The sequence below is a fragment of the Arvicanthis niloticus genome, chromosome 2, assembly GCF_011762505.2.
Source record: "Arvicanthis niloticus isolate mArvNil1 chromosome 2, mArvNil1.pat.X, whole genome shotgun sequence".
Lineage (NCBI taxonomy): Eukaryota > Metazoa > Chordata > Mammalia > Rodentia > Muridae > Arvicanthis > Arvicanthis niloticus.
In genome coordinates, this window is record NC_047659.1 from 90,128,135 (window position 1) to 90,179,151 (window position 51,017).

The window sequence follows — 51,017 nt, forward strand, 5'->3', positions numbered from 1 at the left end:
GGCCAGCCTGGTCTACAGAGTGAGTTCCAGGACAGCCAGGACTACACAAAGAAACCCTGTCTCAAAAAAACCAAAAAAAAAATAATAATAATAATAATTGCTTAATATTTATTTAAAATTTTTTAGCTTATAAAATTTTTACAAGGCAGTGGTAGTACACACCTTTAATCCCAGCGCTTGTGAGGCAGAGGCAGGTAGATTGAAGTTCAGCCTGGTCTACAGAGTGAATTCCAGGCCAGCCAGGGATACACAGAGAAACCCTGTCTCAAAACAAAACAACAAAACAAAACAAGTATTTATAAAATAAATTTGTGCCTATCAAACAAACTTGCCTGGCATTTGCCTTAGTTGAATTTTCTGGGGTGGTGGTGTGAAGCCTCCTTGCTGCAGGAGATGAAGGTGGGAAAGGAGTACATCTTCCCTTTGAGCAGGGGCGTTTGTGGCCTCTCCTCCTAGCTGGGCCTTACCTGTCCTTTCTTTGTTTCAGGATAACAGTGGTGTTTAGATTTATGCCCTTTATCAAGCTGTATGGCATCAGATTTGTTCTAACTAGAGTCATCCCTTGGGAAATGCATACTTGGAATTACCAGCTAACAAATGCCCTTAGGAAAAGTGTACTTGGAATTGCCCAGCTAACAAGAGCGACTACCCAAAGGTAACCCAAGTTAGACTTAAATTTGTGATCTTCTGGTGTCAGCCTCCCATGCCAACACACCACCGGCCTAAGAATTTCCATGAAGAGCATGGTGTTACACACCCTTAGTCTCAGCACCTGGGAGGCAGATCTCTGTGGGTTCCAGGCAGCCTGATCTATACAGTGAGTTCCAGACCAGCCAGAAATATATAGTAAGATGTATATCGTGAGTTGAAGCCCAACCTGACCTACATGAGACTTTTAACCTACATACTATATACTGATATGAAACAGTCCCTGTCAGATCACTTCACTAAGAAAACTAACATGTGGGGCTAGAGAGATGGCTAAGTGGCTAAGAACACTTGTTCTCATGGGCCAGGATTCAACCGACGGCACTCACATGGCAACTCATAGTTGTCTATAATTCCAGCTCCAGAGGATTCGAAGCCCTCCAAGGGCACCAGACCTGAGATGCACATTTATATGTGAAGGCAAAACACCCATACACATAAAATAAGTAACTCTAAACATAATAATAATCTTAAAAAAAAAAAAAAAAAAACCTAGGTATCTCCTGGTTTTCATATAAACCAAATAAGAAATCGCTGTAGTCTTGGCTCTCTCTCCAGAAGTGTCCTCTCAGGCCCTTGGTGGTGGCACACAACTTTAATCCCAGCACCAGGGAGGCAGAGGCAGGTAGATCTCTGGGTTCAGGGTCAGCCTAGTCTACATAGCAAATTCCATATACACAGAGAAGCTCTGTCTCAAAAAAAAAAAAAAAAAAAAAAAAATTAAAAAAAAATAAAACCTCTCTACCCTTGTCTAGTGTCAGAGTCCCTTCTCTAACCATGACAATGTCGCCATCGCTTTCAGAGAGAACCCAAACCCTATCAGCCCTAACATGCTAGACACCTGTTCTCAACAGATCAAAGAAACAAGTGACAGAAAAAGGCAGAAAAGGAGATTTACTCAGTATGCTCACATTGAGAAAGTAACAAAGAAGTCAAGTGACCCCCAACCCACTGCCATGACAGTTAATTGTCAGCTTGATGAAGCTTGATCACCCTGGAAGACAGTCTCCATGAGAGGTTGGCTTGTGAGTTTATCTGTGGGAGACAGATTGATGAGGTAGGACTCAGCTGACCGTGGCAGCCCCATCCCTTGGTTTAGGGCCCTGGACTGTATATGTGTGAAAGATTTTGGGCTTCGGACTGTGGACTGAATAGGAGTAGAGAAATGTATGTGTTTCTCACTGCTCTTGATGTAGCAGGACTTGCTGAGTTCCTGTCCTGATTTCCTTGCTGTGACTGTAACCATTGTGAGCTAAAACAAACCCTTTCTCCCTGAGATGACTCTCTCTCTCTCTCTCTCTCTCTCTCTCTCTCTCTCTCTCTCTCTCTGTGTGTGTGTGTGTGTGTGTGTGTGTGTGTGTACACCAACAGAAGCCAGAAGATGACATTGGATGCACTGGAGCTGGAGTTACAAGCTGGCTCGGGTGCACCATGTGGGTGCTGGAGACCAGCCTCACTCCTCTACAGGAGCAGCAAGCACTGCCAACCATCGAGGCATCTCCCCCATCCACAAAGAGTTTTTTGTTAAGGATTTTTATCACAGCAACAGCAACAGTAGGAGTCCTGGCACAAGACTTAGGTTTAAGTAGAGGCAAGAGTTCTCCCTCACACTAGCACTGGCCAAGGTGTGACATGGATTTATGCCCATCAGCACTGTCAGGTCCAGTTTCTCCTGCAAGGTAGTTGTGCCCTTCCCCCAGCCATGAGCAGGCCTGAGAGACCTTGCTTAGCACACACAACAGACCAAGTGATAGGATCTAGGTGGAGTTACCCACCTTAGCTGCACAGAACACAGAAGCAGAACTGCCCCTGGGCTTGCCTTGAGATATCTCTGGCTGTGACCCAGACTATGGATTATCCCACCCATCTCCGGCTGAAACCAGGAGGGGTTTTGGGTTGGGCCTTCCCCTTTATATTGAGAGCTGAACATTAAAGCTTTGAGCCTTGATCAGAGAACTTTGTCTTGGCTTCGTCTCTTCTCCCCTCCGTCCCCTTTCATCCCCAGCCCCCTTTTCAGGTGAACCCAGTTGACTTGTGGCCGCAGGCAGCTACAGGTAGTCAGGCAGTTTTTTAGAACCATAAGAAATTTCCCTCTGGCAAACAAGCTTCCTTGCTTCCTGACACCAGGGTTCAGTTTTTGCCTTCTCCAAGCATGAGATACCTGAGGGAAATTCCAGTTTCTTCAGGTCCTTTCAAGAATCTGTCAGCCAAAGGGAAGAGTACAAGTGTCTCTTTTAAAAAAATCTTCATTCCTCCTAGGAGTTAAAAACAAGAGCCTGGAAACTCTCGGATGAGGTCTCCGTGTGATCTCTGTCTCTGAGGGCTCTCCAGCCTGCACTAGCAGCAACAAAGCTGGGCAACCCTTGAAAATGTCTACAGCACCAAAGCTAAGAGCATCCTTTTCTAAACCTTGTATAAAGAAAGCAAAATAACCCACTTCAACTATAGGATAGAGGGCGGAGAAGGAAGACCCAGACAGGAGTACAATCCACAAGCAGAGTTCTTTTTTTTTTTTTTTTCACTTTTATTATTCCTCATTTGTGTGTGTATGTGTGTGTGCCTATGCCAGGTATGTGTACATGAGTACAGAGCTGTAAAATGCCAGAGGCCTAGGATCCCCTGGAACAGGAGTCACAGGCAGCTATGAGCTGCCATTTCCTTCTTAGAGTGAACTCAGGTCCTGTAGGAAGGTCAGCCAACACTTCTGGCTTCTGTTGGTGTACACACACACACACACACACACACACACGCACGCACACACACGCGCACACACACACATACACACACACACACACACAAAGAGAGGGGGGACAGGGACAATGGGAGGAAGAGGGAGAGGGGGAGGGGGAAGGGAGAGAGAGGGGGAGGGGAGGGAGAGGGAGAGGGGGAGGGGGAGAAGGAGAGAGGGAGAGGGAGAGAGGGGGAGAAGGAGAGAGAGGGAGAGAAGGAGAGAGGGAGAGGGAGAGAGGGGAAGAGGGAGAGAGAGGGAGAGAGAGGGAGGGAGGGAGAGGGAGAGGGAGAGGTGGAAACTACTGCTGGGCCATCCCATCTCCTCAGGCTGAGCTCTTGCGCCCACATTCACCAGATTTATAGGTTAACAGGTCGCAGAGGCTCCACCAATCAGCTGTGGTAGCTTTCAATGTTTCAACGTGAGTAGGTTAGTTTTACCCGTGGCTGATAATTAACTTGCTTTCTCTCCCTTTTACCCTCTGACCCTTGAAATGAAAATGTGAACACCTCAGAATTTTACCCTCAGTAGGGTTCATTCTATTATTGCTTTTGTATAACATTGGATGCAATGTTTTAATATGTGGTTAGCATGTTTGTCTGTCTCTGAGAAATACAGACCTGTATTATTTTCTTCCTATAAACAGATTTTGGTATCATTGCTATATTGGCTTCATAAAATAAAGTCCTTCCCCTCCTTCTCTTCTTCCTCCTTCTCTTCCTCTTATCCCTCTCCCTCATCCCTTCCCTCCTCTTCCTCCTTCTGCAGAGCTAGCCATGACAATACTATGATTTGGGGAAGGCAGTGGAAGGGGGCATGTTCCAGATCATCAGAGGTTTGTTTGTCCAAGGTGGACAAAGGTGGCCTGAGAACCTGTGTGTGACAAGGCAGGTCTCATTTGAGCAGCTGGAGGAACACCAACTGCTACAGGCAGATAAGCAATGCTTCAAGAATAACTGATCTGGCACACTGTGTCCTCTATGATTTTTAGCTTGCAGTTAAACCAGGCCATGACCCGCAGATCAGTCAGTTGGTCATCAACTTGGCAGTCTTAGAGTCCTCCTCAGCAGAGGTTTCCTGTAGCCTAGACTGACTCCACTCACTCTGTAGCAATCACCTTGAACTTCTTGTCCTCCTGCCTCTACCTCCCATTAAAAAAAGGGGGGGGGGGTGAAAAGGGTCAATAAGCCCTCAACTGAGATTTCAGCTACTCCTTTCTGTGCCTCTCTGACAAACTGTATATAATTCTCCTCTGGGTGCACAGAGTCTCATGGTCTAGAGGGGTTACAATGTACAGCATATGGGAGGCTAAGGTAGGGTTCTTCTCTATATGTGGCTATGGGGTCACTTTCATCCATGCTGGGTGAGACTTATATGATGTATTGCCTTGGGGTCACCCACTCTCCTGTTAGTAACCCCCACCCATGCTCTGCATGCAAGCTTTGTGAACTCACTGTTTTACCAGGCTGGGCTTTGCTGCAATTGTTCTTTGGTCTGTTGTTGGTACCGTACCAGTGCTGAGGAGGCTTCTGTTCACATCTTCCCAGGAAAAGGCTCAGACAACACTTGGTGCCTAACTAGGGACAAAACCAAGGAGGAGTCTGGGAGTTTCTGATGTGTTGTTTTTTATGCAGATGGTGAAGCATGTTTCTGAGCTGGAGGAATCCCAAAGTGGCTGTCATTTTGTGTGGCACAGAATGGCATTATGCTTCCATGGTACAGTAGTCTTGGCACCCACTGGCCCTGCTGTGGGTGGTGGGACATACAACTGAGGCTGAGTTTTCTGTCTATAGAAAGAATCCGAGCCAGGAAGCTGTAGAGGGAAGTCCCAGTGAAGCTCTCTTCTGTATGTAATGAGGAGTGTCTCCTTGTTGAATGTGGTCCATCAGAGAACAGATATTGGACCAGTGGGCAGGTTTGAGTCTCTGATGTAATACATGGGGAATGAGATTGTAAGGGAGATGTGACAGAAGTTACTTGCCTATTCTGGGAAATAAGTCATGCTACTGAGACTGAGCTGTCCACCTGTCACTGCCCTGTGCAGCTTGGTCCTGGAAACCTAACAAGGAGCCATGGGAGATTAAGGAAGGTAGACACAAGTAATGTAGAGCTGGGACTGGTTTGGCAATGGGCTTGAGTGGAGATGCACTAGCAGCCATGATCCTCAGCCTGCTTATTATACACAGCAGGAACTAGGAGGCAATGGTCTCTCTGGGAGGTCTCTGTAGGGTTCAGGGGCTCTGATCATGTAGTCATTCAGGAGGAGGAAGCCGTAGTGAGTGGGTACTTTTTGCTCATACTGTTTTTAGTTAAAGGTAAACCATTCTTCAACATATGTACTCAAACCAGGGGAAGGCCTTGCCAGTCCCATGAGTCTGAAGCAACTGACATTCTCAATATGGCTGTGCTCATGTCAACAGTGCTCATTAATACAGGGAGACACTCACTCCCCACCAACAAGAACTCACAACAGGGAGAGGGAATCACAATGACCAAAGTCATGGGGGTCCCCCTGCAGCAGCCTCTGAATTAGGCAGAATAAAAAAGCAGGAGAGAGAATACAAAATAGATCTGCATTAAGTAGCTGTGCTGGGATCTAAAACCTGTGAGAAGCCTATGAGAAGAATCTTAAAAATGAGGAGAAAATGCAGCAGAAATCAAGGTTAAGGGACTGAGCATGGAAGGCTCCGTGTGATGCCTGGGTCACTGGGCAGGATGGGACAGTTCTCAGAGAGACAGGAATTAGCTGAGGAGGCTGGAGAAGTGGCTTAGTGGTTAAGAGCACTGGCTGATATCCCGGAGGACCCAGACTTAATACACAGCATCCATATGGTGGCTCACAACAACCTGTAACTTGAGTTCTAAAGGACCAATCACCCCTCTTCCTGCCTCCTCAGGCACCAGACACCCACAAGGTGTAAAAACGCACATACAAGGAAACAAAACCACCTCAAAAACTATACACACAAAATTATTTTTAATTAAAAAGAAGAAAAAGCTGAGAGGTGAGTATGATAGCACACACCTACAATCGTAGTACTAGGGAGGCAGAGGCCAGCCAGGGATACACAGTGATATCCTATTTCAGAAAGAAAGAAAAGGAAGAAAAAAGTTGTATAAGGGCTCAATGGTTAAGAACACTGATTGCTCTCCAGAGGATCCGGGTTCGATTCTCAGCACTCACATGACAGCTCACAACCACCTGTAACTCCATTTCCACGGCTCTGAAGACCTCTTCTGGCTTCTGAGAATACCAGTATTGAACATGGTGCCCAGACATACATTCAGACAAAACACACATACACATAAAAAATTTTAAAGTAAGGTTTAAAACTAAATCTTATTTTTACAATATGAAATGGGCTGGAAACATGGCTTCCTGGTTTAGAGCACTTGTTGCTTTTGCAGAATATCTGAGTTCAATTCCCACCACGCATGCAGTGGCTTACGAGCATCTGTGACTCCAGTTCCCAGGGAACTGATGTCCTCTTCTGTCTTCTCCTAGCACCAAGCATGCAAGTGGTGCACACATACATGCAGACAAAATACCCATACATCTGACCTGTCTTATATCTCTGGGTCCATACAAAGAAGTCCTGCTGTAGGAAGGATCTGCCAGGCTTCCTGTGGTTGACATATGTCCAGCCACAGAGGCAGCTTCTCCCCTGCTTCCCACGCATGATCTACCAGTCTGCAAACATGTGGGACAGATGGTGACCACTGCTCAGCCACAGCTACACTTGGAGGCTTCATCAGAGAACATCTTATCATACGTACACGCAATAGCCAGTGAGATGCTACACTAGACAGAGGAGCTCTCAGGCAGTGTCACTATCCAAGACAGGCTGAAATCCACAACAATCTGGGAATGGAACCTCTCCAAACCAGCCAGCTAGAAGCAAGGTAGAGCAGAGCTGATAAAAATATCTGTTTGCTCCTGATTTGCATGGAGTATCTTTTCTACCCCTGCTTTTAACATTAGTGTGCCTTCAGCTCTGAAAACAATGTTATACATTGAGCATCTACTTGAATTGTTTCAGATGTAACCCATTTGCCACTTTCTGTGTTTGCACTAGGGTTGTCAATTCACCTGTAGTCAAAGAAATTATTGAAAGCTGAGTGTGGTGGCACACTCAGGAGTCAGGAGGCAGAGGCAGACAGATCACTGCGAGTTTGAGGCCAGCCTGGTCTACATAGCAAGTTCTAGAACAGCCAGGGCTACATGGTTAGACTTTATCTAAAAAAAAAAAAAAAAAAAAAAAAAAAAAAAAAAAAAAAAAAAAAAAAAAAAACCTACTGAAAGGGGTGTTTGTGAGGGGATAAGTCATAATGTGCACATGTGTAATGTGGAGGTCAGAGGACAACTTGGGGGGTGGGGTGCATTTCTCTCCTGTGTAAGTTTCAGTGATCTAGCTCAGATTGTCAGATTCATCAGTAAGTGCTTTGATTTCATTAGCTAATCTCCCATCTCACCCTCCTAGTTCAAATTCTATTGTTTGTTGTTGCTGTTTTAGAGACAGGGTCTTTCTCCGTAGTCCTGGCTGACCTGTAGCTCACTATGTAGACCAGGCTGGTCTTAAATTCAAAGAAGCCTGACCCTGTCTCCCAAGTGTTGGGATTAACAACGTGCACCACCATGCCTAACATAAGTTTAAATTATTTTCTGAATTTACTTTTTAAAAAAATTGTTATTTTTATGTGTATGGGTGTTTTGTATGCATGTGTGTCTTCGTGCAATGCCCATTGAGGCCAGAAGAAGGTGGCAGATCCCCTGGGACTGGAAATACAGTTGTCAGCTGCCCTGTGGGTATTGAAAAAAAAAAATCTGGGTCCTCTGGAAGAGTAGTCAGTACCCTTCACTGCTAAGTCATCTCTGCAGCCCCACCTGTATTATTCTTTGGAGCATCTTTTTATGGGGTTTAAAGAGTCTAGTTATTAAAGGACACAGCAAAAGTGGTTCTGTTTGATTGACAGACTATATCCTGTAATCATTTCACTGCACATGTGCCTTCCCATGATGCACCTGATTTTAATCATGTGGACATCAAATTATGTCATAAGCATAAGGTAGTAAATAGAGGATTCTCCCTAACACACAGTTTTTTGTCTTACCGTGCAAGTACCAAAAACAGCCTAGTCCAAATATGACTTTTTATTCTTTAATACTAGATACATTGAGAATGTATTTAATAGACTCTGCCTTAAGTTTGATGACTGCCAAGGGAAGGAAAAAACATCCTCTTGTTCACAGATGGGTGTACCGTAGCCTGATGCGGGTTGGGGGTCCAGGGTTGCATTGTTTAAAGAGAGATTTGATTGCAGTAGTGAGAGGCAAAGGAGAGGAGCTGCCAAGAACATTCTTAGCAGAAGAGGGGAGGGTGTATCCAAGCCAAGCACAAGCCCGGCTTACTTAACTATTTCCTGCACTTGTCTGCATCAGGAGTAGTCACGAAACTAATAAAGGCCCAGTGAGATGGTCCAACAGATAAAGGCACATACTACACCAGCTTGATAACCTGAGTGGATCCCCAGAGCCCACAGAAAGGTGGAAGCAATATCATATAAGGATGCAGGAACAGGTGAATTTTCTCTTACCAGTTAAAGAATTAAGAGGCAGGAAACGTTTGAAAGCCATACAATACCAAAGTTTATTCGAAGAGGATGATTTTTATTAGAGTTTAGAGAAGAAAAACCCCAAGACAGGTAATCTGTGAGTCTCTGCAGCTGCCTGGAGGACGAGGAGAGGAAAGAAGAAAAGCCCTGTCACTTAAGATGGCATGGCGATTAGCCATATGGTGAGGAGGTGGGCTCTGGAGAGGATATAAGGAAATCCAGCGCACCAGGAAATGTATCCATAGATTCTGGCAGCATCTGAAAGAGAAAATATATATAAAAAGTAGATCCAATAGCCTCACAACAGATTGTAGAAATAGTTCTAGGGCAAGGAATTCTGGGAGGGAGAAGTGCAGTAAATCATTAAAAGAATAATTACTCGGCCAATCTCTGATGAGGGCGAGGTTCCTTGGCCCGGTGATTAGCTTGCCTGACTGGATTAATTTTTCTGTTTTAGGAAGCTTGGAATGTTAGGTCTCCACCAAAGCCAGAGGTTCGATCATCTTGACCAGAAAGAACTGAATTACTGATGCTCTGGGTTACCTCCCTCTAATGATGCAACCCTCAAAGCATTCAGGAGATGAGCCGAAATTGGCAAATAGAAATAACCCATTTATGCCACGAAAGTAAGAAGGTTCAGTCCCAATGTGGTTCATCAGAAGGGGCTTTAGTCCCAACCCTCGCTTGCAGCTTCCAGGCAGGGCACTCAGTCAGGAGGAGACAAGAACCCAGTGCTCGCTTCTCACATTCCTGCCAGGAGAACCAAGGATGTCTCAGAAGAGCTGTTTTGGGGCCTTAAGCTGCCTGCCCAGTTACTACCTGATGTTCTCATCAGCAGAAAGGAGTCCATCCACAATGCTTCCCTGACTTTTATGTGCACAGTATCACACACTCTACAAGAGCTGCACTCACACATGCCATACAGTAATAATTCAAAGAAAGCAATAAGAGTATTGCTTCCAGAGAGAAAAGGAACAGGACAGAGATGGGATGCTAAAGGGTTTTTTTTTTTTTTTTTTTGAGCATTCAATTATGTATTGTCAATATTTGTAAATAAAATTCTCAACAGACAGGTGTAGAAGCTGTTAAAATGGGGGGGGGGGGTGTAGAGCCTCATCTATTACAGGTATTTTTATTGATCTTTGCGTTTCTGATCCTTATTTCCTACAAAGCAATGCTTCACATTCTACAGAGGTCAGTAGCGAAGACTCAAGGTTTCCTCATTCTGTAGAGGGGAGGCTGAGGAAAGCCATAGCACTCTTAGCTGTGAAATCATTTATTACACCCATGTCCTTGCCTCTCAAGAGATCAAGGACAACTTCTAAGGAAGTCATTTCAACCAGAATAGAAATAAGAGGAATGTGATTTTGTGTGTTTTCATTTTTATGCTTTCACGAGTCTCATGTAGCCCAGGCTGGCCTTGAACTCTACACGCAGCTGAAAATAACTTTGGACTCTTGATTCTCCTGCCTCGGTTTTCCAAAGGCTGAGATTAAAGGTGTAGAGGCTGCTAGGTGGTCGGTTCTTGACCTCTCATTGGGTGCCTCGGAACGCAGCTCTTTCCGGTTGTGGGAGGGGCTAAGTTAGACAGTGAGAACAGGTAAGGGGGAAGTCAGATGTGATAGGAACTAAAAGTGAGGATGTGGCACTGAGCGTTGTGCTATATAATTAAGTATGCAATAGTTTTTCTTTTGATTGCTGGGGTTGAACTTTGGCCTCGTGGGTACTAAGTGGATGCTTCACACTGTGCTGTACTCTCCACCCAGTGAATAGGCCTCATGATGGCATTGGAGTATGGTGGGGAATACTGTTTTCATTTTCAGGTGATAAAAGACACAGCAAGGATCCAAGCAATGTGTTCAAAGCCCGCTTCCTGGACATTGGGTGCTACATATTATAACAGAAGTGGAAAAGGGATTAAGGGATAAGCACGTGGCTCCTTTGGTCTTTGTTCTTCTGAACACAAAAGACAGCTCTCACCTCAAAGGCACTAAGAGTTTATTCTAAGCCAGTGCAAATAACCATTTCCTGGGACATGGGCAAAATTTAATGACATACTCCATTGTGAAACAGCTACAGGATATGTTCTTAGTTACAAGCCAGAGTCATAAGTCACTGTATTTACCAAGGACTTTGGTGCCAACACTTTGTAGGTGAGTTACTGCAAACCAGGGAGATCTCTGCCATGGTTTCAGGTGCTATTTGATGACATTCTTAGATTCTTGGTTTGGTACAAGTTAGTGGTTTGCTAAATGAATAAATTCCAGATGGGTGTGGTATACACTTGTAGTGGAAGCACTCAGCAGGGAGAGGCAGGCAGATCTATTTGAGTTCAAAGCCAAAAAGTTCCAGGACAGCCAGGGCTACATAGAGATCCTGTCTCTGATTAATGAACTAATTAAAAATAAAATTTCTTACCTGATGGTCAAGAATCCTGGGTCAGTTACATGGGCTGTATATAAATAGCTACTTAAAGGCACTAAAGATACTCAAATATAATTGTGGCTGTGAGTCTGCAACAGCCCAATACCCACAATCAGAAAGTTCCAATTAGTCTGCAGAATCTTCACACACGAGGCTTTTTCAGGGAACCCCAAACACCATTCTTCCTTTCCTGCCCCGTCACCCTAACGAGAAAAAGTTATTACAGAATCTAATGGCAGAGAATCCCGGGCAACCTCTTTCGCTTAAGGAGGAACCAAAACCTATTATATAATAACAAAGCGAATCTTACTGTTTCAACTCAGTAGGGACTCTAGAACAAGAGATTCTTTACAGACCTTCGCACGTCCAGATCTGTTTGGACAGTTTATTCCGCCACATTAGGCATCTCTGTTGGAGTACTTGCTTTCGCACGAAGATAGTCTTGTGCGGTTAAAGATTACAATCTTAACACAACTCTTCTACTCAAGAAATACACTTAGGAAACAAGTACGGGAGTTAGCAAGTACCGGAGCCAGGGCTGGCTACCGCCCCTCGGCTGATTGGCTTGCCTAGCTGCAAAGGCAGCAGGGCCTTCGGCTGGCTTCCGAACACGATTGGCTACTGAAGCCCCACCCCCTCCCTGATTGGACAAAGTGGTGAAGCTAGGATTGGTGGAGCGTAAGCTGTAGCAGCCCAAGCTCCTGGTGTACAGCAGAGATGGCGACTGCAATCCGGCTGCTGGGGCGGCGAGTTTCCAGTTGGAGACTGCGGCCATCACCGTCGCCCCTCGCTGTCCTGCAGCGGGCCCACTCCATGTTACCTGTGGACGATGACATCAACGGGCTAAATGAGGAGCAGAAGCAGGTAAGAAGACCGGCTCCAGGACCTTATGTCCCAGGTCTTACCCAAGTGACTTGTGCCTGCCGGGCCTTGCAAGCATCTGTCAAGCTAGGGAGAGGAACTGTGTACCATCTCCCTACTAATATTCAAAGCCCCTGCCTCTGACTTCATTGTTATCTCTAACGAAGGAAGTTTTGAGGCAGACAGCAAGGCAGAGGAATCCCTGGCTTTGAACTCCAGCTAAAAGGAGATAAAAGAATAAGGACCAAACCTGGAAGACTGGTGGTGTTTGGGTGTGTAGATTGGGTGGCCCTACTTCTAGTGACTATCATGAGTCTGAGTCCACTGTGCTCTATCCTCTTCCCTGGAGTCTCAGCATGTATAGCTTTGGGTGGCCTGGACCTTCCTTGCCTTGTATACCAAGCTAGCTTTGACTAGCCTGGTCTACTAGAGTTCCTCGAACTCTAGTAAACTCTTGCTTCTGCCTCAAGAGTGATGGAATTAAAGGCATGGGCCACCACACCTGGCTTTAAGCTGTGGTTCTCAATTGATGGTTGAAGTTATGGATGATCCATAACTTTCGATTGGAAATTTTAAAGAATTCTGAAATGTAATCTCAAATTTGTTTTCTTCCCCTCTTCAAGGCCTAATGCACAAAGCTGAAAAAGAGCTTGGTTAACACAGGTTGTCTACTCTTATTGCTGGGTTTAACTATTTTCTCTAATTGAAGCCAATGAACAATTTCCAGGGATGTCTCGGGTCCTGCCAATATATAGTAAACAACTGCTGTAGCCTGCCTCGGGAATTGCTAAGGAGTGATGGCTTCACACACAGCGTATCTGAGTCAGATGCTACCGAGGGCAGGGATTGCTATGAATGTTAACCTTAGTAGAGGAAGAGAGTGGAAACCCCAGGCATCTTCTGTCTTAGAATCTTCTGGAATTCTAAGGTTCCAGCTACACCACTAGCCTGTTGTCTGTGTCCTGGGAAATAATGATTACATTCAGATCTTTGGGGCGAACATCCTTTTAGATTGTAACTTTCCCCAGTAGTGTTTTTAAGCATCTGAAACATTCATGTTCATATGGAGTATGCTTTTTGGCCCTGTACCATCCTGTATTAATAAAGGAATTGGATGTTTGCTGGTTAACTCACTTACCTTTTTAACTTATTTTTTTAGACTTACTTATTTTATGTACACGAATGTTTTGCCAGAATGTATGTGTATTTATGTGTACACTATGCCAGCTGGTGCCTGCAGAGGTTAGAAGAGGGTGTCCTACCTCCCAGAATTGTATTAGGGATGGCTGTGAGACTTAGTGGGGGTTGGGAATTGAACCAAGATCTTCTCCTCAGCAAAAGCAGCACATCTTAGGTGGGCTTATCATTGCTGTGATGAAACACCATGACCAAAAGCAACTTGGAGAGGAAAGGATTCATACCCACATCTTAGTCCATCGCTAAAGAAGTCAGGTCATGAACACAAACAAGGCAGGAACCTAGAGGCAGGGGATGAAGCAGAGGCTGTGGAGGGTGCTGTTTTGCTAGCTTGCTTCTCGTGGCTTACTCTGCCTGCTTTCTTATAGAACCCAGCGCCACCAGCCCAGGGATGGCACCAACCACAGTTGGCTGTGTCCTTTTCCATAAATTACTGATTAAGAAAATGCCCTCCAGACTTGTCTACAACCAATTTTATGGAGGCCTTTTCTCAATTGAGGCTCCCTCCTCTCTGATGACTCTAGCTCCTGTCGAGTTGACATGAATCTAGCCAGCACAACTGACCCCTTGTCAATTTGACACACAAACACATCACTGTTAAGTCACACCCTTCCCTTTATCCTCAAGGTCATCCATTAATAAAAACATCACAATATAAAACATTTTACAAACTTAAAAAGTCTCACAGCTTTACAAATTCAAACACATTTAAAATTGCCTCTTTAAAAATATTCAGTTTTGAGCCTGGAGAGATGGCTCAGCGGCTAAAAGCACATGCCACTCTTCCAGAGGGCCTGAGTTCAATTTCCAGCAACCACATAGTGGCTCACAACCATCTGTAATGGGATCAGATGCCCTCTTCTGGTGTGTCTGAAGACAGCAACAGTGTACTCACATATATAAAATAAATAAATCTTTATAAATAAATAAATAGCTTCTTTTAAAGAGTCTATAAAGTTTCCCTGGACAATGGTGGCACGCACCTCTGCTCAGGAAGCAGAGGCAGGCAGATCTCTGAGTTCGAGGCCAGTCTGGTCTACAGAGTGAGTTCCAGGACAGCCAGGGCTACACAGAGAAATCCTGTATTGAAAGACAAAAACAAAATAAAATAAAAAAAAAAATTAAAGTCTCTTAACTGTGTACTCTTGTAAAATCAAAATAAGTTAAACACTTTCTTGTTTCCAGAGCAAAGAAACAGGGCAACAAGGCACAATCACAATCAAGTCAAAACCACACTCCAATAGAGTAAATAACTCAATGTCCAATATCTGGGATTTACTCATGATCATCTGGGCTCTTCAAAGGGGCTTATGTCACTTCTCCAGCTCTTCCCTCTGCAGCACACACAACTTGTCTTCTCTCTCTCTCTCTCTCTCTCCCTCCCTCCCTCCCTCCCTCCCTTCCTCCCTCCCTCCCTTCCTCCCTCCCTCCCTTCCTCCTTTTTTTTTTTTTTTTTTTTTTTTTTTTTTTTTTGGTTTTTCGAGACAGGGTTTCTCTGTATAGCTCTGGCTGTCCTGGAACTCACTCTGTAGACCAGGCTGGCCTCGAACTCAGAAATCTGCCTGCCTCTGCCTCCCAAGTGCTGGGATTAAAGGCATGCACCACCACTGCCCGGCCCACAGCTTGTCTTCTAAGCTCTGGCAAGCTCCACTTCTTGCTGCTGCTGTTCTTAATGGTCATCCCGTGGTACTGGTATCTCTAAAATGCTGGGTTTCTGCTGCAACTCAGCTGGACTTCCACCAATAGCCTCTTCTGGACTCTCTTCATGGTGCCAAACCTCAGCTGTTCTGCATGACCTCTTTAATCCTGGGGTATTAAATGTAATCCATGACCCTTAACCAATAGCCTCTCACAATGCCAAGTTTCAGCTGCTCTCGAATGACCCATTCATACCTTTAAAACCAGCAGCACCTGGGAGACTTACACAAGTTCAGCTGTCAGCACAGTGCAACCCTGGCCACGCTAACTGAGGAAACCCTTCCCAGAAGATTTCACCTCAGTGATGTTGATCTCTTCCCTTACAATAATTTCTCAGCTCCAACATCAATTATCCTAGCAAAGTAAAGGTTTCACTTTAGGGGTTCCGGTCTTTTGTTCATCACAGCCAATTTTTCAGCCCCAGCTAATCAGAACCACAGATTCTTAACTCAAAATATGAAATGGCCCCAGTAGAGTCTTTGAGTGACTCTCAAACTTCCCTCTAGAACTTCATAAACCAGGCCTCCATCCTCTGCATTTCTCTCAAGAGTTTTATCTTCTAGGCTCCCACAGAACAGCTCACCAAGCTTTGAAAACTCAATGACTTCTAGGTCAGAGTTCCAGAGTCCTTCCACAATCCTCTTAAAAAACCAACGTGGTCAGGTCTATCACACACACTATCCTGGTACCAATTTCTGTCCTAGTTAGAATTATAATTGCTTTGATAAAACATCATGACCAAAAGTAACATGAGGAGGCAAGGGTTTATTTGGCTTACAGTTCCACATCTTAATCCATCATTGAAGGAAATCAGGACAGGAATTAAAACAGGGCAGGAACCTGGAGGCAGAAGCTGATGCAGAGGCCATGGGGGGGGGGGGGGCGGGGGTGGTGCTACTGCTTGTTCCTTGTGGCTTGCTCAGCCGACATTCTTACAAAAGCCAGGACCACTAGGCCATGAACGGCCCCACCCACAATGGGCTGTGCCCTCCCCATCCATCACTAATTAAGAAAGAGTCCTAGAGGCTGGAGAGACAACTCAGCTGCTAAGAGCACTGGCTGCTCTTTCAGTGGTCATGAGTTCAATTCCCAGCAACCACATAGTGACTCACAACCATCTGTAATAGGAACCAATGCCTTCTTCTAGTGTGTCTGAAGACAGCTACAGTGTACTCATTCATATACATAAAATAAATAAATAAATCTTAAAAAAGAAAAAGACAGTGCCCTAATTAAATCACTTATTAAGAACAATACAAGTTGCAGCTGGATCTTATGAAAGCATTTTCTCAACTGAGGCTCCCACTCTGATGGCCCTAGCTTGTATCAAATCGATGTAAAACTAGCTAGCACATGCTCTTATCTGCTGAACCATTTGTCCACCGTCTCACTCTCCCTTCTAAATCAATGTTGCTTCGATGCTTTAACCTGAATACTTTAAGGAAGATTGCCTTCATTTATAGTAGGTATTTATACAGTTCTTTGTTTTGAGACAGGACATTGCTGAGTGGCCACGCTGACCTGGAAGTTTTAGCAATCTTCTTGCCCAGCTTCTTGAGTACTGGGGTTATATACATGAACCCCTAAATCCAGTTTTATAATGTACCCTCCCCTGAAGCATATACTATTTGTGTATACTCATTGTACATCTGTGTCTGTCTGCAGCCTCCTCCTCCTCCTCTTCCTCCTCCTTCCTCCTCTTCCTTCTTCCTCCTTCTTCTTCCTTCCTCCTCCTTCCTCCTTCCTCCTCCTTCCTCCTTCCTCCTCCTTCCTCCTCTTCTTCCTCCTTCCTCCTCCATCTTCCTTCCTCCTCCTCCTTCTTCTTCCTTCTTCCTTCCTCCTCCTTCCTTCTTCATCCTCCTTCCTCCTTCCTCCTCCTTCTTCCTCCTCCTTCCTTCCTCCTCTCTTCCTCCTTCCTCCTCCTTCTTCCTCCTTCTTCTTTCTTCCTCCTTCTCCTTCCTCCTCTTGTTCCTCTCTTCCTCCTTCCTCTTCCTTCCTCCTCCTTCCTCCTCCTCCTCCCTCCTCCTCCTCTTCCTCTTCTTCTTCTTCTTCTTCTTCTTCCTCTCTCTCTCTCTCTCTCTCTCTCTCTCTCTCTCTCTCTCTCTCAGACAGTGTCTCACTATGTAAATCTGACTGGGCTCACACAGCCCACCTGCACACCCGCACACCACAATAACTAGCTTTTATAGCATTTTTAACAGATTTTTTAACTGTATTATTGTTGTTTGAATCTGTGTCTCTAAGTGGAAGTCAGAGGACAACTTTGTAGAGTCTGTTTCCTCCTTCCACCTTTACCTAGGTTCTGGGGGGACTAAACTGAGGTATTCAGGCTTATGAGGTGAGCACTTAACCCACCTCACCCAGCCCTTCTCTGATGTTCTTACATAGCAGTTCAGTAAGAAGGCCTTGATAACATAACAAACCCTCACGTCAAATGGGAAGAACTTAAATATTAAGTTGTGTTCTTGTAACCAAAGGAAAGGTGGGAAAAGGAAGGGTATGGTTATGATTGGAGCTGACTCAGAGCTCTGGCTGCAGGAAGGAGCTCATGTCACTTAGAGGCTGCATGAAGTCATGGGGACTGTCATTCTCCTGTAGCCTCATCATATTGCTAAACCTCTTCAAAGGAGACTGACGAGATGAACGAACCAGTGATCAAAGGTACTTGACACTAAATCCGCTGACCTGAGTTTGAGTCTAGGATCCATATGGTAGGTAGCAAGAGAGAACCAACCGACCCCCAAAAGGTGGCCTCCATATATTCAGTGGTAGCTCCCCATACACACACAAAATAAATACATAAATATGATTTTTAAAATTAACAACAACAAAAGAAACTCCAAACTCCATGGCTTTATGGTTGGCAGAGAGGGCTGCTTTGGAACCCTCATGGCTTCAGACCTGAGACTCAAATGCTCGGGCCTAGATATCTAATGTTCCTGCCAGGAGAGTGTCTAATCCCACTGAGAATCTCTTTTAGCCAAAGTCTCAAGAGATTGACAAGAATCCAGAATTGAAAGGGAGAGCCTCGGAGAGCAGTGAGTGGGTACTGAAAAGACGCGGGCAAGCTGGAGGACAGCCCATGCGGGTTGGCTTAGGGGCTTGTATGTTATTATGGGTACCTCAGGAAGGCATGGAATAATTTTATTTTAAAAATCACCTTTAATACTGAGGGATTGGGATACATGAATCCAAGTTTGGTTTTAGCAAAACTTAAGATTGATAATGTCTTAATCATTTCCAAGATGTCTAAACCAAGAATTTTAAGAAAGAGGAGACAGTCATTGTCCTAGTTAGGGTTACTATTGCTATGATGAACACCATGACCAAAAGTAAGTAGGGGAAGAAAGGGTTTATTTGGCTTACAGTTCCATCTTGACAAAGTCAGGGCAGGAACCTGGAGGTTGCAGAGGCCATGGAGCGGTGCTGCTTACTGGTTTGCTCCTCATGGCTTGCTCAGCCTGCTTTCCTATAGAACCCATGACTACTCCCCACCCTGGGCTATCCCCACCCACAATATATTGGGCCCTCCCCCATGGATCACTAATTAAGAAAATTCTCTACAGTCTTGTCTGCAACCCCATCTTACGGAAGTATTTTCTTGCTGAGGCTCCCTCCTGTCTGATGACTCTAGCTTGTGTCAAGTTGACATAACACTTGCCTGCACAATCACCTCTAAGGAAGCTTAATTTAGTAGGGCCCTTAAAACCTCAACCTGATCCTGTGTGGTGAGATTACCCGTAGCCTAGCTCCCAGAATATGCCGTTTCAACTACAGGGGCATTGCTTTCAGTGGCAATCATGTCTTGGTTTCAGTAGTCTCTCTTTCTCTCCCTCTAGCTTCGTCATACTATATCTAAGTTCCTTCAAGAGAACCTGGCCCCCAAGGCTCAAGAGATTGATCAAAGCAATGACTTCAAGGACCTGAGAGTGAGTTGCAAGGGTTCAGGTGGGAGTGAAGATCTCTGGGAACATAGCTGCCTGAACTTTTGCCTAGAAAGATAGCTACTGTCTCCTGGTGATAGGGGCCTCACTAATAAGAGTATGACCCCTTTCTCTGAATGGTCTTGTTCTGGCTATAAGTGACTAACTGCCTTCTCATAATCCACCCCACTGTTCTGTTGGCAGGAGTTCTGGAAACAGCTGGGGAGCCTGGGAGTACTGGGCATCACGGCCCCTGGTGAGTTTGGCTTCTTTCCCTAAAGAGAACTCTCCTGTGGTCAAAACAAGCAGGAAGGGAAGTGGGCATGGTGGCACATTTCTGTAATCCCAGCAACACTCAGGGGGCTGAAACAGGAGGATTGCACTGAGTTTAAGGCCAGCCTAGGCCACAAAGTGAGACCCTGATTCAGAAAAACAAAAACAAGGGTCCAGAGAGAAGGCTCAAGCTAAGCTTGCTGTGTAAGCATGAGGCCAGAGCTCAGATCTCAGCACTATGGAAAAGCCAGGCCTGTCCCACCGACATCTGTGACCCCACTGAGTGGGGCTGGGACTGGTGCTTGCTAGGGCTCACTGGCTACTAGTCTAGCCAAAAACCACAAGTTCCAGGTCCAGTGAGAGACCCTACCTCAAAAAGAACAAGGTAGAGACTGAGAAGAAGATGCCCAGTATCTTTCCCTGGCCTCCATGCTGCACACAGGTGTTTGCATTCACATACACATGTGCACATACATCATACACACATACATGTGCATAGTTATATAATGTGTGTGTGTGTGTGTGTGTGTGTGTGTGTGTATTAAAATATATATATCAAACAGGAAGAGAAGGAAAAAATCATTCCCAAAGAACTAAGTCAAACAACTGGCCTAGTAGATCCGTTTTCTCTCAATGATTCCTAAGCTCTGCCGCACTAGTGGCCTATAAACGAATCATTAGGAAAAGTATGTCCCTGAGAGACAGCCTAAGTCCTCTGCTTACAGCTTGTCCCCACAGCTCATTTGGGGTCAGAAATGGGACTAAGACGGATGTTTGCTCCTCAGGTATGTGGTCACATGATGTGTTTTAATAGGCTCTTATAGGCCTTCCCAGTATCCTCTGTGGGTGCTATGACTTGTTTGCGGTGGGGAAAGGCAGGGATCTGGTATGTTCTCATTCTGTGCCTTCTAGAAAAAAGACCCTGCCTGGGTTGCCATACCAGTGCAGGAGCTGCTGGCCTCCTCATCCAGCCACACTCCTGGGCATGAGAGCAAAGCAATTCACTTTTTATTATTATTATTATTATTATTATTATTATTATTATTATTATTATTCTCAACAATGAAGAACAATTGCTTCTAATCCCATACTTAGAAGGGTAAGGGGTGGCGACTTGGGACCAAAGCCAACTTAGACAATCAAGCCAAGACCCTGGCTCAAAAGAGCGGATGTGGCGGTGTGGCTGGAGATGGCTCAGTGGGTGAAGGGCACTTGCTGCTCTTGCAGAGGACCCACCTTGGGTTCCCAGCACCCACACAGTGGTTCACAGCCATCCACTGACTCCAGGAGATCTGACAAGCAAGGGCACCAGGTTTGCACATTCCTACACACAGGCAAGCACTCAGGCACATAAAATAAAATAAATCTAAAAACTGCTAAGGGAAAATTAACTAACAACTATTTGTATAAAACATGTATTGTTTATAATAATGAATGATTTATAGGGGCTTTAGAGGATGTGGGCAGGTGTGTATAAATTATATTGCCATTTTATGTAAGATATGACTGGATTTGGTATCTGGGATGGGTCTGGAAACCAGGGATGCAGGTGATGGTTTGACTGGTGTCTGTATATTTCACCTTGTATCCTCCTGGAATACATAGGTCCTGGGTTTGAGTTGGCCTTGGGGAGTTACATGAATAGTGGCATAATGATTCATTTAAACCATGTCAGTGTGAGGGACTCTGGGGAAGGGCCTACTGGGAACCCCCAAACAAGATTTTCTTTTTGCTTTGAGGGTTTATGATCCTGTCCAACATAATGTGTTTCTGGTTTAGAATATATTTAATGGAACAAAGAAGCAGTTTAAAATCAGTGGGGTGAAGATAGACTGTGTGATAAACATCTGTAACACCAGCACCTGAAGGAGAGAGGAATGAAGGCTGTAGGTTCAAGGCCACCTGAAGTACATGAGACCCTGAGGGAGAGATTGAGGGTGTAGGTCATTTGCTAGAATGTTCAAGTGTACCCAATGGCAGAAAGTGGTTCCTGAAATCCCATTGCTCAGACATGCGGCAGGAAGAACAGAAGTTTGAGAAGAAAGGTGAAGAAAGAAAGAAAGAAAGAAAGAAAGAAAGAAAGAAAGAAAGAAAGAAAGAAAGGAATCTGAGGTCAGGGTGTAGCTTGTGGCAAGAGTGTATGCTTGGTATAAAACCCTAGGTTTGATCCCCAGCACTTAAAAAACAAGAAAGAAACCTGATAAAAGCCTTTCAAGTGGGCACTTTAAAAAGAAAGCCAGGAGCTGGTGGTGGTGACACATGCCTTTAATCCCAGGGGAGGCAGAGGCCAGCCTAGTCTATAGAGTGAGTTCCAGGACAGCCAGGGCTAAACAGAGAAACTCTGTCTCCAAAAACAAAAGAAGGAAAGAAAGAAAGAAAGAAAGAAAGAAAGAAAGAAAGAAAGAAAGAAAGAAAGAAAGAAAGAAAGAAAGAAAGAAAGAAAGAAAAGAAAGCCAGGGCTATTGCTGTTTGTACTGGGGATTGAACCCAAGGCCTTGCCTATGCCAGACTAGTCCTAACTCTGAACTATATCCCCCTAAGCCCCCACCCTTCTCCCACTTTATCTTGAGACTGGGCCTCACTAAGTTGCCCTAGCTGGCCTTGAAGTCACCCTGTAGCCAGGAAAGACTTGATGGCCCCACCTGAAGGACAAGTTTTGAAGACCATGATAGAAGCTTTCCTTGTAGGAGTGGGAGCTGTACTTCCCTGGCCTAAAGCGTTGGGCAGAGGAGCTCGTTCCCAGGCCCTTTCCACAGGCAGCTGAGCTACTACGGGACCAGGGCGCCAGATCCTCTGATTTTCTTGGAACAGCTGTCAAAGAAAGCATACTTTCTCTTTTTCACTTGCTTTTCTTTATATTTCCTTTCCTTCTTAATTTTTGAGATAGGCCTCAGATAGCCCAGGCCAGCACCAAGTTTGCTATGTAGTCAGAGACACCACTGCACTCATGATCGTCCCACCCCACCTTCCAAAGTCCAGGATCACAGGTGTGTGGTACTGTGCCTGCCCTGAAAACTTTTTTCTTTTTTTTTAAAGATTTTTTTTTTGCTTTTTGTTTTTATATGTGTGTCTCTGTGTATATGTTTGTCTGTGTGCACACACGTGTGTTCATGCGTATGTGTGTGCATAACTCTATATGTATGCTACATCCATACAAATCACTTCCACTTTGTTCCCAAAGCTATGCTATAAAATACCACCTTTGGGCCAGAGAGATGGCTTAGTCATTAAGAGTGCTTCCTGGCCTTCCGGAGGACCCAAGTTCAGTCCTTGCTCGTCACCTTGGGTCGATCACAGCCACTAAAACTACCTCTAGGGCCCTGCTTCTCAACCTTCCGAATACTGCAACCCTGAAATACAGTTCTTCATGCTGTGGTGACCCCCAACCATAAAGTTATCTTCGTTGCTACTTCATGATTTCAGTTTTGCTACTGTTATGCATTGTGATGTAGATATTTTTTCAGATAGAGGTTTGCCAAGGGGTCATGACCCATAGGTTGAGAACCATTGCTCTAGGGGATCTGAGAGGGTTGGTTCTCTTCAGGTCTCTGAGGGCAGCCATACACTTGACATAAATACACACACAGGTAAGTAAAAAAAATACAGATTAGTCTTTTTAAAAGTCTTCTTGAGGCCTCTGCACATGCACAGTCTGTAACTGATTTTTTGGTGCTCTGAACGTAGCCCCCTTCCCACCCACCCCTCTGTGTTCCCTTGCCTTCTTCCTTCATCCATCTGCTTCTGCCTTCTGTGACTTCTAGAAGAGTGGGTGCTCAGGTTTTTGCTTGTCCTCACCAAAGATGCCAGGGATAAAGCCAGTGTTAGAGATGATGGTCTTCTGAGCTGTAGTTTGCCCACCGGCAGCAAGCAGAACCAGCTGTGTGACCTAAACAGGGTCCCTGGCAACAGCCTGCCACCCTTGCTAAGGGAACTTACAATAGTTTCCAGGGTGTTTCTTTTCTGCCAATTAATATAAGATTCCCATCTGTGATCCAAAGTAACCTGGCTGCCTTTCTGCTTCCCACACTGTCCCACTCCCAGTTCAGTATGGCGGTTCCGGCCTGGGCTACCTAGAACACGTGCTGGTGATGGAAGAGATGTCCCGGGTTTCAGGAGCGGTGGGGCTCAGCTACGGTGCTCACTCCAACCTCTGCGTCAACCAGATTGTTCGCAATGGGAACGAGGCACAGAAAGAGAAATACCTTCCCAAGGTGAGGAGACAGGGATGGAGAAGCTCACACGGACTCAACATGACCACCGTAAGACAAGCTCTCCCCTGGGTGGGGACCAAGCAGATGTTCATTCTTGGCTTGCTGCCATAAGCTAAAGATAACTAGAAAAGGGACTGATACCACTTTAAAATACTGAAGTCAAAAAAATCTGAATACACGAAGGGCTGGAGAGATGGCTCATTGGGTAAGAACATTGGTTGCTCTTCCCAGAGGACCCAAGTTCAATGCCTAGCACATACAACCCTCTATGACTGCGTCCCCCAGTGATCCTGTCCCCTCTTCTGTCCACTTTAAGCACTGCATACATCTGGTGCACAGATGCACATACAGGTGAAATACGTAAGATGGAAAGCAACAGAGGAAGAGAATCAATATTGACTCCTAGTCTCCACATGCATGAGCACACATCTGCCTGTGTGCCTCCCATATAGGCACACATGTGCACATACATGTGCACATAATATACAACATACCAAAAAAAGATGAAGAAGAAAGAAAAAAAAGCAAGCAAGAACAGAACTTAACTTGTGGGTTGGATGATTGACATTTGACAGGGACTTTAAAAAAATTAAAGGTGCACACCTTTAATCCCAGCACTCAGGAGTCAGAAGCAGGTGGATCTCTGAGTTTGACACCAGCCTGGTCTACAGAGTGAATTCTAAGATAGCCAGGGCTACACAGAAGAAACCATGTCTTGAAAATCAAAAACAAAGAAAGAAAACCTTCAGCCAGCGATGTGGTAACTTGTGACATATATAGAGTTTCAGCTGCTTTGGGGGGATTTGGCAAGACCCTATCTCAAAAAACAAATAGGAGCCAGAAAGATGGCTTAATGGATAAATAAATGTGTCTGCCTCACGAAACTAGATGATCTGGGTTTGATACACATGATAGAAAAAGAGCCAACTCCTACAAATTGTCCTCTGATACACACACACACACACACACACTAGCCTATATGCACACATACACACAGAGAACAAATATATTTAAAATATAAAGACTGAAGGAGTAAGGGGAGGGCTCCCTGGTAAATTCCTTGCTTAGCACGTGTGAGACCCTGAAGCCAATCTCCAGCACTGCCCAAAAGTGGCAGAAGCAGGAACAGAAGAGAGGCTTTGTAGATACTCACTTTGCTATGGGGACAGTTTGACCTCGGGCAGGCAGTCCCTGGGAGCTGCTGCAGGGTACTTCCCAGTCCTAACAAGACCGGTTTGGGTTTTCCTTGTAGCTCATCAGTGGTGAGTTCATCGGAGCCCTGGCCATGAGTGAGCCCAATGCTGGCTCTGATGTTGTCTCCATGAAGCTAAAAGCAGAAAAGAAAGGTAAGGCCACTTGCCACGAGGCATTTGGAAAAGGCAGAAAAACAAACTCAGAGTAAGGGAGTAGCAGTTGGGAGTGGCCTCTGCTGGGTTCCTGTACTGGTTCTCAGCAAGGTGGCAGCAATTGACCACTGAGCCCGGACAAGAGACTTCAGCAAACAACCAATTCCTGCCCTGCCCTTCCTTAGGAGATCACTACGTTCTGAATGGCAACAAGTTCTGGATCACCAATGGCCCTGATGCTGATGTCCTGGTTGTCTATGCCAAGACAGATCTCACTGTGGTGCCAGCTTCTCGGGGCATCACAGCCTTCATTGTGGAGAAGGTGAGGGTGGTGGGTGTGGCCCAGAGAGACTCCACCTCTAACAAAAGTGACAGGTAACTAACTTACCCCTTCCAGCTGGTCAAGATTAAGATCTGTGCTCTGCTCCCAGCAACTGTTGGGTAAGCAGAGACTGAAGAAGGTAGCCTAAAAGTCAAGTCTGCTGCTGGCCGGGTGGCTCAGTGGTAGAGCAGACCCTGGGTTCAATTTTCAGCACTACAGAAAAAAAGAAAAAAAGAAAAAAGAAAAAACAGAGAGGCTGGCTGGGTCAAGTTTGAAGACAGGAAACCTGTCCACAGAGTTGAGGGAGAGGAAAATGGAAAAGAAGCCATGAGAACTTTTTCTGAGCTGAGCGGGAACCGTCAGGGAAGCTGAGGCATGGGGCGAGAATGCAAATGGTAATTTGGACACTATACCTCTGATAGTAAGGACAAAGATAAGGTACACCCCGAGTTAGATTAAAACTCAACGGTTCCATTTCGGGTTTAGTTTTGTTGTAAACAGTCACCCAAGGTGACATGTGTTTGTGATCTGAGTAGCACTTGACAGGCAAGCAGGGCATGACGTCTGAGGCTAGCCCAGTCTTTGTAGTAAGACCCAGGGCTATCTAGCAAGACTCTGCCTCAAAAAATAAAAACAAGAAACAGCAAATTTTTTAGTATAGAGAAAAGAAAATCAGGAAGATTTTGGTGGTGGTGGTGGGTTGTTGATTTGGGGGGGGGGGTGTTTGTTTTTTCAATTTTAAGATGGGGTCTCATTGTGTAGCTCTGGCTGGCCTAGAACTCATTATATAGACCAGGCTTCCCCTGAACTAACAGAGGTCCATCTACCCCTGCCTCCCAAGTGCTGGGATTAAAGGTGCGGGACCCACCCTGGAAAAAGTTTAGGATCTATAAGTTTAGGGAGCAAGTGTCAGCGTCACGCCATCTGCCTAACGATGGTGAAGAAAGAAAGCAGGTGCCACTGAGGCTTGGGAACCCAGCTGCAGGGGGATGCTAGAGAGTTTAAGTACACCATGCAAAGGTTGGCAGCACATTCCATGAGGGGTGGGGAGAGTAGCTAAGATTGGGACTGGAAAGACCTGGAGGTTACAGAGAAGCATGTCGGTGCCTCCCAGGTGCACTTGGCAATAGTGTATCTGAGTCATCTGGGTCAAAGCGTGGAAGGTGGTTGGAGCTGGAGATCCTTTAGAGACAGGTGGCAAAAGAACGAGGTGCAGATTGGCCTGGGCTGTGAGAGTATCTTCAGAGTGCTATCCCTGGGAGAGAGGACAGCTGGGGACTGAATGTTTCATTGAGAAAACTACTCCCCTGAGAACCGGGGAGAAGCAGGCTGGCAGCAGAGGAGTTGGGAACAAGGTTGGTTTGATGTGAAGACTGGAGTTTTACATCCAGAGTGAGAACTTGGGAGTAAAATGCTGGCATGCTGGGCAGGTAGCAAAACCTGTAGATAAAGAGAACTTTCCCTTTCTTAAGCCACCGTGGGGCAAGTCTAACCAGGGCCTCCTTTGGTTTCCTGTAAAGGGTATGCCTGGTTTTAGTACCTCCAAGAAGCTGGACAAGCTGGGTATGAGGGGCTCCAACACCTGTGAGCTAGTCTTTGAAGACTGCAAGGTTCCTGGTAAGTGTCCAGGGAATAAAGGAGTCCCTACCCTGACTCCCTTGCAAATTGGAAAAACCCATCGCACCATTACAGAGGTTCACTTCCATCATCTGTGTTATGAGATGCAGTTGGACTGTGGGCCTGGAGCTGCCGGACAACTGTCTGTCCTGGCCACAGACCCTGCTGCTGTTTGCTTGCCTGCCTAGGTGAAGGATGGGGTTTCTTCACACCTTGCCTAGCCTCATCTGACATCCCTCAGACTTACTGTGCACTGACTATACAGCCCGTGTGCTAGTCTGACTCTTTGTCATAACCCAACAAAAACAGGAAGAGAACTTATTCTGACTCATGGTTTCAGGTGTCAAGCCTATCGTCCTTTGGCTCCATTGCTCCTGTACTATGGTGAGGCAGAGAATGAGGGGAAAGGGGGCTGAGGAGAACAGCTTATCTTACGGAGGTCAAGGACGCACCCTAGTGGCTAGTTTTCCCTGGAGGTTCTTCCTCTGAAAGTTTCTGTTGTCTCCGTCAATGCCATCAGATTATGAATCCATCATCAGGTTAATCCATTGAGTAGGTCAGCCTTCACAATCCAGTCACGTCCCAAACCCCACCTTGGAACACTGCTGCACCAAGAGCCAGGCCTCCTGCACACACTAGCCCAGAACCGGGCATTTCCTGTCCAAGCCACACCACTCTGAATTACACTTAGTAATGATGCTAAAAGCCTGTCGGAATACATTGACAGAAGCCAGACTCGATGAAGGAAAGGTAATTTGATTTTGCAGGAATAGTTTCTCCCTGTGCTATATCTGTAAACGTGACACCATGGAGCGCACTGGGAGAGAGCTGAGGGCGGGGGATCTGGTCATCAATCAGGACTGCTTTGTGCATCAGCCTTAAGCCGTCTGTAAATAGAATGCTGTAGACAGGAGTCTCTAGGAAGGGAGACCATGCAGACTCATCTTTGTAAAGGGAACAAAAACCCATCCACCAGCCTTAAAAAACAGTTGGGCTGTCAGGTTTCTATACTCAATATTCTGCCCACAACTCCCAAGTCATTGGGGGGGGGGGGGTTGCTCAGTAACTTCTGTCACTAGCACCCTAACTCATAGACAAAGGAGCTTCCATGAACATCGTTGAGAGGTGACCCTGCAGACAGCCTCAGGCACTGAGTTCTCTGATTTCTGTATTAGTAGATATCAGGTGCAGAAAGAAGCAAAGAGGGGCAGGGTGACTTCTAACCAATCAGCTTTTCTTCTTTCTCATCCTATGGGTCCAGGGCAAGAAAGGAAAGATCTAACAGCTCGGGGCTCTGTAGTGTTGTGGATGTTGTGTGTGTATATGGGGGGTAGGGGAAGTCCTAAAGCTCCACTTCTGGCTGGAAGTGGCAAAGTTCATCTTTTCCTCTCCCTTGAAACCCTAGTTGAAGGTTGAGTGACTCACTTTTGTGCCTGTGTGACATAGTACCTTTTATCAAAGAGGCTATGAACAGCCTTCTCTGACTTGCATTTATCCCCTGCAGCTGCTAACATCCTGAGCCAAGAGAGTAAGGGTGTCTACGTATTGATGAGCGGGCTGGACCTAGAACGCCTGGTGCTGGCAGGTGGGCCCCTTGGGTAAGTGTAAGGGGACTGGAGGCCTCCTGGGTAGGCAGGAAGCTTCACCAGCATGAGGCTGGAGGCTGGGAGGGGGGGGACCTAAGATCTCCAGCCCTTGTTAGGTTAGCAGCTTCATCCTGGTATCCAGTGAAGGCACAGGAAAGGTTCTTCATGGTCTATCCTCTGTCCTAGAGAAATCTCCTGCTACATTTAATTTCTTCACCCGGAAGGGAAATGACATTATGTGGCAGATGGCAGGTAAGGCCTGAGGAGCAGCTCTGTTTAGTCACTGTGGTTGTGAAACCAGAGGCCCAGACTCTGACAGCTGCCTGCTGCCCACAACACCTTCTTGATCTCAGAGAAAGGCACATGGGAGCTAAGCAGGCATGCTGTGGCCAAGCAAGGTGTTTCTCGGTTCCTTTACCTTTACTCTGGGATCTCAGCCGCTTACCCTCCTACCTAGACCCTCAGGCCTGATCCTCTGACTTCCCCCAATCCCCACTTGACAGCACAGCTCCATAGGCTTCCTCCTCTCTGGCAGGATCATGCAGGCTGTCCTGGACCACACCATTCCCTACTTGCATGTGAGGGAAGCCTTTGGCCAGAAGATCGGCCAATTCCAGGTAAGTGAAATAGTTGCTGAGATGTCTTCTTCTGCTGGATTAAGCAGGTTTTCTGTTGGGATGAGGAGGTTGTCCAGCACTGGAGGATAGTTGCTGTCCTTCTCTTACAAAATGAGCCTGAGCTCAGAGAACACAGCTGTTTCCCATTCTGCCTGGCTGTGGAGGGAGGTTCATCACATGGTTCTGCCCATTCCTATTGGAGGTGAATGAACCAGGCACTGTAAGGCTGGAAGGTAAAGCACGCAGAGTACTGGGGTTTGGGAGAGCAGGAGCTGTCTCTCTAATCCCACCTTTCTGGCCTGAAGAGGCTGCTAAAAGCTAGCCACACAAGAGGTAGCCACACGAGAGGCAGCTCCTTGGTCTTATCTCCTAGAGCCGTTTCCATCTCCATTTTCCTAAGCAGGTCTTACCTCTTCTTTGTACCCTGGTTCCTCATTCCTGACTGTCAGGTTATCCTTGCCATCCACCTCCTTTTGGTAATTAGAGTGTCCCAGCATGCTGACCCTTTGGCTCCTTTTGTGCGCAGCTGATGCAGGGAAAGATGGCTGACATGTACACCCGCCTCATGGCTTGTCGACAGTATGTCTACAATGTTGCCAAGGCCTGTGATGAGGGCCACATCACTGCCAAGGTGAGGGCAGACTCTGCAGGAAGAAGAGGTGGGGAGTGGGTTATCTACTGGGTTAGGGTCCATGTGCGTGTCAGGACCCTGATGAGCAGAGCTTCCTTCCACAGGACTGTGCCGGTGTGATTCTGTATGCAGCCGAGTGTGCCACACAGGTAGCCCTGGACGGTATTCAGTGTTTAGGTGAGTGGCCCCCAACTCCACTCCTGGAGTCCCTCTCCACTCCTCACTCTGTTTAAACCTGTCACACCCATGCTGCCACCTTTAGGCTCAAATGCCCATAGTAAAGAAGAAAGGAATGATTTTGTAATGGCAGTCAGTAAACAAATGGATGTTAAAGGGGAGTAGGGTGGGGCCTGGAAACACAGCTCAGTGGTTAAGAACACTGGTTGCTCTTCTAGAGGACCCAGGTTCTATTCCCAGCACCCACCTGGCAGCTCACAACCATCTGTCACTGAAGTTCTATAGGAACCAACACCCTCTCGTGTCCTCTGAGAGTACCAGGCATGAATGTGGTGCACAGACAAACATGCTGGCAAAACACCCATATATCCATATATATATATATATATATATATATATATATATATATATATTATATAATATATATTATATATATACACATATATATGTTCATATATTTGAAAGAGTCAAAAGTCAGCATGCTGGGACACTCTAATTACCAAAAGCAGGTGGATGGCAAAGGACAACCTAACAGTCAGGAATGAGGAACCAGGGTACAGGCATAGGTTTGAATCCCACCTCTCTTGCTCATGTCAGCCACTGAGTCTGCAATTAGGGGGCAGGGAGGGTTGCACAGGGCTCTGTGTAGCCCTGACTGTCCTAAGGAACTTACTCTGTAGACCGGGCTGGCCTTGAACTCACAAAAATTTGACTGCCTCTGCCTCCCAGAGTGCTGGGATTAAAGGTATGGGCCTTTCCCCCCCCCCCCTACATTTATTTTTAAAGCAGAGTGAGATATGGAGTAGCTGAGGATGACTTAGAACTTTCAGTCCTCTGCCTCCACCCCTGAGAACTGGGACTCTAGGCATGCCCCACATCGCCTGTTTGTATAATAATGCTTTGAATCTAGGGGATTGAATCCAGAACTTTGGGTGTGCTAGGTAGACATTTTATAGCCCCAGCCCCAGATTTTGCCCTTTCTTTGTCCGGGTCCTCAGCATCTGGAGATCTTTCTAGACCAGCCCTACTGTGCCTTCCTGACCCCAACAAGGTTCCCTTGAAACCTTTGCTTTTGTTTAGATCGAGACCTCTGGCACAGCCTGGATATCCTGGGGTATATATTGGTTCAATCAGACCAAAGATATAGAAAAGGCTGGACACGGTAGTGCATACCTATATCCCAGCATTTGGGAAACTGAAGCAGGAGGATTGCAGTGAGCTTGAGAGCAGCCTGGGCTACATAGTAACTTCTTGGCCAGCCTGGGCAGTAGCTCAGTGTGGTACCCCCACTCCCCAGCATCCCCAAAGCCCACACCCAGAACTGTGTTGACCAGATTATAAATTAATCCCAGAACTCAGCAAGTTAGAGGTGAGAGGGTCAGAAGTTCAGGTCATCTTTGGCTATATTGTGAGTTGTAGGCCAACCTAGGATATGACAGACCCTGTCTCAAAAAGTAAACAGACGGAAGGGAGGGAGGGAAGGAGGGAGGGAGGGAGGGAGGGAGGAAATGTTCAGAAAAGAAAGTTACATCAGTAGCTTGGGATTTTGCCAGCACTGAATAGAAGGACCAGCAAGATGGATCCTTGGGTTGAGGAGCTGGCTACCAAGCCTGGCAGCTGAGTTTGGTCCTCAGGACCCACATGGTGAAAAGAGAAAACTGACACATGTCACACACATTGGCCTCTGACCTCTGCATGTGTGCCAGGGCGCGTGTGCATGCACATACATACACACAAAATAAATACATGTGTGCCAGGGCGTGTGTGCATGCACATTCATATACACAAAATAAACACATGTAAAAGAGAAGAGAAACTGCACCTGAACTGACATAGACCCCGTCCTGTCCTGATTCCCTAAGCATTCCAACATAGCAACTGCTTAAATGGTACTTATGTCACATTAGATATAAAAGTAACCTAGAGATATTCATAATATGAGCTGGGATTATAACTCAGTGGCAGAGCATTTGCCTAGTGTGTGAGGTCCATGCTCAGTCCCTGGCAGAGAGAGACTGGGAGGGAGAGAGGAGAGGGCATCACAGGAATGCACATAGGTTATATGGGAAGCAACCAGTCCTCAATGGTCCTGGAGGGCCTATGTGCTTCCTCATTCACCCCCTGCCTTCAGTGCTGTCCTTTTTTCCCCCACATCTGCTTCACAGGTGGAAATGGCTACATCAATGACTTCCCCATGGGCCGCTTTCTTCGAGATGCCAAACTGTACGAGATCGGAGCTGGGACCAGTGAGGTGAGGCGGTTGGTCATCGGCAGAGCTTTCAATGCAGACTTCCGCTAGCCCCGCAGCCCAGCACCCCTGGTCCCAGCACCGAGAGGCCTTTCTTTGGAAGCAGAGACATGGCAGCCCTCTGACCTGTCTAAGGAAGCTCTCCTGCTCAGCTGCCCTTCTCATGCCGGCCCTCTGCCCTGTGTGAAGTTGGATTCTCCAGCTGTACCAGCCAGTCCATCAGGAAAGCCTAAACTGACTGCTAAAGGGACTTTGGCTTTTCTGGGGTTTGTAGGGAGGGTGACAGTGTCTGTGCCATTACTCTCTACTTCTGAATGTTCTAACCTCACCTTCTGGGGTAGCATATGACAGGTACCCAACTCCTTTTCTTGGGTAAGCCTCTGACAGGGAGCCCTTTCGGTTCAAGCATAATAGAGGCATTGCCTCTTTGAATTGTCAGATATTTGTGGTCTCTTTTCTTGAGGAAAAGGCAAAAATTGTGTCCTTCTTAGCAGTTTCCCCAGGAGCTAGACAGCTCCACAATACCTATGTGGCAGACCCATGAAGGGCATAGTCCACAGTCTAGCCAAGACAACATAGAAGATTGGCTCCCTGGCGTACCTGAGTCTGTCTGCATCACTCTGTCACAGGCTAGCACTGGGCCTGCTCATGTGACCTTCTGCAGCTGCCTGGGCAGCAGGCACAGACCCTGTGGCCCAGCCTGGGTTGCCTGGCCCATCTCCAGCCTTGCTGCCTCTGTATATTTCTCTAGACACCCTGCGGCTAATTTTGTTACAACTGCACAACGTCTGCTACCATTTTGTATTAAACATACTGCAAAGTAAACCCTTCTGTGCCGAAAGCAGTGTTCTGGAGGAGAAGCAAGCCACATGCCATGGCCACTTGCCATGGCCCTGTCTGCATCCTAAGAGTGTCCTTGAAGAGTCCTGCCCTCCAGTCTGCCCTTTGGGAATGACAGGAGGCCAGAATAGGAAGTCTCAGACCTGAATCTCCCAGTGACTTTTCTTTTTCTTGTACGTGAAATTGTACCCAGGCTGTGCTAGGCAAACCCTGTACCACTGAGCCAGCTGCTTACTCCTACCAACTTCTCCACGGCTTTATTTTAGTCCTTGTAGCCAAGACCAGCTTTGAACTAAGACCCTGAACAGTAGATCTGCCCCTCTCCTGAGTGCTGGATCACAGGCAGGAACCACATGCACCACCCTGGGCTTTTTCTTAAAAGAAGGGGGGGGGGGGTCAAGTGTGATAAGACAGGAGGAGAGTCTTACGTTTCTGGAGGCCCTTGAGAGTTTTTGGGGTTTGGGGGAGGGATTTGGGTTTTGTTTGGGGGTTTTTTTGTTTGTTGGGTTTTTTTTTTTTTTTTTTGGCTTTGGTTTTTGTTTTTGATTCAGGGTCTAACCTGTAACTCAGAATCCTCCTGCTTCTGTCTCCTGACTGCCAAAATTATAGGCACATCTCTGAGTTTTGTTTTGTTTGTCTCAGTATATAGCCCAGGCTGGCCTTGGGCTTAAAGATCCTCCTGCCTCTGCCTCCGGAGTTCTGAGATTAAAGGAATGTACAACCACCATGCCAGCCCAAACTCTGCTGGGGGTGGGAGGGGTGTTTTGTGTTGGGAGCCGCAGTGAGCGTGACAACATTCGCCATTACAAGATGGCGCAGGCATCCTGTGCTCCCACAAGTAAACAACTAACTGCGCAGGTGCAAAAGGCAAAAGTGCGCCAAAGTCACTGCCCATCCCGGGGCGTATTATGGGGTGATGAGTGAACAGCCAATCAGAAGTGAACATGCCACTCTAGGGTACATATAGCAGTGCCTTTCCTGGGCTTGGGGTCTTTCTGCTTCTGCTGATACAAGAATAAAGGCTTGTTGTGGTAACTACCCGAACACTGCCTCACGTGTCTCTTTCGCGGGCGAAGGGGACTCAAAAAGGGGCGCGGAACAATTTGGTTCGAGATTCGGGGCAGGTTAAAAGACTACAGGATCAAGGTACATCTCTGAGAGGTACGTTTGGGGTGGAAGCCTTGGTTGCGGATTTTCACTCATTGCCGCCACTGCATTAGTTGGCCTCTTGTTTGCGTTGCTTTTGCTTTTAGCTTATTTGTGTTGTGAGGATCCAGCTCGCAGCACAGTTATTAGGGCAAGTCAAGAGGTTTCAAGAGAGGTCCACTCCAGGCTATCAGAAACAGAGCGTGTTAGCCGGCATCAGGCCAAGGAGCCTGGGGAGAAAGATCAGGCCAAGGAGCCTGGAAAGGAGAAGCAGGCAAAAAAGCCTGGACAACAGAGGCAGGCCAAGGAGCCTGGTCATAGAAAAGAGTACTCAAAAGGAACAGGGGCCACTGCAGGACCTGTTAAGGTTAAGGACCCTTCACCGGCTGGTGAAGAGAGAGTGGAGTTCGGGGAGACCCCCCTGTACCCCATTAAGGAGCCTGCCTCCATAGACCTTAGCAGCTCCAAAGATGGAAGCCTAGAGGAGGAAGCAGCCGCCTGTGTAAAAAATAACCGTTCTGGGATAAGACTAAGAAAGACCTTGAGCCCCTCGGCCCCACCCTTGCCTCCAGCTTATGCCCCGGGCAGTGCCTCTAATTCATTTCTCAGCCCAGGAGATCGGAGACAGCTACAGCTTGCATTTCTGGTCTTTGAATCGGCAGAAGGCGCTTGTGTTCATGCCCCAGTAGAGTATAGGCAGGTCAAAGAATTAGCTGAGGCAGTACGTGCATATGGAATTGGGGCTAATTTTACTGTATCCCAAGTGGAGAGATTAAGTACAGCTGCTATGACACCAGAAGACTGGCAGGACACAGTGAAGGTGGTACTTAACAGAAGGCCTTATGGCACGAGGCACTGCAAGCACAAGCCAGGATTAATGCAAACACTGAGGGACAGCAATTATGGACTTTTGATATGCTGGCTGGAGTTGGCGTACATGCGAACGACCAGACCACTCATCCCGGGCAGGTCTACGCACAGATAGCATCAGCTGCAATAAAGGCATGGAAGTCTCTCCCTAAGAAGGAAGGCAGTAACCTTTATTTGTCCAAGGTAGTTCAGACATCTAATGAGTCTTTTTCTGATTTTGTGGCCCGAATGACCGAGGCAGCAGGTAGGATTTTTGGTGACCCAGAACAGGTGATGCCATTGATAGGATTTAATTACTTTACAGACCTCATACCCCTTATTATTAAACACCTTGGAACAGTGGGGTCTGCATGTTGCTACTGAGAAAGTTCAATTTTCAGAAATTGGCTCCTTTTTAGGGACGGTTATTCATCCAGAAAAGATAATTCCTCAGAAATTGGAGATTCGTAGAGACCATTTACATACTTTGAATGATTTTCAGAAATTATTAGGTGATATAAATTGGTTAAGACCATTTTTAAAAATTCCCTCAGCCGAGCTGAAACCTTTATTTGATATTTTGGAAGGGAATGCTCATATTTCCTCACCGAGGGCCTTAACACCGGCTGCGAGCCGTGCTCTGCAAGTAGTAGAAAATGCTTTACAAGATGCCCAGTTAAAACGCATAGATGAAACCAAAACCTTTGACTTATGTGTTTTTAAAACTAGACACCAACTGCTGTGTTATGGCAGGAGGGGCCTTTGTTATGGATTCATCCCAATGCTTCTCCCGCAAAGATTATTGAAAGGTATCCAGATGCAGTTGCTCAACTTGCCCTTCGTGAACTAAAAGCAGCCATTACCCATTTTGGAAGGGAGCCTAAGGTTTTGATAGTGCCTTATACTGCCCATCGAGTCCAAATATTAACGGCGACCTCTGATGTGTGGGCAGCGCTGGTTACCTCCTTCAATGGTCAAATAGATAATCATTATCCTAAGCATCCCATCTTACAATTTGCCTTAACTCAAGCTATCATATTTCCACATATTGCGTCTCAGGAGCTACTCCCAGATGGAATGGTAGTTTATACAGACGGGTCTAAAACAGGAGTGGGTGCCTATGTGGTTAATGATAAGGTTACATCCAAACAATACCATGGAAACCTCACCTCAAATTGTGGAATGCTTAGTGGTGTCAGAGGTTCTGGAAATCTTTCCAGGTCCCTTAAATATTGTTTCAGATTCTATGTGGTTAATGCAGTGAACGCATTAGAAGTTGCTGGGTTAATTAAGACATCTAGCAGACTTGCAGAAGTTTTTCAAAAGATTCAGCTTACCCTGGCTAAGCAAAGATTCCCTGTCTTTGTAACTCATATTAGGGCTCACTCAGGCTTACCGGAACCTATGTCCCATGGAAATGACCTGGCAGATCGAGCCACAAAGTTGATTGCAATTGCCCTTTCTCCAAAATTAGATTTGGCTAAAGCCTTTCATAAAAGGTTTCATGTGACAGCTGAGACGCTACGAGGTCGATTTAACATTACTAGAAAGGAGGCTAAAGATATCGTGACTCAATGCCAAAACTGCTGTCAATTCCTACCTGTTCCCCATACCAGAATTAACCCTTGGGGAATTAGGCCATTACAGATCTGGCAAATGGATGTTACTCACATCCCATCCTTTGGCAAATTACAATATTTGCATGTCTCCATTGATACCTGTTCTGTTTTTTTTTTTTTTCTGTTTTGTTTTGTTTTTTAATACTTGACTTTTTCAAGGTCAGAATTGGAGCTAGGATCCAAATGGGCTAACAGCAAAACACATCCCAAGCACAGGTCGCCATGGATAACACCCTGGCAGTGGATTGCCACATTCATCTGACTTCCCAGAAATAAAAACTGGTTTTCCTGGCTCCCAGAGCAAAATTGCTTAGCCCAGGCTGAGTGCCAAAGCCTGAGACAGGTGGAGTTAGCGCCTTACCAACCCCAATCCAGACCCATCGGAAGAGGAAATTCCAGAGCTCGAGGCTGCCCCTTAACCTTCCTGGTCTGGGTACTGCTGTGTTCATGAATGCAGTAGATATGGTGACCAGCTGAGGAAGATCCCTGGAACGAGGCAGGGGACCTGCAAGCCTACAAGATTGTCACCAAGCCAGACAACCTGAGTTGGGGTCCTAGAACCCATGTGGTGGATGAAGAGTTGTCCTCTGACCTCCATAAGTTAACAGAATGCAACATGTCACCCAGTCATGCCCATAGGAACCCTACCAACTTGAGAGCGTGCCCCAGAAGTTCACCTGTTAAAAACCTTAATCCCAGCCATTTGTAAGACCCTCATGACTTTAGTGGCTTTATAAAAGGGAATCTTAAACTAGTGTGCCTGCTCTATAGTTACCCTATCTGTGTGTATCCAACTATAGCCCTAGAAAGGAAGAATGTGATTGTTTTCCTGATTTTTTTTTATGTGACACACACAAATGTTTTAAAATAAAAAAACAAAACAAACTATGTCTGAAAAGTGGATGGGAATGTGGGGGAGGGGGGGAGGGTCCGCTAATAGGAAGTGTTAAGTGTGGCCAGGTCTTGCTCCTTATAGGAATCTAGTGACAAACACCTGGGTCCCCTGGAGCGTGACACTGGGCTAAGGCAGTCACACAGTTTTTGTTGGTGGTGGTGGTTTGGTGGTTTGGTTTTGGCTGGTTGGTTGGCTTGGTTTGGTTTGGTTTGGTTTGGTTTGGTTTGGTTTAATTTGGTTTTGCCCCTTACCCACCCCCCCACCCCCCCCCCCACCCCCGCCCGCAATCCAACTTGGGCCTGGAGGGAATTTCTCCCCCAGGGACCTGAGTCTTACCCCCGTATCTCAGTGGTAGTCCCTAACGTTTGTAATATTGCTTCACTTCACACATCCACTCCTTCCCTGACCTTTGCAACCAATGGGGTACTCGAGGCAAGATTGCTTAAGGACCCCATGCATATCCCTGAAAGGTGAGTTGCTCAAACCTAGGAACGAAGGGTGAGCCAGCCAGGCACTGAGGCTTGGTGGGGCTGGAGCCCGAGTAAAGCAACAGCATGCAGATTGGAGGGAGAGCCTAACACACTGCGTGCACTGATGGAAGCTGGAAACCTTGAACCCGGATGGCTATCAACCGGTTATCTGCTTACAGCAGATCTTAAAGTGTTCTCTTTTCGACTTCTACCTAAAAGCTCTTCGGGCTGGCGATCGATCGCCAAGAGGATTCCCGGGACGCGCTCAGACGGCGCTGCGTGGAGCTCGCCTGACCCCTACCGGCCATCCGCGGAGTCGCAGGAGCGCGGACTTTCCGGAAGCCCCACTTTCCCAGTCTGCGGGCGTGCTTTGGATGCACGGTTTCCAAGACTGAAATTTCCCAGTGAATTTGTATTTTACTAAATGAGAACATTGAAAGAGCACCGTCTTCTGTCACCACCATCTCATACAAGAAGGCCGAACAAAAACAGCGAGATCATAAATAGCAAAGATGAGTGTTATTATTTTTTAATTATGGTCACAGTTTTAAAAAAAATGTAATTTAATTTTTTTCTAAAACGTAATTTATTTGTATGAGTATTTTGTCTGCGTGTGTGTATGTGTTCTGCTTGTGTCCCTAATACCCGCAGAGACCAGAAGAGGAGCTGGACTCCCTGGAACTGTGTTCTGAGTGGGTAGCAGGAAATCCAGTTAAGGGTCTCTCAGTGAGCAAGTGCCCCTAACCCGGGAGCCATCTCCCCAACCTCCAAAACAATGTAAGTTTTTGAAAGTTTATTGAAAAGAAATGCCTGTCCCCTCCTTCCTGTACCATTTCCCCCAGGACAAAACCACTTTTGAATCTGTAAGGAGTTTCTTTTTGGCTATTCTAAGTGAGTGGTTGGTTGGTTGGTTGATTGATTGTAGCTCCTCCTAAGGATAGTGCTTTAATGTGCATAACTGTCATTTATGGCAATCTTGTTACATGCTCATATTTTTTCACTATGCAAGTAAGTCCTACCCAGCAACAGGCATTTAGACAAGCCCCTGGATAAACCGGGGGGGGGGGGGGGCAAATAAGGGGTACATACCAGCCTCTGCTTCTGACTATATTCCATCCCACAGCCACACTATGCAAGGTGGGGACTCTCCCCCTGCTGTGCTCCACCTCCTTCCTCTAACCAGGAGCCATTCTGGTACTCAACTTCTCCACAACAATCCTACTCGCCTCCCTTCTTCAGGCCAGGTCGCTGAACCCTGAGCCACCCTGAGCCAGAGAGAACAATGGATGGAGCCTCCTCCTCTGGCGCCTTCTGTGCATCCCAGCACATTTAAGGTCAAAGGTTACACTGGGCATAGTGGGCACACTGGGCATAGTGGGCACCTTGCGTTCCCAAGCACTCAGAAGTAAAGGATTACTGTGAGATTGAGGCCAGCCTGAACTGGCTACATATCCAGTTCAAGGCAAGCCTGGACTACATAAGTTAAACTGTCCGGAAAATGCCCCAAAATAAAGACCTAACGTTTCAGTAGAGCACTTTTGTCCCGGATGCTTTAGGGATGGAAGCAGAAGAATCACTTAGCTCAGGAACCTGAGGCTACCTGAGCAACACACTAGACCCAGTGTTAAACAGGAATCATGCCTTTAATCTCAGCACTTGGGAAGCAAGGCAGGCTCTGAGTTCAAAGGCCAGCTTAGTCTAGAGAGAGCTCCAGGTCACACAGGGCTGTTGTTGAGACCTTGTCTTGGGGGAGGGGGGGACCTAAGGATTTGCAAAGCACACTATTTGGATCCATCGTGACTCTTTCTGCAACTCACCTCTCCGTTGCTGAGCTCAGCAGCTCCATGGTCGTGAGTAGTCCCCCTTGACTTATTCTAGCCTGGGCCTTTGGTCCAGCTGGTTTCTTCATCCAGGAAGTCCTTCCAGCCCTGCGCTGTGCTCTTTCCCAGTCCTAAAGCCTCACCACAGGGCCCCTTCAGAAGAAGTCTCCAGTCTGTCTTCAGTCCTCTCTCCCCACCTCATCCATACCCCACTCACCTTCCTCCCACCTTGGCGCATGCGCATCCATGGGCGCCCAACACTCTCAAGTACAAGGTGAGGACCCTCTTCATGCCTGCCACCTGCTTCCTCCGGCAAGGGAACGTTCCAGACTACAGCTTTTGCTGGTCTCGAATTCTAGAACTGTTCTGACAGTTCTAGAGTACACCTGCCCACTCTCAGAGAGGTGGGCTGGCCTCATTTCTCCGAGTATTTCTTGGATCGTGGTTGCTGTTAGATTAACCAGAGCACTCAGCAGGAGGCAGCCCCCACCCCGTCCTTTACAGTGGGTTTATTATTTGAAGTATCCGCTTCTCCGCCTTTAGGCTGTAAACTTGAGGGCTAGATCGGTGATTGTGCTTGTCTGTGTGAGGGCATCCCCAGCCGTTTCTGGTGGGCAGTCATGTGATGCCTGGCTCATATACAGTACTACTGTTAGATTTTAAAGGTCAAAAATCATCTCCTGCCAGACATCATTGGTGGCGTGTGTCCATAGTCCCAGCACTCAGAAGGTAGAGGCAGGAGGATTTTCTGTTTGGGGCCAGCCAGGGCATGGTGGAGAGACAAAACAAAAGAAAAAAACAAACAAAACTACAGTAACAACAAAACCCTCCCAGTTCTCTGAACCTTCAACAGCACCCAGTGCTTGCAGTAGGTACTCAGACACTATGTTCATACAGGATGAGGGAAACAACAGGTGGGCCGGAGCCCTGGCCTAATCCAGAGTTGGCACAAACAGCGGAGGCAGCCGGCTTCGCCTGACCCTGCTCTCCCTATCCCTTCCCACCCTGGAGTAGCCAGGGCCCAGCTGCAGAGGGAGGCCCTCATCCCCATATTCCTCTGACCCACTCAGAAATAAAGAAAGAAGCTCTTATAAGGAACCTTGGCCCCTCCGCTGCCGGCTGGGGACAGAATGGGGGGTGGAGGGAAAAGGGGGGCAGAGGAGGACCACACACTGCTCTTTCTTCCCACAGTAAAATGTGTACATAAGAAAACACATATATACAGTGTCAAAAATAAGAGGCAGAAGCAGGTTTCATGGATTGAACCTGTGGTCCCATCATTTGCAAGGCTGAAGCAGGACTGTCAGTTCCAGGCCAGCCTGGGCTACATAACAAGACCATGGTTTTTGTTTTGTTTTACTTTGTTTTGTAAATGAGTCCAAATGACTCATTTGAAGCCCCTGTCTATTTTATTTTATTTTATTTTATGGTGGAATCCAGGGCCTAGGTCATACTAGGCAAGGCTTCTGCCACCAAGCTACACACCAGCTCCCAATAATTATATTTTTGTCTGTTTATTTGTCACTTTTAAGGCAGTCTCACTATGTTGCTTAGGTTATCCTTGAACTCCAGGCTCTGGCCGGGCTCCTGCGTGAGCCTCCCATGGATGTACATTTTTTTTAAGGTGGCTTTTTATCTGTGTATGTCTACACAGCATTCTATGCAACATGCTAGGTTTTTTTTAACTTTTTATAGTTGAACTCAAGAGTGTGTGTGTGTGTACACACGTGCTCATGTGTGTGCGCGTGTACATCGCCTCCATGGTTTATCACTGTGTGTGTGTGTGTGTGTGTGTATACACACATGCTTGTGTGTGTGCATGTGCACATCACTTCCATGGTTTATCACTGTGTGTGTGTGTGTGTGTGTGTGTGTATACACACGTGCTTGTGTGTGTGCATGTGCACATCACTTCCATGGTTTATCATTGTGTGTGTGTGTGTGTGTGTGTGTGTGTGTATACACATGTGCTTGTGTGTGTGCATGTGCACATCACTTCCATGGTTTATCATTGTGTGTGTGTGTGTGTGTATACACATGTGCTTGTGTGTGTGCACATGCACATTGCTTCCATGGTTTATCACTGTGTGTGTGTGTGTGTGTGTGTGTGTGTATACACATGTGCTTGTGTGTGTGCGCGTGCACATCACTTCCATGGCTTATCATTGTGTGTGTGTGTGTGTGTGTGTGTGTGTATACACATGTGCTCATGTGTGTGCGCGTGAGCATTGCTTCCATGGTTTATCACTGTATGTGTGTGTGTATACACATGTGCTTGTGTGTGTGCATGTACACATCACTTCCATGGTTTATCATTGTGTGTGTGCGTGTGTGTATACACATGTGCTTGTGTGTGTGCACATGCACATTGCTTCCATGGTTTATCACTGTATGTGTGTGTGTATACACATGTGCTTGTGTGTGTGCATGTGCACATCACTTCCATGGTTTATCATTGTATGTGTGTGTGTGTGTGTGTGTGTGTGTGTGTATACACGTGCTTGTGTGTGTGCGCATGAGCATTGCTTCCATGGTTTATCACTGTATGTGTGTGTGTGTATACACATGTGCTTGTGTGTGTGCATGTGCACATCACTTCCATGGTTTATCATTGTATGTGTGTGTGTGTGTGTGTGTGTGTGTGTGTGTGTGTATACACGTGCTTGTGTGTGTGCGCATGAGCATTGCTTCCATGGTTTATCACTGTATGTGTGTGTGTATACACATGTGCTTGTGTGTGTGCATGTGTCACTTCCATGGTTTATCACTGTATTGCATTGCTGGTTTTCCTTCCAGACTAATGAGCAGAACTGTAACCTGCTCAACTTTTCCTTGTCTAGTGCTCCCTCATGTGGAAATTGTGCAATTTAATGTCCAGTCTACCCCGATGGGCATTTGGGTATTTCTAGTTTGCTATTGCTGTGGGATGTTCCTCCTCGGTACACCCTCAGGGATGGAATTTCTTTGTTGTAGGGTATGCACATAACCAACCTGTAAAGGGAATTCAGAGCTTTTTCTCCACAGTAGTGGTCTGGGGTCTGGTGAGATGGCCCAACTGCTGCCTGCCCTTCCTGACAACCTAAGTTCAATCCCTGAGACCCAGATGGTAGAGGACACCAACACACAAGAGTTTTCCATCGACTTCCACATACACAGTAGAGCATGCACGCCCACAAACTGTACAGCACAAGTACAGAATGAAGATGCAATTTAAAAATTTAAAGGAAAATAGTGGTAAGTCTATAATTTTCTTAGAACAACGGCATAGGAAATGACCCAAAACAGATGTGGCAAGCATGCCAGATCATGGTTGACTCTGTGTATTTATGAATGTGCATTGCTGCATCCCTGGTCAAGTCTGTAACCCATGCACTCAGCAAAGCTTTCTGGACAGGCTACTAAGAGCCATGCCCTGGGCTAAGGGTGTGGAGATAATGACAAATCAGCCTAGACCAACCTCGGAAAGACAGTGATGTTTCCATGCATTCTGCCAGTCAGCCCAGCTCGTCAGCTTACCCTGGGAGAGAGAAGGGCTTGATAAGTATGTGGGGATTTTCTTGAAAAGAAAGCTATTCCAGGCTCAGGAAGGAGCATGCTCCCTCCTCAGAGACTGCAAGTATAGTGACATGTAGGACTGTAGAGGACCTGGTCTTTACACTCCTGTTGACAGGGAAGGGCACAACACCAGATCTATCCAAGCACACCTTGTGCCTGTCTGGAGCAGACATGGGTGAGCACACACATGGACATGCATACCGCTACACACACGGAGAGTCTGTCAGACACGCTGCAGAAGCAGAAGCAACGAGCGTGAACACGCAGCTGCCAGTGGGAGATAAGCACAGGACGGGGGATGGGGTGGGGGGGTATGTGCCTGCCCAGCCTGCCTGGCAAGCCACCTTATGCATCTGCCTGAGCTCCCCAGGGGCAGCCTCTGCAAAGTGCAGTGTTTCAGAACAGCCTGGGCACCTTGCCCCACCCTCAAGGGCTTGTTCTATTTACAGGAATGGAGTGGCAAATTCTCTCAGTCCAACTTGGGTTGTGGCTGATGCTGGCAGGCTAAACAGGATCAGGTATTCAACGGGTTCTGTTAGTTGTCGAAGAAAAGTTTAATAAAATTTGCTATGAGGTTCTGGGCTGGGAGTGAAATTCAGTGATAAAATGCCTGCCTCGCCTGCTTGAGGCCCTGGGTTCAGCTGATCCCTGGCTCTGTGAAAAATAAAACGAAATAAGAGAAAATAAGTGAGAAAGGGGAGGGAGAGGAGTGAAAGGAATCTTAAAATGGAAGAATCTGAGTGGGCAAGAAGCCAGCACAGAGAGGACACTGCGCGCCAGAGTCGGCCTGCAGCTTCCTGGCCAAGAGTGGAAGGGTAGAGGTTGGGGTCATTGCAAGGTTGCTCCCTGAGACAGGACATAAGTCAGTTTTATACGGCTGTAGTTTTTAGGGTTGCTGAGGTCCTGCCCGTTTGCAAGGCCCTGAGCTGGCTCGTTCAGGCTAAAGAATTGCCACTTAAATAATAAGACTCAGTAAATCCTAGCCTGCCTCAGCACCTCTCTCCCTCCCCAAACTCCCTCTCCAGTTCCTTTGAACAGAACTTGGACTATGGTCCATTGAGGCTGGAGAAGGATGAGAAACAGTCTGGTTTTTAGGGGCTCCATAGCACCTCAATACCCTCCCTCCCTTGGGTTTGCCTGGCCCCAGAGAGGAAAAAGGAGAACCCCTAACTAGAAAGCAACTGAGGCCTGTCATGTAGCCAGGATGCCCAAGGTACACACATCTCCGCGTCCCATTCACTGTGGCTTTCTGCTCTTTGATACCTGGTCACTCACAGGCACAGCACCCATGTCTTCTGGACTCCTGAGTCTAGGGAGAGGCCATGGGTATGAGGCAAGAGTTTTAGATGTTCTGTAGACTATGAAGACTGTCACCAAGAAGTGACAAGACTGCTTTCTGTGGGAGAGGCTGTTAGGTCTCCCCAGGGAACAGTCTCAGCCCTGCCAGGAGCATCTGCCTGGGCCATCAGAGCAATTACTCTATGAATCCCAACTGTAGCTCCCTCATTGGAGGATACTTCCTAGTTTCACAATCTTCTTCCACTTTACCCCTTCCCCCCAAGCTAAGAAACCCCACTGTAACCCCTCAATACTCCATTGGTCATCCTACTCCTACGCCCCCTGTTCAATTGTCCTCTGAGAAGCCCACTGCCATGCAGAGCAGACATTAAGTTCATCTCTGTGCTGTCCGTAGGGACACCACTGCTCCACATCTCAAAGAATGTGCTAAGGTCTCCTGTGCCTGCTGCATCCTCCCACCACCCTGCTCATGAAGGCATTTTCCTGTCTCTTCTCCCAGGCTCTGCCCTTGGTCCACTTAAGTGACCTGCCCGACCTCCACCAATCCACTGCTCAGTTTAAGACCAGCCACCATTTGCCCCGTTGCCGCTGTGTGTAGGGGTTACCAGGGGCAAAGATAGGTATTAGTTTTAAAGTAGACAGAGTTTAAAAGGCAGGGCAAGAGAGACATTTAAATAAAAGAAATAATAAAATTTTTAAAGATAATTTTTTTAAGATTCTTTTTTATTTATATGAGTACACTGCAGGTGTCTTCAGACACATACTAGAAGAGGGCAATCAGATCCCATTACAGATGGTTCTGAGCCACCATGTAGTTGCTGGGAATTGAACTCAAGACCTCTTGCAGAGCAGTCAGTGCTCTTAACCACTGAGCCATCTCTCCAGCTCTAAAGGTAATTTCTTATTTCATTCACCTTTACCAGTTTTGTTGTTACAAGATCTTGCTATGTAACTGTAGCTGTCCTGTTCTGTAGCCCAGCCTAGCATGGAACTCATGTGATTTTCTGGCCTCAGTTTCCTGAATGCTGATATCGCAGGTATATGCCCCTGTGCTTTAGGATCGCTGTGCTAAGAACTGAGCCCAGAGCCTTGCTCATAATCTCACTGAATCATATCACCAACCCTTCTATCCACTTTAATGTTGTTCTTCCTGACCTGGCATGAACACTATTCCAACCCTACCTGTGTGCTTGATATCGCCTCTCCAGAACCTATTCCTGGCTTAACAAAGTTGGCCATATAACCCATTGTTTTATATTTATCTGTTTGTTTGTTTGTTTCCAATTCAGAGTTTTTCTGTGTAGCTTTGGCTGTCTTGAAACTCACTCTGTAGACTAAGCTAGACTCACTCAGAACCCTCTGCCTCTCAAGTGCCGGGATTAAAGGCATGCACAACCACCACCAGGGTGCAATTTTTTTTTTTTTTTTTTTTTTTTTTTTATGGTCTGAGAATGAAACACAGTATAAAGAGAGTGCCTTCCTGTCCTGATGGAGCACACCTTTAATATCAGCACACAGGAGGCAGAGATAAACAGATCGCTGTGAGTTCAAGGCCAGCCTGATCTACAAAGTCAGCTCTAGGATAGCCAGGACTGTTACACAAAGAAACCCTGCCTTGACAAAACCAAATCAAACCAAAAAACCTCATTAGTTAAGAGTGCTTACCGCTCTTCTAGAGTAGCCAGGATTGGATTCTCAGCACCAAGGGCAGTTAGCTTCACAGCTACCTACCACCAGCTCCAGAGTATGTGAGTTCTCTGGTCCCACAAGCACATGGACTCAGATGCACAGACACATGTGCTTACATGGAATTAAAAACATGATCTATTTAATGTATTTAATTTTGAGTCGAGGTCTCTCTATACAGTGTAGACTAACCTAGAACTCTTGATTCTCCTGCCTCTGAGTACTAGAATTCCAGGCATGGCCACCTTTGCAATAAATACTTGCATAATAAATGTGGTTGCTGCAGACCTGGTCAGGAGCATCTCTCTACCCAAGGCCCTTCAGCAAGCTTATCTAAATGAAATCAGACTGAGCCAAAACATCAAGGGCAGCCTTGGAGAGAGGAGGAAAAGAGAGGGTACACAAGGGAACGCTCAAGGCTTCGCCTTGAACTAAATTCTCCCTTTTCAGTCTTTTAGTAGTTGCTAAAAAAGTAGGTTCTCTTCACAGCACCTACCTTCTTGGGAGAAGCAGAGCCAGAATCATAACTCTTTTTTGGTTCTGAGGGTGGAATCCAGGGCTCTGAACAGCTATGCACACGCTTTACCATTGGACTATACCCTCAATCCCAAACTGTAACTTTTGGGTGTTCAGGTTCAACAAGACTGCCCTTACTGTGTCAGACTTTGTAATCCAGTTGTTGAGTGGATGCACTCAGTTAATTTTATAAGCAAAAACTATGCGCCAATCTTAAGAGATAAAAATATAAAAGGCAATTCGGAAGCCATAATAACATAGCTATCACTCTAGAAAACAATCGAAGTTATTGATCAGGTCAGGAGGAGCAAGCCTAGGATAGTCGGTAGAGCCTGGCACCATGTGGCTGTACCAGCTAGCTTCTGTGTTGATAAGGAAATCCAGTGCTACACTTACCTGGACAAGCAAGCACTGTCAGACCAGACAGTGCAGCTTTGGGGTCAGGCTCAGATAGCCATGGTGTAACTGACTGCCTACTGACAGGCATCATGCATAGGTGCCCTGCAACCCAGGGCAGCAGACATGAGTACCCGGCAGAAGACCAGTGCCCCTGAGGAACCACAGCAAGCATCACAGGTTTAGGAGTGAGACTGAGCTCAGGGATAAGACTAGAGATCCCCCCAGCTGGTGAGCCACGAAGGAAACTCCAGATTTGGATCATAGGGTGAGTGTGAAACACAGAAGGGTTTAAGCGGGCTGTGGAGACAAGGTGGTGTGCTTTGGGAAGATCCCACTAACTGAGGTAGATCTGGCTCGGGGAGAGCAGTCAGAGGTCAGGGCTCTGTGTCACTGGGGCTGGAAGGAGAGGTTGATTCATAGAGATGGATGATAAGCTATGATGATCATAGTCCTGGTGGACAGACGGGCAATGTCTAATGAGGAAGAGGGAAGTGCCAAAGAGTCCTTGGTCTTTTCTTTGTAACTGCAGGAGAGCAGTGGTCCTGCAGTAGGAAGTTGGGTTAGTGTATCAGAGCTCCTCAAAGCCCCATTGTTGTTTCAGTGTCAAAGCCAGTGCAGAGGGTGGGGAGAGAGTACTTTTGATGAGGTTTTGCCAAAGGAATATTCTTTTGATAAAGAAATAGGGCAACCCACTTGCAACATTTTGTCCCAATCTCATAGTGAAAGGAAGGTTGCTCACGGCAACTTCACATGTAAAATTCAAGTGAGTTGCTAATAGACCTTTGGAAAATAAAAGAATGGGGAACTGTTTGGCAAACTCATTTAGAAAAAAGTGATGGGAGAATGGGTCAAAGAGGTGAGGCTGGGAGCGGAGTACCCAACCAGTGTTGAGCACAAGTGGTCTATTGGTTAGCACAGTATTTGTGGCCCAGGCTCTTCTCTACTGGCAGGAACTGCTCCTGGCTCTTACTGCAAAGCCCATCAAAGGCAAGGGAAGATGGCAAAAGACCCTTGGGTGATTCTCCCTCTGTTCTGGGCTTTGGAAGACTGGAGAGATTGGTGGGAAAACCTAGAGGAAGAATCACCTCCTCTGAGGAATGAGATTAGGGTTGCCATTGACAATCTCCCAAACAAAGAGGACAGTATCTGAGGCCAGGAACCCAGTCTTGGTGTTGGATGGCAGAGGAAGGAAGCCAGAGAGAAGCCACGGAGATCCAGCAAAGGAAGCCACTCAGCCTGACTGAGTCCAAAAGGGACCATGCTGCATCTGGATGGACAGAGGACAGCCACAAGCACCATGTAGCTGGGGATCCAGATAAGGTAAACAGGGGATGTAGGTCTGGACTCAGTGGAAGCAGAGCAGGCTGTAGGCATGGCTGGATGAGGACAGGACAAACAGACTCACAATTGCTAATGCTTTGGGGGCACTTGGCTAGGGTCAGCCACTGTTCAAAACACTTAAATGTTTTAAGACGACAAAGAGCTGGGACATCTACTAGGAACTCTGTCTTCAGTGCCTGTATTCTTAATGACTACACTGTGTGAAATACAGGCATGAGTAAAGGTCTTAGATCTATAAAGGATTTGGTCTCAGCTGACCCTTCATGTTAGTTAGTTTGTTTGTTTTGGTTTTTTCGAGACACAGTCTCTTACCCTTCATGTTAAATGACATATCAAAAACAAACAGCAACAACAACAAAATCAAATGTTTTGGAACCACCCCAAACCCATGTGGTCTCGGCCATTACTCAGACTGTTTAAATTTCTGTTTTCTTGCTCATTTGTAAATTTAAGCATAATACTTACCCATCGGGATTGCTGAGGGTTAGATAAAGAAGCTCACTGAATGCTTGTCCATTGCCTCCTGCAACACCACTGCTTTTGGAGGCTCTCAAGAGAATGTCCTTTCCAGATCCGGATTGCCTCCCTCTTTCTTCAGGGACTACAGGTCTGTTGGAACCACAGGGTATGCACCCTGGTTTGGTTTTGTTGTTGTTGTTTTGTTTTTTATTCCATAGCCTCCGTGAAGGCACTTGGGGGTGGGGGGAGTCTCGTTTAACACACTTACTGTGATATCTGAACAGGTGTCTGCTGAGAGTGAAGCACTGACCCAGGCAGATAAAGGTTGCAAGCAGCAGCATCTAGCTCACCACAGGCTTTTCACACTTCTTGGAATGGTCTTCTCTCTCCCATGCAGACGCTCCTTGCCAATCATTCACTGTTCCTTCTACAAATGACAACTTGGCACCTACAGTTTCCCAGATATTACGCCATGTTCTTAGGGGTAATCAACCACCTGGAGGAGCCCACAAATTCTGTTTAATTTCCCTTTTCATCAGCAGCCTGACGTGTGGGTATTGGACAGAGCATGCTTACTAAACTTCTGCTCCCGGGCGATGACGAAGCTGCTTCTGGAGATGCCCACTAAGGCTGCAAGAGGGAGAAGGCCCAAAGGAGGCAGCTCTTCCGCGGCTACAAACCATAAACTTGAAACCCGCAGGGGTTAAGACATCTCAAAAGTATCCCGAGTAGGAAAACGGGGACTATGGGCAAACTAGAGCCTGCCTACCCCATAAAGATGGCACTTACTATTTCCTATCAGCCCATCACTGCAAATAGAATGTGAGCCCACAGTAGCAAATCTTTTGATTTTAAAAGAGAAATTGGAGCTTACTTTAAATCTCAAAAAAAAAAAAAAATCAGCATTGGCTTCTAATTTTAGTCTTTTCTGAAAGTCCTGTGAAAACCAGCAATACTTGCTTGCTGGGTTGTTCTTGGAGACTAATTTACCCCAAGTGGATTTGAGGAAGGGTATAGAGGCAAAGGGCTGTATCCAGGGGCAAAAGCTGAGGGATATGAATGGCCATATTTCCTTGGGGCAGAACTGCAGTAGACCCACAGGAAATCACAAAAGAGGATGTAGAAGCCATAGACCTGCCCTTCAGGTGTTCCTAAGACTCATCATAGAGACCCAGATAAAGCAAAAGATGGCCAGGAAGGCAGAGGCAAGGAGCTGTGTAGACTTCCTGGAACTCTGATCTTTAGAAGATCTTTCCAGAAAGTCAGGATTGACTCTGAGCTAGCAATTCTAGAGGCAGGAATTCTAGACAGCTCCAGAATGGAAGGTGAGTAAAATGAACAGAAGGTGAGTAACATGGCACCGGCGTGTAACCTGAGAGTTCTGGAGCCTGGGGCGGCAGAAAGGTGAATCTGAGCATAACCTCAACTGTAAAGAAAGTTTGAAGCCCGACTGGGCTATCTAGTGAGATCTGTTCTCATCAAATGAACAGATGAGTAGGTATGACCTGTGCCCAGAGAAGTTGTTTGCAGGTTAAAATCTATAGGGAAAAGGCAGTGGTATAGCATGGGGCTTCCTTGATACCAACATACTGTCACATGGTTAAATTCCAGAATGAGATGAAGCCAGCTTGGGGGGGGGGGGGGGGGAGAACCCGCAAACAAGGCCCTACATGCCCTTCAAGTTGGAAGGCGGCAGTGCTGTGGGCTGGGGTAAATGAGACAACTCCAGGTAGATGCTGAGACTGACTTATGAGGTCAAGAGACATGTAAGTTCCTTTCAGTAACTAGGAATAGGCATTTACTGTTTTAATCATGGGTTTCCTCATCTGTGAGTCATCCACAGGAACTGCATCCCAAGTGGGATTGTGGTAAGAACGAGAAACTAATTCGCTATTCTCCATTTACATACGAACCCCCCCCATCCAATACAGGGTCCCACTAAG

At 46.6% G+C, this 51,017-nt stretch overlaps 1 protein-coding gene and 1 long non-coding RNA gene across 2 annotated transcripts; one reads left to right on the forward strand and one right to left on the reverse strand.

Moving 5' to 3' along the window:
• Positions 1-9,055: 9,055 nt before the first annotated feature.
• LOC117704470 (uncharacterized) lies at positions 9,056-12,022 on the reverse strand. The gene is made up of 2 exons (XR_004606232.2): positions 11,830-12,022; positions 9,056-9,307 (listed from the first exon to the last, which is right to left on the reverse strand). It is a non-coding gene; the product is annotated as an uncharacterized LOC117704470 (long non-coding RNA).
• A 134-nt stretch (positions 12,023-12,156) lies between these two features.
• Positions 12,157-34,064, forward strand: Ivd (isovaleryl-CoA dehydrogenase). Its single transcript, XM_034495922.2, has 12 exons — positions 12,157-12,337; positions 19,069-19,158; positions 19,357-19,408; positions 23,467-23,636; positions 24,889-24,982; positions 25,168-25,304; positions 26,825-26,921; positions 28,426-28,519; positions 29,043-29,124; positions 29,651-29,755; positions 29,860-29,932; positions 32,098-34,064. Exons 1-12 carry the CDS (start codon positions 12,191-12,193, stop codon positions 32,229-32,231), a joined length of 1,275 nt encoding a protein of 424 aa, XP_034351813.1. The 5' UTR covers positions 12,157-12,190; the 3' UTR covers positions 32,232-34,064.
• The last annotated feature ends 16,953 nt before the right edge of the window (positions 34,065-51,017 follow it).

Bases quoted from the DNA above. Each gene is read 5' to 3' on its own strand.
- Ivd (XM_034495922.2), top strand. From the start codon at position 12,191: ATGGCGACTGCAATCCGGCTGCTGGGGCGGCGAGTTTCCAGTTGGAGA. The intron at 19,409-23,466 runs GTGAGTTTGGCT...TCCCACTCCCAG, and splicing joins ACTGGGCATCACGGCCCCTG to TTCAGTATGGCGGTTCCGGC. The intron at 25,305-26,824 runs GTGAGGGTGGTG...TTTCCTGTAAAG, and splicing joins CAGCCTTCATTGTGGAGAAG to GGTATGCCTGGTTTTAGTAC.